The following is a 71,126-nucleotide window of genomic DNA, read 5'->3' on the forward strand; positions in this document are numbered from 1 at the left end:
TTTTGTTCATTACAACTTTTTCGTTAAATCCAATGGTTTCAGAGTTATTTGCAAAAAACTGTCCGAAAACAAGCACTTTTTCAGTAAAAAATCAACATTTTCAATGATGAATTACTCGGAAAGTATTGGATTATCCAAAAAACTTTATATAACATTTGTTACTTAAAATTGATTTCTCTATCGATTCCAGTGGTTATTTTGGACATAAAAATTTCCACCCCCAAGAAGGGGTGGCAACCACCCCCAAGGCAAAGGCACACTTCGGCACTATATAAGTTTTGTTCCTTGAGGCATTCCCCACATTCAGTCAAAATTTCACGTCAATCGGTTCAGTTATAAAAAATTCGGAGGTAAAAACCCTGAGCAACTGGACTAAACGTGCAAGCTTGTAAAATACGGATTTCAAATGCATTAAATGCCATATATACATATTTTGTAATACAAAAAAATATGTATGAACTATATATTAAAAATATATTTTTTCAATTTTTGAGTTTATATGACTGAATATGTGTACATCTTTTAGGTGAACGACCTTTTCCATGTACAAAGTGTGAGAAAGCATTTATAAAGAAAGTGGATTTGCAAAGACATGAAGCAGTACATTCAGGAGTCAAACCATATGTGTGTACAATATGTGAAAAAGAATTTTTAAGGCCATTGCATTTAAATTATCACATGATGATCCACACTGAAGAAAGACCTCATAAATGTTCAGTGTGTGGGAAAGGTTTTATAAGGCGGTATTATTTGAAAGATCATATGATAAAGCATCACAATTTGACTAATTCAGTATCACCAGAGGATAACGAACACTGTAAAGATTGTATGGTTATCTAGTCACATACAGCTAATTTATGGAACTACGGATAAAAAAGTGCCTATAACGATATAAGGAGTTGATTCTCAATATTTTAAGACATTTAAGAAACAGTTTTAAATATTTATGAAACAAAGTAACAAAATTTGAACATCTATAAAGTATAATTGGATCACAATTCTAGGAAGAATATAATTATGCTGCCATAACAGTATTATTGTATTTGCCATTGCATTGAATGTAAAGACTATTTTATGATTTATGTAATGATGTGCAATGACATTCTGAGAAAAGAAAGTAAGTTCACAGAACTTGCCTATTTATAATGTATCCTTTTGTTGTAATAAATTGCAAAAATTAGGAGCTGATTTCACTCATAAAAATAATTTTATACATTCCTATGACACTATTAAAAGAGTTACATAATCTTAAAGTAATTATTTTATGTAATTTTATATGGGGGTCAGTTTTTTTAGCAGTTCTCCTGACTAGAAATTTTATATTAATATTTTTTTATCAAATAAGGAGTCGCGTTATAATTAGTTTTTTAAACTGCACTTTAATTTTTGTGTATGCTGCCACCAAGTGGTGTAAACAGGAGTTAACATATTAAGTTATATTCCTTCACTATCAGCATTGCTACTTATTTTTAAATCAACCTACATTGTGTGAAGTTAAAAGGGAAGATGATTTAGTAAATTTTTACATGATTTTCCTTATATTCTATAATTCGCTAATTAATGATATTATACTGACTGAATATAAATTATTATTACATTAGATCAATTTTTTTCAAATTTAGCACACTTATTGGTACCTAACGGATAATATTGACGAAAAAGATATTAAAATTTTAAAATCCTAGAGAACATAAATGATCGTTACTGAGTAAAGAATTGATCACAACTTTTTTATTTGTATTTATAAGTAGCCTCATCCTCTGGTCATGTTATATTCACCACCTCTTATACGTTAATTGGACGTATGTAGTTAATGCAAAAAAGAGCCATTGACAAAAATAATTATATTCAAGAATAATTTAAAAAACAGTAACTAATTATAACTAGATGTGTCATAATTTGCCGCTCACCAAAAGCGTGCGGATCATCAACATAAATTAAAGTGAACAATGATTATAAGATTTATATCATTGAATCATTGTGAAACACATAAATTGTTTTACGCATCGTTGCCATCGGTTCCACCATCTGGATGGTATCCGTTATAAATCGCATTATTATATCTATCCACCCTTGTTTCAGCAAAACTTATTCGTGGCGGCAGTGATAAAATATCTTAATCTGAAGCAAACGACGACATCTACTGATGTAATATTTCCATAATTAAATAATCTACTTCCAAGCTGTTAGGACATGGTAATTTTCAGTCGGGCTTGTATTTATTTCAGTAGGAATGAAATGTTTTATTATTTACTATATCAAATGACATGCGAAAGAATATATTTTATCTAAAAAGTAGAGCTTTAATTTCTAAATTAGACCATGATTGGTCAGTTTATAAACTAGCACGAAGTGAGTACAAACGGGCATTAAAGGATGAAAAAAGGAAAACTTATTCTGAAGTTATTTTAAATTCTAATAAAGCAGGAATGTGCTGGGAAATAATTAACTCGGAAAGAGTAAGCCAAAATCGAGGACTACTTCTATTATTCCAGATGATTTCAATAATTTTTTTGCCAATGTTTCAAATGTCATATAATTCTATTAAAATATCTAATTCAGATCCTAATATCTACTTGTAAACCATATTTTTCTTTTTTTATGTCTGGCATACGTGAATCTGATGTAAATGAGGCTATATTGAAACTAAAAAAATCTCATACTTTGGACTGTTGTAATATAAAAAGCAAAATAATAACACACCCGCTGTCTATCCTATTCAATAAGTGCAATGAGGATGGGTGTTGACCTGATGCTTTCAAAGTAACTAAAATTATTTCAATGTTTAAAAAAGGTGATACTGATATCACAGATAATTATAGACCGCTCGCTATTGTTCCTTAGTTGTCCAAAGTGCTAGAGATAATTATAATTATAAAAGATGAGTCAACAATTAGCGCAATAGCTGACGTAATTGGTACGGTTGTTGACGGCTTTAATCAAGGCCTTACAACCGAGGCAATCATGTGTGACTTATCTAAAGCTTTCGACTCAGTGTCTACTGCCATACTTCTTCGTAAGCTTGAGTTCTATGAAGTGAGGTCCAATGCATTAAATTTGTTTGCGTCTTATTTTGCAAACAGGAGACAGTTTGTTTGATGCGAGGTAAACATTCTAACATTGTTCCTGTAAATAATGGTGTACCGCAGGAGTCTGTTCTGGGGCCTCTACTCTTTCTTGTTTAATGACCTTCCTGGTGCTCTTGACGGTCATTGTGTATTATTTGCAGATGATACTACGATCTTATCAAGTAGTGACATATATTTTAATGTTTCCCTATTTGACAAAGCTAAAGATTGGTTTTCAATAATCAAACTAATGTTAAATGAGTCTAAAAGTCAACACATGAACTTCACATCCAATAGACGAACTATTAGCTCTACGTCAGTGAAACTGCTAGGTTTAATGCTGGATGATCACCTAATTTGGAAAGCACATATTGATACATAGTGCTCAAAATTATCTTCTGAAATCTTCGTATTACAACTTAAAAATTGCTTGCCTCATGATATTCTAAGATCTGTTTATGTCTCTCTAATAAATAGCCACTTGACTTACGTGATTTTATTTTGGGGGAATTCAACACCGTTTAAGAGTCTTCTGCTTACAAAAATCGGCTATACGCATTATCAGTAATTCTTCACCAAGTACACATTCTCAGCCATTATTTAAAAAACTAACAATTCTTCCATTACCCTGTTTGTATACAGGGTGGAAAAGTCCCCATGGTTCATCGGCCGTTACGTGAGAGCGATAAAGTAAGTCATAGAAATCCGTGCGATAGAGAAAGAAAGTTATAATGAAGGCGTAATAGTCACCGCCCATTTCGCCCTTCCACAAATAAGAAGTGGATCTATATATTATAGCCATCTTTCTCTATCGCACGGATTTCTATGACTTTCTTTATCGCTCTCACGTAACGGCCGATGATCCATAGGGACTTTCCGACTCTGTATACTAGAGTTATTACTCAACATTCACCGTAACATAAAGGAGTTTAGACACAATTATGATTAATCATAATTATAATACATGATCTGATTGTCCTGAAATCCAGGATTGACATTGCTAAAAAAAACAGTTTGGACTTAAAACTTTTAAATATTTTAGTAAGTAGATTCGCTCAACACAAACAATGTAATTTTAAACTTAAAACATTTACCAAGCGTTACTTAACTGCAAATTGTTTTTATAGCGTTCAGGAGTATATGAATAAATTAACATTTAAATAAATTTTACATATTCACTTACTGTTTCCTTTTTATATTTTATTTATATTTTGTGACACAACATGTACCTTTTGTAAATAAAATTGTCAATAAACAATACAATACATTATATGTTAATAATTTTATAGCTACTTACCGGTATTTTTTTTTTCGTCAGTATAGTATGCGGTTTTGCATTAACTACGCTCGACATAATTACACACAATTATGCATCAAAAGACAATTAAAATCGTAAAAGAAATCGTTAAATTACAGGGAAATCGGTGCCAATGGCTAGCGGACCGATTGTGACAACTCTAATTATAACTACAGTTCTGTATTATATCATGCATAACAAAATGTATCAAATTTAATAGTCAAGGAAAATCAAAATTTTTTAAAATATACAGGGTCGGAAAGTCCCCATGGTTCATCGGCCGTTACGTGAGAGCGATAAAGTAAGTCGTAGAAATCCGTGCGATAGAGAAGGATGGCTATAATGAAGGCGTCTCATAGTCACCGCCCGTTTCGCCCTTCCACAAATAAGATCCACTTCCACTTATAATTCAGCGACCGGTGGTCATCTTTGTTTTCGTCGTTTGCCTTTTCTGTAATAGATGTCACTACTTATACAATTCCGACTTCGTATTCCGATATGTTAATACAATCCGTTAACAGAGGGCAGCACAATTTGTCTAAGGTGAGGCGCAGCCCTAGAAAGAGTGATGCCAGATCTACAGATTTTTTTGGAATTGGGGAAATAGGGAATTTTGCTTTATTTCTTGGGATTTTTAAGTCATTTTAAAAAGTATACTTAAATAACAACTAAATGAACTTTAAATGCAGCTGAGCACTATACTCCATTTGAATAACTTCTCAGTAGGGGAAACAAGGTCACTAGATTTACAAACAGAGGTATCTACTAGCTACTGTAAAAAGTTTTCTTTGTTACGCGTTGTGCTGCCCTCTGTTAACGGATGGTATTAACATATCGGAATACCGAAGTCGAAATTGTATAAGTAGTGACATCTATTAAAGAAAAGCCAAACGACGAAAACAAAGATGACCACCGGTCGCTGAATTACAAGTGGAAGTGGATCTTATTTGTGGAAGGGCGAAACGGGCGGTGACTATGAGACGCCTTCATTATAGCCATCCTTCTCTATCGCACGGATTTCTATGACTTACTTTATCGCTCTCACGTAACGGCCGATGAACCATGGGGACTTTCCGACCCTGTATATGTCAATCATTCCGTGTAAAAATTCCAGTCTATTTTTATTTATAAACATTAGTTAATGCCAACAAACTAATTTGCACATAATTGCACAGACTGTCGACCATCCGCACTGGTTAACATTTACATTATTTTTAGTTGATCATAACTAATTCTAAAGAACACGTTTATTTTAATTTTTATCGTTTTTTTTTTCTTGTTTTTTTCCTGAAATGTTGAGTGTTTTGCCTTGAAAATTCAATAAAAATTGGCAACCCTACAAGTCATATCTCAAAATAATAGGCAGTGATTTCATCTTCCAAACCATATTTTTTAGGTTAGTTAAATTATCACACAATTATTAATTTACACAATGACACAATGTGTAAGATGACTGCATAATAAAACTGACACGTCAATCACAAAACATTTTTTATTCTCCTTCGTTCACGATAAAATATTAGAAAAAATCTTTTAATGTTGCAAGAAATAACAAACCCTTGGTCAATAATTTTTTCCATCTGGCAATGCTAGCTAATGTTAGACAGTCTAAAAAGTAACTTGATACACGTGTATGCGCAGAACATTTCGAGGACTTTTTCCTTACGCATACACGTGTGTGCGCGCGATATTTCAAGGGTTAAACGAGTCATCAAATGAGTATGAGCACCCACGAATTTTTCTAAAAACCGGCGCCTCTGCTTATAGCCATATCCCTAATATTAGATATAAATATATCTAATTTTTACGTATAAGGTACCTATATGTAATCTTAAAAAAGATTATAACAGAATACAATCATACAAAATACATAGGGTAGGTAGGTACTTCATAAGAAAAAAACCGGACACCAATACTTATCTTTAAAATGTGACTTTCAACTGTTCTTTTCTCGAAAAATTAGTGTAAAAATTATTATTTTCTTTTCAGATATCATTAAGATAACGAAATTGCAGTAAGCACGAACAGGCAAGGGAAAAACAATGGATATCCTCAATACGCATCACCTCTCGTAGTTTTCTCAATTATATTTAATCGCTCCCATTCTTCAAATACTGTTTTATACCTAGACATCAACCCATTTTTCTCAATAGTTTCACTGCGGTTGGCTATGTGGTAATTTGTAGGCAGGGGAGGGTGCCCCTCTAACCAAGGCAACCTGACCTCATGTCTACCCTCTCCATGCATTCACTATTACTGTCTTACAAAACAACTCTTGCTGCTAGGACTTTTTCAATTTTCGTTTTTCTCTCTGTAGGTTCTTCTATCCCTAACATATCAAGTAGCCACAGTTCTGTTATTGAAGGGTTCGTAAACATCGATATTACAGTCATAGTTGTCGAATTCAGTGTAGGAACTTTGCCTTCGACAGTCCAACCAACATAAGTTTCATTTGCCACCAGTCCACATTTTAACAGATGTCTTTTCCCCGTGTACAAAGACCTAATTACATCTGCTCACAACAACATCTCAATTGGACCTTGACTTTTGTAATCGGAAACTTCCACGTTAAGTACTTTTAGTTCTTGTATCCAAGGTCCATAAAATACTGGTGAAACCTCATTACAAATCTTAGCCTGATCTAGAACTTCAAACGTTTTCCTGTAATTCCCTTTGGAAATTGTGATATCATAACAATAATGCACTTGTTCCATCTCTGTTCCTCCAAAAAGGCAATGTACAATTTTTTCTGCTCTCTTGGGTTTCAGACTGAGTGACGATACAATGGACTTCAAAATGTACGAGCGCTGTGAACCTGTGTCAATAAGTGCTCTCACACTTTCCATGCCTGATTGACCTTTAACCTTAAAATTTACAGTTTGTAGAAACACGTAAGAACTTGTTTGATTGGACATCGCCTGATCCCTTTTAACATTATCTTGCTCGCTCGAACTCTCCTTTTGCTGTGGAGATGTTACCTTTTCAGCTAAACCTAAACACATCAGTGGTACATGCGAATATCCGCAAACATTTTTTAGACATATGCCCTGCCTTTAAACACTTAAAACAAGCTCCTTTTTCTAATACAATACGTTTGCGCTCTTCTAGTGTCATCTTTTGTGCCTTAAAACATTTGTCACTCTCGTGAACACCGGTACAAAATATACATTTGACAACATCGACATTTACTAAACCCTCCGCAGTAAAGGTCGAATCGTTTAACAATTTAGGCGCATTTCTTTTATTAGATTGGTTAGCCGTACCGGACCTTGTTTTAAAATTATCAGCTAAACCGAAACCCTCGCTTGCTAAGTCTATCCGTTGTTCATTTTCGACTTCAGCTCGTAGAAAACTTAAAAGGTTTCCAAGCCTAACTTCTAATGGAGAGTCACCTACGGATGCTGCGTGTTCATTGTCACTCGCGCTATTATTTGTACCCGAACCACGCGAATTAAAAGCCGATCTTTGCCATATTCGTAAAAGTTCTTGTGGCAAACAAGATTCAATCAACGGAAACAAAAGCGCTGCGTACTTATCTGACGTAATCCCCAACGTGTCCAGCGCCCTTAACTGAGTCTCAATCAGATCGTACAATTTCGACAAATCCTGCTTTTCATTTGATACGGCGTTATTTAAAACCAATTTTAACAATTCGCGCACGTATACTTCAATTTGTAGGTGATCAGGCCTGAATCTCGCAGTCAAACAGTCAATAATCTTTTCATAATTCTCATCGAGCACGGGAAAACTTTCTACAATCTGTCGCGCACGACTTCCCGCAACTGTAGCCTGTATCAAATAGTCTATCTTATCGCAATTATCCAACTGAGTATCAGCATGAATTTTCCTGAACTGAGACCAGAACGGTAACCAGTGTTTAATATTTCCATCGTACTGCTTGAACTGAATAGCAAGTAACTTAAACTTTCTCTTACCTCGTACGACGTCATCATAACCTACTTGACTACCAGAAGTTTGCACTGACCCTTTCACTGACCCAGCATCCTCTACAGGTTCCAACAGCTTGTCAACTTTTAACTTCAGTGTGGTGAACTTCTTCGTATAGCCTTCACATTGTTCAATGTCTAACAACAGTTGTTCTCAGTCGCTTGTGCCTCCAACAACAACAAATTATACACTTCAGAATTCATCGCGCTGAGTTCATCAAACTTAGGCTTTACGCATTCCCAGGCAACCTCTATGTCCTCCAGCACGATAAGACTTTTCGTTAACAGTGTCTAATTCGTTCAATGATTTTGTAACAAAAGATCGGAGTACTTTCCTATGATTTTTCTTAGACTCCATTGAATCAGCCATAATACCTCTTCCTCGCAATTGATTATATTTACTGTTATAGGTAGAACGTTTTGACACCGCTTTCGCCGACTTGTAACCGCCTGCAAAGTCCTGTCACGGTCGCCACAAACTATGTCAAGTCACTCTCTTTGCAAGTCACTCTCTTCTTACCATTGGACAAACTACCCGTCTGTCCCGGCCTAAACACAGGGCTAATCACAAACGGCAGATATATAAAAATGAAAAAACTTATGACTTTTTAGAATCTCTCTAATCTGACAACTGACAATAACTTACTTGATAGGTATCTGATTAAACATAGCAAGAAATTATAAAATTATAACAAGTAACATAAAAATTTTAAGCAAATACAGAAATCAAGTGTGGACCAAATAGCTACATCAATGGTATTAGAAGGGTCTGTAGTTCTTATAGGTAAGCAAACTTTTAGACAAAATTTTCCATTTTAAACATGAAGGGCCTATCTCAGAAGTTAAGGAATATAAGACAGAAAACATTTACCTCAGAACAGAAAAAAGCAAAGGAGCTATATGGGTCAAAGAGAGCAATAGAGTTGAAGGCAGTAGGAAGACTGAAATATTGTCGGTACCTTTTACTCTGGAACCATCATGTAATAGAATAGCATCTAGTCCAATAAGACTGTCAAAATGCAAGCCAAAATATATTGAGTCATAACGAAAGTAGATCAAACCATTTCCCTACATTATTTCAGGAAGCCCAACAAAATAGATTCTAATCTAAACTTGGGTGTACATCTAAGTATGAACAGTTATGAGGCAAGGGGCAAAAACCTATACGAATTCACAAATTTGGACATTTTTCTGCCCCATAGACCTTAAAGAAGGCTCTACCACGACCCGTGTTTGATGCTTCTTCTCATGGAAAAGATGAGCCATCGCTGAACCAATGTTTGGAGAAGGGGGAAAATTTGATTGAGCTGATACCTGCGGTGTTGGTCAGATTTAGAGAATATGCGATCTGTGTAATAGCTGACATAAAACAGGCGTTTCTGCAGATAAGTGTGAAACCGAGAGACCGTCAGTTTTTGAAATTCTTGTGGATTAATGAGAAAGGTGAGGAAATAGTTTACATACACAACAGAGTAGTCTTCGGAGTAATAGTCCTGTAGCCAGAGGGGTCCCAATTGCCTCCTTCATTTAGATGGAGTTACCCACGTGTTTTTTATGTATTTTGAGCTGCAGAACACGAATTTTTTGGGTAGAAGTTTGCCCGGATGTCGATAAGTTTTTTATTAACAAAAAAATTGTAAAATACTGAACACTTAGTTTTTGGCAAAATAAAAAGTACTTTCTTATTACTTGACCCATTTTAAGAAGAAAATGTCTCTTGCAATTTTTTTGTTAAACGCATAATTTTCGAGATAAACGCCGTTAAAAACTCGAAAAATGCGATTTTTGCGATTTTCAATTGTTAATAACTTTTGATTGAATAGGTATTTTGTAATTTTGCTGACAGCGTTTGGAAGTTCACGTTAAATACTACAAATTATGAGTAATTGCAGTGTGAAAATTTGTTTTTTCCACTGTTATTTGAAGCTATAAACAAATAGCTATTGAGCGTTCAGAAGGGTGCGCTGCCATGTATGTAAGAGAGCGGTTGCCTTCTTACAGGCGTTTAATACACGATCTTTACGCGTACTCTTCATTTCTAGACCAAAGAACTTTTCTCCTTTTTCATTTTAAAAAATGTAATTTTTGAATCATTTTTTTATCAATTGTTGTTTATATTAGAGTAATTGTTGTTTATTTTGTGTATACTGGTTTTTATGATTCTTATTAATAATTAGTAAACCAATGTTTGTGTTATTATTTAATTTTGTTTCCCATTGGGTTTTATTCGGTTTTTATAAAAGAATAGGTTCACCGGCAACGGCAAACACTGGTGATGCCGATATTGTTATAACTTTTTTAGGGGCAAACTTTTTTTCGCAAAAATTGGTACAAATGCATTTGAGGGGTTCCTAAATCCAGTGGTGTAGTCTGATTTTTTATAAAAAAATCGCTAACAAAATTTTGCTATTTTTCACTTAAAAAAAATCGTAGTAGGCTTTGAAAATCAAAATTTCGTCTTCAAATTTTGCATCAAGATAGAGCTTTTGGAGATCTATCTTTAAAAAAAAACTAGTTCAAATCGGTCCATAAACAACTTTTGTATCCATTCTTAATGGGTCACCCTGTATATCTGCCGTTTGTGATTAGCCCTGTGTTTAGGCCGGGACAGACGGGTAGTTTGTCCAACGGTAAGAAGAGAGTGACTTGCAAAGAGAGTGACTTGACATTACTCATTAAATTCTTGATCTAGTATTTCATCTACGGACTTGTTTATTTTTGTGAATTAAAATACTTTTATTTTCTGTTCAGATAAATTTATTATTAGTGTCAAAGGTTAGGTGCATTTTAATTTTTATTGTGTGTTTTGTAAAGCTATTTAATAATCCATAAATAATGCCATATCATGTATGGATGTGGCAATGGTAATTGATGTCTAGCTCATCATGTGTATGCTGTGGCTTATCTTTCTGGCTTAATTGTCCACTATATTCACCAGATTTCATTTGCAAAAAATATGGTCTAATATTTGTAATAATTTCAAATGATAGCAGTTAGAACAAAAATATGTAGCAGCTGACAGACTAGTCAAGTGTTACCAAATATTTAAAATCTGTGACATTTGTAACTACAAATTTTAAACTGTATTTTCTTATAGGGTAAAAGGATACGGTCGATCTGATGACAATAATTATTGTATTGTTGCTAAATTTTTATTTATAATAGGGAACTTAATTTTTGTTAACAAAACATTTAAACATATTTTAATTATTTTAAAGGAAATTTTTATTATAATTATAGTGATATAAAGTTCGTGGGCTTATTTCCAATAGTAAGACAGTTAAAAAGTGAGCATAACGTGTTTAACACTGGGCACATGGTATGCTCTTTTGGATACACATCTCTTATTGCAGATGGACCCGTCAAATTTTATATCAATAACCGTAATAGTAAAAAAGGTTTATTTTAAATAATATACAGTGTTCCACCAAAAAATTAACAGTTTCCTGTTATATCTTAATTGTTATATGGAGCATGTCATTAAAAAACACCCTGTACACTTATTCTACACTCTAATCGACGAAATATTTGAATTTAAGCTGAACTTAAAGAGATCGGAAGAGCACTGAACTGCATCCTGAATGGTAGGAAACAAACGAAGAGACGGATTTGTTATACAAATTAAATTACACTTCTTCATCATATTGTACACTGGATCTGAAAATGGAATCAAATTAGTTACTAATACAAAACAAAAGTTTCTAATCCTTGAAGTACAAATTGTAAAGAACGAAATACACATTCTTCATCTATACCTCCTAGAATTTCAAATTAGATACGTATGAATGCAGGGTGTTAGGGAAATAACTTTTGTAAATTATTTATGTACATCATTTTATATGTTTGGTAGTAACTACAAACTAGTTAGTGAAATAAACATTAGAAAGAGCGATCTCACTTAATTAAATTTCTACAAAACTATTTATGTTCAAATTTATAAACGAAATCTATCATGTTCAATGCTATGATTTTTTTTTGTTAGTTTTATTCTCAGGATCTTAGGCGCAAGTTTCCTTGAAGCAGCCACTCACTTTTTTATATGATCTTCCAGATTCTTCATAAAGTGTTCTCTAAAGTAACTCTTTACTTTATATTATTGCATTATTTCTCGTTTTATAACGAAATGAGTTCCTTAAAAAACTGCCACATAATTATTTGGCATTTACAAACTTTGATAAGAAAAGAGCAATGACAATACAAACAGTATTTACTATGAGTGGCAACTAGAAATATAAATTTAAGATATTTTTTATGCAATTATCACATCCCCTTTACGAAAGTTAGTTCTTTAAGACCCTGAATAAAATTTGTACATTTTTAATAAAAGTGAAATATGTAAATACGTAATCCGAATTCCGAAGTTCTTTTTTAGTAAATACTAAAAATTATTGTTGAATTAATTAATTTTTGTTTTTTACTTACCTGAACACGCCGCAATGTACACAGGAATATCTAATTTCTGAAAACTCTCAATAACATTCTTTAGCATGGATACACCAGATGGATCTATATAACTGACTGAAGAGAAATCCATAATTAGACATCTCAAATGCGTATTTATTTTCTTTTGCAATTTTAAAATTTTTTCTTTATTTGCTTTAGATTTTCCATCTACATCTTCATCCTATAATGGGTAATGAAATAGATAATACAACCGAGAAATTAAAAATTATATAAATTATAAAAAATATAAAATTCTTTCAAGTTTTGTTATACTTATTTTTCCTTATAATTATCTATTACATAAGTATGTTGTATACAAAAAATCAGTTAAATGTTATTTTCTTCGTGTAAATTGCGTATAAACAGAATCTCCATGAAGATAGCAGATACCCTCGACCTTAAAACATAAACCATCTCCAAAATGAACTTAATGTTTAGTACTTATTTCGTTTTTGTTTTGCGTTTGTGAGCAAAAAATCGAAACAGTGGACACTCAAACTCGCATAACTTGAGTATTTCATTTGAAAAGTGTCGATGATACCCAAAAATTAGCAAATAACAGCTGGAGCAACGGAACGCCACCTCCATAATTAATGCTATGGTTGCCTATTTTCTCTCAAACTCTTCCTTCCAAATGCAATTAGAATCAGAAAAAATATTTGCTATTTAAATCTATTTGCATTTTTATTTTTATTTCTGGCGATTTCTAACTCGAGCACAAACAAAATACTAACCGTGATGTAAACGATATTGTATTTCATTTTCGAGCGTGAAGTTATCAGACATTTTTCAAATGTTTATTGCTGGCACTTTAATGGCAACTTTAGACTCATTTTCTTGCTTGAACCATTTTGTAAAACGAGTACCTAGGTATTAGAAACTCATAACATACAGCATAGGGTATTTTTAAAATGAGGTTATAACAACGTATTACAACAGTGCTGAGGGTTTAGATTGTATATCTTTTCGAAGTTAAAACAGAGAAGTCCAGGAATTATATTTGCGAAAAGGAAGTTAAGGAAACAGATAAAATTGTTAGCGATCACTACTAACTCTATGGCAACTTCAGAGATTTTGCTCATAATAAATATAATTTAAATAACAAAATTAATTAAATTATGAAAATTTCTTTGTAATTCCTGTGGTGCTCCATAACCTTAGATGTTACGATGCTTATTTCGTAATAAGAGACTTAGCAGGGAGGGTATATTAGTTTCACAGTTATGAAGCTTAATTGAGCTTTAAATCTATAGACTCCTTTAGATTCATGGGTTGTTCTCTAGAAGAACTAGCTTCCACACTGAAAGGTGAAAACTGAAAACTTTAAATGCTAATTTCAGAATTTAGATGAGGAAGATTTCATTATGCATATTCTTTTAACAGTATCGAACAACCCGATGAAATAAAACGACCCGATATAAAACGCTTTTACAAGAAGTTAAATAATAAGTGTAGTACCTCTACATCCTTATGTATGACGATTAATTATTCTTATTATGATACATTGGGAAGCAAGTACGACAACATAAACACAAGTTAAGTAATACATAATCGAATGACAAATGATTAATGCATGCAAGAAATGATTAAAATGTAGTTTTTCAATTTAATGAATCATGGTTTATGTGCGTAATTAAATATGATGTAATACTTAATATTATTATTAACTATGTATTTTAATAGACGAGCAAATGAACAAAATTAAATTACTTAAAATTTATTTAAACTCAAAATAAAGCAAAAAATAAATAAATACAATAAACAAAATATAGAGAGTGGGCAACGGAACAATAAGAACATAGAATAGGCTGATGCGCAAAGCGTTTAGAAGAAATTCGATTTGGGAACTTTAGGTGACTAGTAGCTTTTATATGAAAATCGATACAATGCTTTTAATTTGTTTCCGAAACTTTTACTAATACTTGCTACAAGACATATAGCCTTGATCCCGCCCACTATTATACCATTCTAGGATTTGCGTCGGATGGTATGCTCAAATATACAAGGCTAGAAACTATTCAAGATTTACATCAATGTTTATTGAGCGAAGTATTCAAAGTAGTATAGAATAATACTGGATATATTCAGGCACAACATGCTTTCAGACAAAGCTCAAGCAATTAGAATAACTAATGGGCAATTTACCAAATACTCGAACTCTGTGTAGGTGATCGAACAAGGAAAAAATTTAATATAACTATACTCGACGGCCAAAATTATAGATAGCTCTTGGACTAGTAAGGGGGATGAAGCATGCCGGGAACGAAAATCCATTGGCGTGTCTGCGTAAAAGGCAACAAGATATAGAAAATATTGAAAAAAACATAACATCTAATATTTTTTACGGTTTGCTATAACCGGCACTTTGATCAATTTTTATTGCAGCATTTTAAAACGTCCCAGTTGTGTTTTTTTAATTTATAAATTTATTATAGCCATGAAATTAGACCCCTCGTCTACGCTTATGCTATGAAGTTTCTCAGGTCGGACAAATCAAGTCCGTTTACACCCACTAAAAAAGCATTTCCCTATTCCCTACCAAGTGCAAAAGACAGAGATAAAATATAGATCGACGTTCAGTGTAACTCAGTCTATACACGATTATAGATTCTACCGATGTGCATGGCGAGCGGCACAAAGATAAATAATAATGAACCGTATAGAAATCATTTTATATTTTATACGCATTATGGTAATAGTGTTTTTATATTATGTATTAGTCACTCTTTATAATTTCGGCCGCCGAGTATAAGCCGCATAATTATCTGTTCGTCTGGCTTTCAACAAAGGCTATTCATCTAGAGATTGTCAGTGATTTAAATGCCACATCATTTTTCGCTGCGGCATGGTAAATGCACAAATATTCAGATAATGCGAAATCTTTCATTGGTGCTGATATTGAAATTCAGACATTTTAAAAACCAGGTTAAGGCATACTTTTAACTGAACTAGAACTGCAAATTTAAGGCGTATGGGAATGTGGGCTCAAATCAACTAAATACCATTTAAAACGTGCCATTGGAGACTATTAGTCTTCATTAAAGATCATTTACTACATCTCCAGTGAAATCTAGGTTGTATTGTTCCGCTACATCATAAAAATTATGAAATTACGGAGGGTTGTGCCAGTGCAAAAACTAGTGCAATGTATAAAAAACCAAATATATGTGTTTTACTGACTAATGTTAATTTTGAAAATTTTAAAACTAAACCCTTCAGTGAAAGCTGCATGTTGCAGATCACTACAATGTATTACCATTATGGGTTTATAACAAATGTATTTAAATTTTACTTTTGTTTTTTTGTTCACTGCTAGGAGAGTCAGTATATTAAATGACCCTGAGGATGACACATCGCTCCCGTATTTCAAAATCATAAAATCTGTATATTCACATAACTCAAATTCAACTATATTATATTTAATAATAAATTCGTTACAGTGGTTGGTTCTTCAGATTCTCTGGATTGAAAACTACATTTTGACATTTTCGCCTGGCTGGAAATCTCCCAGATACGAGCGTAAAAGTTGTTTTTAATTAAATTAATATATTTGTTCTAAATAAGTTTAAGTATTATCTGATTATTAATTTTAACGAATACATGATGAAGAGTTTCAAAATGCGAAATTCAATGCATCATTAAAAATGACGTAACTCAAAACGGTGTATCTCAGTACTGACACTAAAATCCATTTTTCTGCAAAACCTTTGAAATTTCAAATATTCTATAAAATTTTGAAAAAATAGCCACGCGAAAAATATGACTGCCCTATTTTAACCATAGACCTTATAAATTATAAAGTCTACGGTTTTAAACCCACCTGTGATGATTTTTTATCATTAATTGTCACTGTAAATCAATCAAAATGTATCCCGATTCTACTAGAAAAAATATTGTTGAAAAATTAGAGCCAGTTCTTACAATTTCTTCATGTATTTATTGGTATCGATAAATTGACGAGAATTTTATTAACTCAATGTGAAAAAATGTGTCAATTTCTTTTACTGTAAAACTACTACTAAGAAGATTATTCTCTATTTCATTTTAGCTCCATTGTGATCTTACACAGTGTTTCTGTTGTCTTTAAAATGAAGTTAATTTGTAACTACTTTATTTTTTTGTAAAAATTAGTGGTGGCGGATATACCTATCTATAGCATGAGAAGTAATTAAAAGGACTAAGTATTATAAGATTTTTGATTTGAAGGGAACCTCTTAAGAAATATCGTTAATGGAAATTATAGAATTAAGTGCTAATTTAAATTATTTGTTTTTTCTTCTTTTAAAAGTTAAAACCGATAATATAAAATGAAGTTTTTAATAAACAGGGTACCTGAACTAAAAGCAAAATGGTGGATACCTACCGAGAATGAAAGGACAAATAATATATCTAGTTATTTTTGTAGAACTTCTCCGTCTATTAGATAATATATTTTATGGAAAGAGATTTAATACCTACACACATTTATACGAATCACTTACCCTATTTATATATTCTGCAAGTTTTGAACGATAAATTATTTCTTTCTGCGGATTGATTTCAACCAAGCACATTATATCTTTCTTGAATATATTTCTAGTAGCAAAATTTATACCTCCACAGTAATGAAATATTTTGATTCCGTCTATTTGTTTGGTCTGAAACAACATAAAATATTTATATTTTAAATTTAAATTCAGTTGTAATCTTAGTTATTTCGGAGATTATATTTGGTATAGCATTAGAATTGTTTTTCAATAATTACGTACCAAAATACAAAAACAAATTAATCTAAACATGAATATAATAAAACATGTATAAACAGTAATTAGACAAGTTGATTTGATTAAATATATACATACCCCTTTATACCTGTTAATGTCTAGATAGAGATCAGTCTTTGGAACTGCTCCTAAAAGGCAGGTATACGGTCTAAATCCCAATATAAAAATAGAAATCAAGGACATTACTATTCCAATTAACAATCCAATATCTATATTGACAAAAACAACTGCAAGAAATGTAACTAGCCAAACAGCAGCATCCATTCTACTTAGTTTCCAAAATTTCCAAATTGCTGTAATTTGTAAGAGCATGCCCTTTAGTGCGACTACTATTACACCAGCCAATACGCTCTAAAAATGTTCAGTGTCGGTCAGTTAATTATTGCTTTGTGGTCGAAAACATTGAAGAATATTAATTAAGCACCCTTTAAGTTTTCGTATTTTCGGAACTATTAAAAAGTATAATGAATGAAGAATTAAGTTTTAAAACATCAGTTGATGTAAAAATAATTTTTATAATATTTAAATTCATTTAAAACTTACACAGTCATAGATATATTTTTAAATAAACAAGATTTTAAAATTCAGTTATACAAGTATGGTTATGAGTCCATAGATATAACATATTTCATAAGCCCTTGATTTTTACAACTGAGTCTTGCCAAATTACCTCTGTTGTAGATGGTTTTCTAAGGACGCGGTCTATCTTATTGCATAGGGTGTAGGCGAGGTACGATATTAGAGAAAGTATAGGCCCTAGAGCTTCGGGAGCTACATTTTGACGCCAAAAACGGTTCGATATATTTTTTTGTTATCAAGTTATTCGCAAAATAGTGAGCAAAAAATAAATAATGATAATGAATTGAGGAGCATGACGACAACGAAAAGATATTTAATTACCAAAACAAAATGCGTTTATAAAAGAACCCACCTAAACACGCAGCGAAGCTTAAATTCCTGCATTGGAAGTTATAAACATCTTTACTTTTGTTAAAATTTAATTGTTCTTTACATAATATCAATATATGTTTGTTAATGTGTTTGTTATTATTTTCAAAATTCTTATTGACTCACTCATTTGCGTGGCTTTAGGTAGGTTCTTTTATAAACGCATTTTGTTTGTCAATTCATTATCATTAGTTATTTTTTGCTCACTAATTTGTGAATAACTTGATAACAAAAAAGATTTTTATGCTCTTCAAACTAACCTACAAAAAAAGTTTTATCCTGCTTTTCACTTTTTTAAGAAAACGTGAAACAACCTAAACTTGGATAAATAGCGCCAATAAATAAACAACACTTCCATTAGAAATTTCAAAATTATACTATACTCATAAATTTTTTGTGCTGAATTCATTTATGTGAAAATGCATTTAAAATTTTTGAGAAAAATCCATAAAACAGCATTCTTTTGAAATAAAGCCATCTACAGGTTTCCATATTGAGGTAAATGACATTACGCATTCACCAAGACATAAAGCATGAAAAAACCTTTCCAACGAGGTATAACACTGTGCGCTTTTGATGAGCCAATCCTTAAAGACTTGCCCCACCCTTTCTGTCGAGAGACAGACAAAATGTCAAAAATGAATTCATATTTGTACTATTTAATGTACCTGAATGAAAAATTCAACTCTATGTTTTGGTATGTAGATTGCGCCCCCTAGCGGCCGAGCTATAAACTTGAAAACTATTTCCAGCGATTTCCCTTGGTCAATTTATTAATCAAAATTTTTTTACCGAAGTTCTAGGACCTATACTTTCCCTAATATCGTACCTCGCCGACCTTAGTAGTACACCCTGTATATCCTTGTACACATATAGGTAAGATAGGTTGCTGCATATATTTCTCCTTGCCCTTATTCTTACATGACCTACTGATGGCTTTTTTAAATTTCTGTTAGTGTACAGGTTCATTTCCTCTAAAAGCTGATCGAATGTGATGTAGTTCAGATATTGTCTGGTTACTTATTTGTGGCACAATTTTTGTTTTTTTTTCTTTATTTTTTTGGGTATTTTTATTATTTATTTAATTAATTATTTTTTCCTCAGGTGGCAATATCCAATAAATAAAGAAATAAAAAAGACGTACTTCTGTTCCAAGCGTTCTATCTCTATACAGCCAAAACGCAAGGAACTACATCAGCTCTCAAAGAAAATACATATACAGGGCGTTTCAGTTCGAGTGAATCAAACTTTAACCACAAATAAAACTCAATAAATAATTCAGAATTATTTTATAAAGTAAGGGTCTAAGTCTCACCGTTTTCACTGCACAGGGCCGTATTGGTTGTTTGTTAAAATCATATCATTTACGAAATCTTTGTTACGCTATTAACAAATTGATACAAATTTGGTGTGGAGTTAACATTTACGCAAGTGCATAATTTATTGTAAAATAATTTATTTTTTTAGGTCAGTGGCGTAGGAATGAGGGATTTATTTTCCCAACTTCTATGCCAATGACCTAATAATCATTTGGAATTCATTTTTAGATTCCATGGACAATTCTACATAAAAAAGGTATACTTGTTGAAAATCGGTATAGTGTATCGTTTTACCGAAAATCTCAGTTGAATGGGAGACGGTTCTTCTGATAATTTAGTTTCTTAAGGATAGGAAATAAATTTTAAATTAATATTATTATAATGTTACCTTAGAATTCAAAACAATATTAAATAATATGTCCTTACGTAGACGAAACGACTGGTAAATTCTAAATACTATAATCCCTTGTATATTATTTATTTCATTCGTGATGTGGTGAATTCCCCCTCTGAGCTCATTTTTTAGTTGCGCTACAGTCCGGTGGACAACATATTCAATGGCACCTCCTCTAAAATTTCATTTGTACCATTCTGGAGCAATTATAGGTATCCTTGCTCATTCAACGGTCCGTTTGTTTCAGATATAATTTCTTTAAAAAGTTACACCTACACATAAAATTTTATGTATTTAATCATATTAAATATCAACAAAATATTTAAAGAATCCCAATGTACTCGCGTTAAAATAAATCTAGGAGCTTATATTATTATTTATTGCGACGCGAGCTACGCTCCTTAACATATGCAACCTCATATACAAAATGTGTGCATAGCGAACAGTTAGATGTGTCCTTTGTTTTTATTGGCTAATCAGGCACGTGACCCAGTATACGAAGATATGGGCTTTCGCGGCTGCAACAGCGACAGCCACTGCTGCAGTAATATTTCGTACGTGGTATGTGGTGGTTTATTTCTGCGAGCGGCACGTGTGAATATTTTCGTTTAGGCGTCTACGGATATTATAGTTATTAAAATGAATAGCGTTTCGTTTAAAAAAAAACTTTATTTGGTTCTCTGCCTTATGAGGATAAACTAAAAATAAAAGAAGTAAAAGTTATAAAAAAACAATAATGTATACACAAAAGCAGAGTGGGTGTGCGGGTGTGATTTAAAATATTCACTGTTTTGTTTTCCGTGCTTACTTTTCGGTGGGGATAAAGCATGGACAATATACAGTGTGAAAGATTTAAGTCATTAAGTCTTTAGGTAAAATAAACATAAGAAGTCAGTTAGATTCTGCATATTGGGATAATATACGGAAACATATGAACAGGTAATGAAAAATCGTCATGTATTATTTAAAATCATAGATTGCATAAAATTTTGCGGAGCTTTCGAATTAGCACTTCTCGGACACGACGAGACAGAAAATTCGGACAACCCTGATGTGTTTCGTGGACTCATAAATTTTAGTGTAGATCTTGACGACATTTTAAAAGAACATCTAGCCACATTGGTATGACCGGGATTTTCTGTGATTGTACCGGGAATTAGCTGTATGGTCCCGGATTTCGGATTTGCACGTATAACTCCCGGAATATAATATAATGTACATATATATAAAAAAAGATAAAGAAAAAATCATAACACGCCGAGGAAAATTAAAATTCGTTGAATCGTTGGTAAATTTCACAAACGATTTTTTTTTATAAACAATATTCAATAATTTAATAAAATATATTTAGTTTATTCCAATTTATTATACCATCAGTAGGTAATTCGTAAATGGATATTTCAAAAAGGTATCAATTTCAAAAATCATTCTTGTGAAAATCTGTATTTTTTTTATAAATTCATTGTTCCTTGAAATTCAGAAGTGCCAGGAAAACGCGTGACCTTGAAAATTTTAAAATTTTTCGCCTGCGGCGCCATTTAGAGACTCCGGGCACTTAATATCCCGGAATTCAATTCAACAAATGTAACAACCCTAAGCACAACACATTCAATCAATGTTCACGCGCCGCTACTGCATCTACATATTAATTTAATCTGTGCTATGCGTCCATTACAGTGTCCGCACACAAACATTGCTATGAAAAAACAGCTAAGCAATAATAGACTTATCTGTCATCAGGAACTATAATTTTATTTTAAAGATTTGAAATATTAGTTAATGTTTGTAAAAAAATAGATGGATATTCAATATGATAACAAATTACACAGCCACACACACAAAAAAAGGTCTGAAAGATAAAAAGTACTGGGAAAAATACAATTTTTTTTTCCTATTTTCAAATGTTCATTTATATGGAGACTTCGCCGAACGTGAATTCGCGGTCAGAGTTGAGGTTTCTCTTTCTAACCTCAAAAAATCGGGTCAATTAGGTAAGTTCACAAATTTTCAAAAAATAACAGATTCGTTCCAAATTTGGTATACGGGGGTTTTCGAGGTCGCTGATCACGGATCCAAGGTAAATTTTGCAAAATTCACGATGGCGGATCCAATATGGCCAACCAAATTTTCAAAAAATAACATTCGCGCCACATTTGATATAGGGGGTCTTCGGGGTCGCTGATCACGAATTCGAGGTCAGAATTGCGAAATTCATTTTGTAATATACTTAATTTACTTTATAACCTGAGTACCCAATCATGTTTTAACCTTCTTGAAGTGTAATTGATTAAATTTTTATAAACGAATTTTGTAAATCTGAGCTCGAATTCGTGATCAGTATACCAAATTTGGCGCGAATGTGTTATTTTTTGAAATTTTGGCCAGCCATCTTGGATACGCCATCTTGAATTTTGACCTCGGGTCCGTGATCAGCGACCCCGAAAACCCCCGTATAGCAAATTTGGCGCGAATATGTTATTTTTTGAAAATTCGTGATTTCTGACCTTAATTGATCCGTTTTTTTGAGGTTAGAAAAATAATTATCAATTCTGACCGCGCATACACGTTCGGCGGGGTCTTAACCAAATAAATAAAAATTTGATTACAGAAAAAAAATTTTTTGTATTTTTCCTAGCACTTTATCGTGAATATTTGCTATTTTTGACCTGTTTTTTGAAGTTAGGAAATTCCTGTGATGTGATAGCTCAATTCTGACACCTTTTTTGTGTGGCTGTGCAGAAGAATGGTCTCCTATTCAACTGAGATTTTTGGTAAAACGATACGCTATACCGATTTTCAACAAGTATACTTTTGTTATATAGAATTGTCCACGGAATCTAAAAATGAATCCCAAATGATTATTAGGTCATTGGCGCAGAAATTGGGGTAAAAAAATCCCACGTTACTACACATATTTACGCCACTGACCTACAAAAATTTGTAAATTTTACGGTAAATTATACACATGCGTGAATCTTAAGACTATACACCAAATTTTAATCAATTTTTTATAAGCATACTAAAGATTTCGTAAATAATATAATTTTAACAGTCGACCAATACAGTGACAACGGTGAGACTTAGGCCCTTGCTTTATAAGGCAATTCTGAATTATTTATTGAGTTCTATTTGTAGTTAAAGTTTGATTCACTCAGGCCTGGTCTGGCCAGGTCGGGCAGTCGGCAAAATCTGACTTATTTTGGAAAATAGGCCCCCAAACGACTAACGAGGCGCCAAAAGTATAAGAAAATTTTTTGTAAATTCTTGAGATAGATATAGCCACCGTAAATTGAAAAAAAAGAACGTAAAAATGAAAATTGAATCTTTTGTAGAAATGGAATTTTCCCAGGTCAAAAAAATAACACAAATTTAATTATTTTGCCCTATACCCCTATAAACAGTGTACCTACAGGAAAGAAAGAGAGATAAATATATATTCCAAACCGTAAGTTATTTAAACTAATAATTCCTTTATCTATAAACTGTGGCCTTGGAGGAAAAGCGAGAGAAATTAATATCTCCCAAACTGTAAGTCTTTTAACCTTATAATAACCCTTTACCCTATAGTTACAGTTATGTGTTCAGAAGAAAAAATGAGAATATAAATAATAACCAAGAGCTTTAAAATTTTTTAAAGCCCTCGGACTATGTCCAAACTATTACTGATTTCCTGTATCCTGTATCATGGGTCGATAGGTTTAAGTTTATTACCTATATTAATAAAATTTTATATAATTTTAAAACCAATAATAGCTTGGACGTAGCCTATAGAGCTATAGCGAAAATAAAATCTGTGAAAACGGCATGAGTACTGCAGTGGTAAGTATACTTATATTCCTACAGATAGCGACATAGCGCTTGAAATGAGCTTTAATTTGAACTGCAAATAGATATTCGTAGATTGTACTAGAGCCGGAGAAATGACGATTCAAAGTCACCTATCTCAATAAGTTTTTTTCTCTTAAAAAAATGATTAATTAATAAACAACATAAATTAATTAAAAAACAGAATAAGTACTGTAAGGTATATCAAAAGTATATTTTTAATATTTTAAAGATGGTGCTTGAAATAACTAATAAGCTTTAATTTGAGCTGCAAATAGATGGGACAGTTTGCCTTGCAAGCTCGATCCAGATGGCAGCATGTAAATAGCTTCTGTCATGTCTGCCGCGTTTGCGCGTTGCACGCTGCGTGAGTGAGACAGAATCAATTTATAAATGAAAATTTGAATGAAATTTTTATTACATAAAAATCGTAAAGACAAAGTTATTTTTGCAAAGGTAATGAAATCACCTTGTAAAGAAACTTGCAGGTATAAATGCAACAAAAAAATAAATGAAATTATAAAAGTCATTTTTGACGAATTTTGGAACCTTGGAGATCATACTCGACAGTGGGATTTTCTTGTAAGGTGCGTGACACAACGAGAAAAAGAGCAGGTTAGTGTACATAATAAATATTCCAAAAGGAATTTATCTCGCAATTATAAGTTTATCATTGACAATAATGAGAAACAAATTTGCAAAACGATGTTCTTAAATACGCTTACAATTTCTGAAACAGTTGTAAGCACCGCTTTGCAAAAAATTGGTGAAGGTGGTACTGTAGAACGGGACAGAAGAGGAAAACTCAACACTAGACCGCATAAGAACCCGGATGCTCTAATAAAAAACATTATGGAACACATAAAACTTTTTCCATTTATGCCTTCTCATTATACAAGAAAAAACTCAAAACGAATGTACTTGGAAGAGGGTTTGAGTATTTCACGAATGCACAAAATGTATTTAGAATATGCAAAACAATAAAAAATGGGATGCAGTAGCTACACTCAGACAATACAGGGATACTCTTAATTCGAAATTTAATATAGCTTTCTTTAAGTCAAAAAAAGATCAGTGTTCTGTGTGTAGTACTAGCCTATGAGAATACAGATCCCGAGAAGAGAACAGAAAAAATGGAAGATGATTATAATAATCATAATTTAAACAAAATCGCGGTTCGAAGTCTGAAAGACATTGATAAAGAATTGTCGAAAAATGATAAATCTCTAATAACAGCATGCTTTGATTTGCAGAAGGTGTTAGTAACGCCCAAGTCAGAAGTCGGCGATTTTTATTATAAAAGTAAAATCGCAACATACCTACAACTTTACAATTTATGTACATACTTTGGCAGAAATCAAGGGTATTAAGTTGTTTATGCATCTTTTTAAAAAGTGTTAAAGAAAATGGCATACAAAAGGTTATTCTTTATTCCGACAATTGCGGTAGTCAAAACCGTAATCGTTTTATTTTTGCGATGTTTGCTTATGCATCAATGACCTTCGATTTGGAAATAACACACCGTTTTCTTGAAATTGGCCACACGCAGAATGAAAATGACAGCATGCATGCTGTGACTGAAGTTGCAAAAAAACGTCACTCTGCTATATACACTCCTGATCAGTGGATTAGTATAATAAAAATGGTCAAAGTTACTGCCCCACAGTACAAAGTACAAGAAATGTGTCAAGAAGATTTTGTAACTTTTAAACAAATGGTAAAGAAACAAAACTGGAAAAAAGATATTACTGGAGAGGCTGTAAAAAGCAGCAAAATCAGAGAAATACACTGCGATCCTAAGTCTCCCAATAAAGTATTTTTTGTATATAATTTTGGAGAAAATCATAAAGAACTAGACTTACAAACAAAAAACACACGCAAATGCGAAGAATATCAATTTCCAAGATTGTATCAAGGTTTGCTGCCAATTGATGATAAAAAATTAAGCGGTCTTTTGGGTAAGGCTAATTTGATACCACCGATGTATTATGGATTTGACAACTCCCTTCGGCCTGGTAGTAAGACTGACCACCAGTAAGAAAGTAATATTGACCAAGAAGATGACTCTGACTCTGAATCGTAATAAATTTTCCTTTTATGTCATTATTGATTATTAACAATTATTTTTTATCTAAAAATAGAAAATGTTAATTTTTCTGTACCTTATTAGTGTAGCAAGTTGTTTCTCAATAAAAATTTTGTTGACGAAGACTGTAGTAGCTCATTCAAAATCCATTCTTTTCTTATCCTAAATTATTTTATTTAGTTCACCAATAATTAATTAAGACCTAAACAATAATTACTTTGTTAACGAAGAACGATTTAGCTCTTTTAATAAAAAGAATAACGAACATTATTATTTTCTCAGCTATTCAAATGCAATTAGCTCAGTATAACCAAATTTGAGATACTTACGACAGTTTTCCTTGGGAGAGTCGATATGCACCCTAATAGCAGACAAAACCAAATAGGCCTCGATTTCGATTTTTCCCGACGGCCCCTGAAAGAGCCAGACCGGGCCTGGATTCACTCGAACTGAAACACCCTGTATATATGTTTTTGAATTCAAATGTGACTAACCGCCACACAGCGCATGACGGGTGGGTTCCGACCGCGCCTTTATAGGGGAGCCGCGAGATGATTTTCTATGGCCGCCAGTGCCCATAGAAAATATAGTACTAACGTAGAATGAAATCTAACATATGAATAATAAAACTGTCATGGCGGCGTCACATGTTAGTTAGCTTCCAAAATAAAAGATGTCGCAGAGAATGCTAACCCTGTCATTTTGGGTTGGTTGGTAATGCAGTTTGGACTTTGCACGTATTTGAAATTTGGCTTTCGTTATCTTTGGCACAGAATATAATTCTGTCTTTGGTTTGTTAGGTTATCCTCTGAAAATTGTAAATTATAGTATTGCAAGAATTGTGTTTATAATTATTTAGTGCTTAAGAGTTTTCTATTTGTTATTATATTATACTGGGAATACGATGTGTAAGTTTTAAGTTATATTTTATTAAAAACCAAACCTATATCTTTACCAACATTATGTGGAACACTCATACTCATGTTACCTGTATTAATCGATTAGAAACAGTCCACATAAAATGTGCATGTTTGAAATTACATATTATTTAAGTTAAATATAGATAAAAATAATTATGTGTATGATGATAAACTCCAACTAATATTTTATGAAACCTTTGATACTTAGATGCTTACAAAATTTTTAATGGTGGTGAATTGCTTTCTTTATTCAGTTTGAGACATAGAAAATATACTGTTAATATTAAGGTTTGAAAGTTCCAAACTATATGAACTATTGAATTTAACCCAATATTGTACAAATATTCGGTTAGGTGTATACCTATCTCCGTGAGATTATTATAACAGTTCATGCATAATTTTTATATTTTTACAGCTTACTTGCCAACTTATCAAGTTTATGAAGCAAATGAATTAAATTGTTGTCGTTTTTACCTACAATTAAATACATAACAAGAAATTGTTTTAATAGTACATGCATAACAACATTCTNTAAAATTCCTTTAAACATCAAGGTGTGTGGGCTTAACGAAACGCAGTCTGAATGTACGGGTAAATGTCATGTACGAGTACAATCGCGAATGAATACGTTTTCAATCAAAATGTCGTGTTTGGTAGTACCTACCGCAAATAACGGAAGCGTTACCGAATTTCAAGTTTGATAAGCATAATTTAAATATTCCTGAGAATGTGAGACTGGCAGATCCACAGTTTGACGTGCCCGGTGGAATCGATATGTTAATCGGTGCGGATTGCTTCTGGGACGTCATGTGCGTAGGTCAGATAAGGAGGAAAACAAGGCCCTTACTTACAAAAAACGAAGTTTGGTTGGATCATGTCTGGACGCGTAGAAACGACTTCAAATAGCTTTATACAGTGTAGCCTATCAATGAATAGCGATTTTGACAAGCAGCTTTCGCGGTTCTGGGAATTAGAAGAATTTCCACAAAACAAACTTGTCCGATGAAGAGAGGGCTTGCGAAAAAATTTTGTGGAAACCTTCACGCGCGATGCAAACGGGAGATTTGTTGTTACGATACCGTTATTTGACAGTCCGGAAAAATTAGGCGATTGCTATGAAACGGCAAAAAATCGTCTATTGAGTTTAGAGCGGAAATTCAAACGTAAGGCAAAATACGTGAAATTTATCGACGAATATAGGTCTCTAGGACATATGCTAAAGTTAAATACCGACGATGAAACCAAACCAAGGTATTATATGCCGCATCACGGTGTCGTTAAGGAGAGTAACCTGACCACCAAACTCCGCGTAGTCTTTGACGCTTCGTGCCCCACTACAAGCGGCTACTCATTTAACAATTTACAGATGACGGGACCTAGTATTCAGTCCGACATATTTTAGATTCTTTTGCGTTATCGTAAATACAACTACGTGATCGCCTCAGACGTGGAGAAAATATATAGAATGTGTAACATTAATGCGGAACAAACGCCCTTACAAAGAATCTTATGGCACGATAATAGCGATAATCCTATCGAAATTTACGAACTACAAACAGTGACATATGGCACCCGATCCGCTTCGTACTTGGCAATTAGGTGTTTGTACCAACTCGGGTTAGAATGCGAACGAGAACTTCCGAATGCCTCACGCGCTGTCAGGGAGGATTTCTACGTCGATGACCTGTTAACAGGTTCTGATACGGTGCAGGGTACAATTTCATTAGCGAACGACATTTCAGAAACACTCACCAAGGCGGGATTTCATTTGCGCAAGTGAATATCCAACAGTTGTGAAGTATTACAGGGTATTCAGACGGTCGATCGATCAGACATAATCGATGTAGGCGCAAATGAAAACACCAAACTTTGGGGTTACTTTGGAACGGTCAAAGGGACAATCTTTTGTATAAAATAGGTACCAACATAATACACGCATTACGAAGCGCACAGTTTTGTCGGAGATTGCTCAAATCTTCGATCCCATCGGTTTGCTCAGTCCAATTATCATGGTAGCTAAAATCATTTTACGGGATATATGGTTGGAAGGAATAGAATGGGACACATTCGTTACACACAAGATGGGTACAGGGTACAGTTTCGTGATGACTTGACTTCGTTGAATAATCTTGCCATAGAGCGACAAGTGACGTGTAAGGACGCGATATCTATCAAGATTCACAGATTTTCTGACGCGTCTATGAATGCATACGGCGCGTACGTGTACGTTAGGTCGGGAGCTAAATTCGGTGAAGTTTCGGTAAGATTACTATGTGCCAAGTCAAAGATAGCACCGGTGAAAACTCAAAATGTGCCTAGGTTGGAGTTAATTAACAATATGCATTAACAGAAATATTGAACGGGTAGGACTTTTAAGAACAAGAAAAGGGGTAAATATCTGACAACAAACCTATTGTAAACGTATGCATGCACACTTCAAGGAATGCATAATTTAGAGATTATATCTCAATCACACAAAACATATCCGTAAGTAGATATATAAATAGCTAAATCGTTCGTCAGTCGTCTCACCTATTAGTCCAGTCAAATGGTGGTTTTTCTGTAATTATATTGCGGAAGTTTTTTTCTCAGCAGTTCCGTATGTTTTTTGGGATGCTGAATCCGAATTTCAAGTTTGCTGCCTTGCAGAGGGTTGACTTCATAACGAAAAACGCGGAATTTTCGGAATATTTTCAGGTTTATTATTTTCGGTTTATTTTCAAACAAAGTTGTGTTATATACCATGCTATTAAAATTTTTTGACGATTTTAATAATTTTAAGAATCAAAAAGTAATTGAAAAAATTGCTCCTTTTTTCTGTTTTTTTTTTTTTTAAATAACTATTTCAATTTTTTACTTTGACAACTTTTATAGACATTTTTTTACGCATTAAAAAAATGTTTTTCTATGACCTTCTATATTTTTTAGTTATTTAAGAATACCGTTTTTTACAACTTTTTTGTCAATTTTCATGAATTGAGTTTAGAACAAAAAACTCGATTTAAAATTTAATTAGGTACCTATACGGTTTTTAGGTAACAATTTCTGTGAACACTTCTCTATAATGCTTGGACTATACATACAGATTTCATATTCAGCTTTATATTTAGGGTACAGATTTGTAGGAAATTTAATGTACTTTCACGTGATATAAACATGTATATTTTTCGAGTTGTAGGCGGTGGGAATGTGCGCTTCTGACGTTTTCGCAGAAGGGCAATATGTCGCTGTTTTCCAGCACGCCTTAGTGCCAATATGGCTCGTCAAATAATCAAAGTTGACTAGTTTTTTTTGCATTTTTCGCCGTGAAGCCGGCCTCCTACAAAGCAGCGAATAAAATTTGGATTTAGCACCCCAAAGAACATATAGAACCGTTACCCAATTTTATCACGAAAACGGGAGTTTTGAACTGATGGCAACAGATAAGTTCGAAACGAGTCTAGCAATTCTGCTGACCAATGATTTTAGATATTTAATAGATATCGTGGATGTTCTTCGATGCTGTATGGCAGAGTAACTATTTCCTACAATTTTTTTACAGTTAAATGCCTATGGGAAACAAATAAATAAAACCAGTAATTAACATCACGCTGTGTTTTTGGGAAATATAAGTTGTTGGTAGGAATTTTAAGTTTATTAAAGGTTTGAAAGAGCTGTGCAAAATTTTATTAGATGTTATTTTGTCATTAAACTGAACAAAACTTTTTAAAACAAATTTGTTTTATGTTTGAAATATCATAACAAAGTTATGAAGGTCTATTAAATTAATTAATATAATTTTAAGATAAATTCATCAAGGTACTATTTAAAATGACTAAATCACAATAAATATATTTAATATTTAATTTATATTGATCCATATATGTTCAACAAAATATGCTTGGTACACAAAAATGTCGCGTATAAAGAAATTTGCCAAAAGAATTATTTCTGCGTCCGATTTAAATTCAACCTCCATTTATCATGTTCCTTTTATTAATTACCTAATTTATTTTTTGCTACTAACAATATTGTAGGAAACAACTTTTCAAAATTAATATTGTTCTTATCTACTTATACTACTACAATTATACCACCAAAAAGTATTTTTTTTCTTCAGGTATTTTACCACATGAAAAAAATTTAAAAAATTAATGAAATATAAGCACTTGCGCTAAAAGGATTAGCCAAGGACTATTTTTTACTGATCCATTTGGCGCACGGATTTATTTTATTATTTTTTTCATAATTGACAAAATTCTCAAAGAAATAAGGAAAAAAACCAAAACTATGCCATAAACAAATAACTTCAGTCAATAAAATAACAGTAATTCAGCTTACTTTTGGCAGTGGTTCAAAAAATGGTCCAATCCATAAAAGTATGATAACTAGTATACCACAAGAAATGAGAGATGCAATTTGAGTTTTACCGCCAACAACTTGTTGAATAAGAGATCTCGACAGAGATGCACAGACAGGCATACACGAAAAAAAGGAGCCAACTATATTTCCAGTGCCCTAAAAATTGTGTTTATTTCACTATTCAAATCATTTCGTGCCTATTATCACGTAGAGGCGTATGTGTATATCCATTTCTTGGATTATACGCCCCTATGTGATAAGAGGGACGATTTGCTTATGGCTAAGATATTCAGTTACACATATTTTTTTTGTTTTGGAAGAATGTGCTTTACTGTGACAATAATTACTTATTGTAACGTGCATAAGAGATATTTACCATGGCAAAAAGTTCTTGGTTTGCGTCTACTTCATAATTCAGTTTTTGAGCAAAAATGAAGGCCATCGATAAAGTAATTGTAAAAGTTACTATAGCAATGGTAAATCCATCTAATAGTACAGTGGGTATCAATGAAATCGGCGGAATAGTTGGTGAAGGCAATCTAAAAGAATTAGCATTACTCAATGGCATTAGTGATATCATTAAAATTTACGATGTAATACGTAATAGTAGAAATCAGAATAACAATAGTATATTACGTAATAAATGTTGTAAGAAGCACTTTACGCACGACTGGAAAAGTTACGCACGGCGCCGCGTAGCGGCGAGTGCGTAATTGCATTACACCACGTATTACGTACTATACTTTACCTACGACCACTATTATAAATACTTAAAAACACACCGTCTGCGATCAATGTCAGATTCCTATTACGTACGGTAAAAAAATCGCACAGCTTGGTAAAAAAATCGTACGGTTTCCCTAGTAACCGCCTAGCAACGGTCAATACAAACAGTATTGTATTGTATTAACCGTTGCTAGGCGGTTGCTAGGAAAACTGTACGATTTTTTTACCAAGCTGTGCGATTTTTTTACCGTACGTAATAGGAATCTTACATTGATCGCAGACGGTGTGTTTAGTAGTGGTCGTAGGTAAATAAAATTAACAAATACGTATTTTGAAACATAACAATACAATTTTAAATAAAAAATAATAGATACTGAAAATAGATGAAATACTATGCAAATGCTTAGATAATAGTTTTAGGAATTTTCCAGTAATTTCAAATACCTAGAAAAACAATTAAATAAGCGTTTGAAAGATGTAAACCGGACGCACTTGTCTGTCAGATAGAAGACTTTCTTAGCGTTACATTGTTCTAATAGGTTGAAGTGTTATTTGCAATTGCATCTTTTATTATATATTTTCTTTTAGAGCATAATTCATTATGCTTATTTTTAGGTACTTTATTGTTTAATATTTCTCTTCTTGAAAAAGAAGTTTGGATTTTATTTTTAACATGGGTTCATTTAGTAGGTATAATTAATTAATGTGGTATAAATCAGATTTCTTTTTCGACAAATTCTCCCTCAAGATAATTAATAAATACGGACCAGAGGAAAAGGTACCAAAGTGATGTAACGTCATACCACTAGCTCACATAGTTGGCTGGGTACCAGATAACAAAGTGATTTTCAGACAGGGTTCTAAGACACCCCACATCTTTGTTTTTTATTTTATTTAAATAATTGTATAATACCGCACTGTCATTTGCTTCTTTCTGTACCGCCTGAATTAACACTGTGCGAGTGCGAAATCGCTGACGCACAGAGCCCGTCTATCAGTTAGAACTAGTGATGTGTAAAGTCGGATAATCGGATACACGATATTTGAATGATTTCAATAATCGAATAATCTGAATGATTAAAGAAAGCGCATGTGCTAACTTAAATTCAGTTTTCAGCGTCTCCAATTTCCATAGTACAAATACAATGATTACCCACCGATTTATAATATAAAGAAAGCTGGTTAATAATTCAGATTCTCTTAGCAACAGCTAATTGTTTGTTAACCAATAAGTCGATTAACGAACACGTCAGAAACTTTTACTTTTCCAAACTTGACCGCTGATAACTAACTTGATTAGCCGCTCAGTGGCGGCTCGCGACATTGAGAATAGGTGAAGCATATTCAATATTCATTGCTGACTAAAAAGGAAAAGAAAAGCGCCGCTGGCGAAAATTTTCAGATTTTTAAGGACAAACGGCTTTAAATAAATCTAGAAATTTTTAGTTGCATTTGCAATATTACCGAAAAACTGACGTTCGCGAGAAGGATTTTCATTTAGATTTTATAAAAGATAGGAATATTAGTTCGGCTTGTGGACTTCTGCGAACATTAACGCACACCGTACATGTATGTTCCAGTAAACTTCGTGGTTACGACAGCCTCCTTATTCCACACGCCCGACTTTACACCCACAATTAAACACGGCATACAGAAAAGTTTATTTTAAATAAACACTTCCACACAACCACTTATACTCCGAGTACCATTTATTCCGAAACTTCCCCTTTTTTCCACATCGAGAGAATAAAACACAGGTTTCTCGCATTTTAAAAAATCCTTTTTGTCCTCAATTTTCCATCTGGAAAATGGCGTTTCCAATAAAATACATATTGGAACATAGGAAATATTTCTACAATTATTATACAAAACAAATATTAACTAAGAACCGTTATAATCGTGCACTGGGCGACGCGTATCGTATAAACTGTTTAAAGGCAGGCGATGGGCGATGGCAATGCTGATTCAATTTCCGCGTCACTCATTCCCCCACGCCGTAGTGTACTCCCGTGTTGGCCAGCCTCGTTGCAATGTTAACCGCCGTAAACAACGCTACGACGAGAAGCGGAATACAGACTGATTTCGATCTGCGTCACTTGCTTATACTATACGTTATATGGTACGAGGTTGATGTTCGCACTCAATGAAGGCAATGTTTTTTTAGAAGGCGTTCACCGTGCAACTATTCTGTTTATTTCTGCCTATTAAACAAACGTAATACATTTTTAATATAGAATTATACCTAAATTATAAAATTTATATAAAATTAAAAATAATTTTAAATTGCACAATCAAACGAAAATTTTAGGTGAAGCGGTCCGTCACTTGCGTCACCTGGCGAGCCGCCACTGTAGCCGCTGCAATTTAACATACAATTTTTCGGTTATTATCCGAATACTCCCCGGAGTAATCGAATTACGCCAATCATTTTAATCGGATTATAGATTATTTTTCATTCAAATTATAACATCACTAATTAGAATCTAAAATGAGTTCACATCCAGCCGTCGCAGCGAGCAGTCCAGTCCGTCATCAGCAGGGAAGAGAGCCGTCTGGTAAGAAGTCCAGCTTGTGAAGACCGTTGCCCGTAGAAGACTGGAAATTAGGCTGAGTTGGAAGTTCAGTTCATCTCCGCCCGTCACCACTCATCAGCATTACTGTGAAGGAGTCTAGTTATATCCAAGGCAAATAGGCAATAAGTGAAATATTTACGTGAATAATGGTGATATACCCGATAAATCATTTATGATTTATTATGATCTATTTATGATGCAACAATGAAATATGTACTTACGAAAACAATAATATTTGGCAAATGGCCAAATCAAATACCAAGCAAAAAAACTAATGTATACTATGTGGTGCAATAAGGACATGTAACTTGCCCCGATCTTGCACTTGCACTAGTCTATAACAGGGGAAACGTCAATCAGTCTTTGCCATTTTATTATTGCTAAAATGATTTGCAACAAAAATATAATTAAAACATTACCAAGCAAGCAAATAGCAATATTTAAAAGAAAGTTTCTAGTAATTCCATAATTATCTTTGTAGTAATGTGTACAAAGCACGAATATTTAAACATTGTCAAAATAGTTTATATTGAAGTCTTAAAAACCTTGTAGTAAATTGTAAAGAAAAGTTGTAGAAAGATTATAAAGCACCACAAAAAAAAAGTTCTGTCCCAGAGATATGAGATCTTGTGTATTTTTTTCAAATTGGATGAAATAGTAAGGATAATGTAAAGCTTTAATAAAAAGCAACAATTTGCAAATACTTGAGAAAACATTTGAAAATAACATTTTGAGCATTGGAAAGAAATACGTATATGTAAATTACGCCCTATGAACAATGTGAAAAACCATAGCATCAAATGGAAACAGGCCTAGAAAAGTAGTATTTATTATCCAATTTATTTTGTGTTTTTTCTAAAAGATGGAGTAGTAAAAACTCTATTTTGCGCAAAATATTAAAATTTGATTTCTATGTTCAAGGCCTACTTCGAATTTTTTTCACTGTCAAATTTTACAAAAACTGTTTAGCGATTTTTTTATTTCAAATCTTACTGCGGCACTGGATTCAGCATCCACTAAAACGGTTTTATGCCAAATTTCGTAAATAAATATTTAATAATGAAGGATTTATAGCAATTTTAATGTTGTAGGCTTATTTTATTAAATAGCTACACTGGTGTGGCAATTTTCTAAAAAAAATTGGCTAGAAAAATGATTTAAAAAAAATGAGAAATTAATTTTACGCTTTTAATACAATAATACAATAAATTTAACACCACAATACAATAACATTTTAAATTTTTGTAGCTACAAGGCTACTGTTAATTTCAATGCGCTTTTCGAATACCTTCGAATATTTCTTTGAACATCCTGTAGTTGTTGCGGGGTAACTTCTTCACAAGCTTGCATAATTCTTGCACACGACTCTTTTCTGTTGCTGGGCGTGATTTATAAATTCTGGATTAAGTATATAGATTTTAGAGCTAAAAATATAAATTTGATCATTCAAGTAGCAAATGTCTCAACTAAAGGGGCGTAGTTTGTCATTACGGCAAGTGCCAGATAAAGACGTAGGGTCGAGTCAGTCGAGTGGTGTGACGTTACAAAATCTCTGCGAACTGCTAGTATCGTGCAAATATTTTACGAATTAGAAATTAATCACCGTTAATATTAAAGCTATCTACCGATTTTTTTTACCATATATACAATGTGAAAACAAGTTATAAATTAAATATTACTTAATGAACTCATTGTTCGTTTTATCATTTTAATTAAAAAAAATCGATAATTTTTTTTATACAGGGTGTCCCAGTGTCAGCGTACAAAAATTTACCAGGAGGTAGACCAGACCAAAATAAGATTAAAATTCTTATAAAATATTTTTCTGCGATGCACTCTCACTGAGTTACAGGGTGTTGTTTAGAAAATAATAATAACAACTTTCCGCAATAACTCAAAAACCCTTTCAAGGATTTAAGTAATTTTTGGATGAAGTGTACATCTATTTAAGGTCATTAAAACTACATTGTGGTTATTTCGATCTAACGCCAGGGGCGGCCTAGGCTAACATGTCCTCAAGGTTATGTCTTCATAACTTTTGCATATCCTAGTTTTATGTAATTTGATTGCGTTTTCCTGAACCTGCAATCAATTCTGAACAAAAATTGTGCTCTTATTTCATAGCTCAAAAATGAACCATTTTCCAGTAAATTGGATCTAAAATATCGACTGCATTAGTTCGTAGAAAGATGCATGTAAAGATTTTATTTTTTGTTATCTAGTAGGTACCTGTCATTATAAAAAACAAAGTTGTTTACCGTTGATGTACAGTTTCCCATGTAGCTGAGGCTCAATGAATATGAAGAAACTAAACAAGTTTTCTACGAATTATTTAATATTTGGTTACCTATAGGTAGGGGAACTAAAAATAAAATTGAAAATTATGTAACAGAAACGAAATTATGTTAGCAAAATGACAATATTAAAAATAAAAATAGAAAACAATTATTTCAATAAATGCTCGAAATACTCTCCATTTACTTTAATGTATGCCCGACATCGTTTGACCAAGGAATTGTAAACCCTTCGCAAACAAACGGTTACTTGAATTTGCTCGGCGGCTACATTAATTTTTTGAAGTAAATCGTCTCTCGTGTTATTGGGTTTGGCATACACCAGTTGCTTCATATGACCCCAGTAAAAAAAATCAAGCGGGTTGAGGTCAGGAAACGTGGGAGGTCACATAATAGGTCCATTTTTTCCGATCCAGCGTTTTGGAAAATGTAAATCGAGCCACGCAGATACCTGTCTTCCGTTACGAGTAGATGCTCCATCTTGTTGGTAGTAGGTACGTTTGATTTCGCAAAGCTAAGGGAACGTCATCTAGTACACCATCAAATTTTCTAAAAAATCCGTGTATCTCTCTGAACTCAAACGGTCTACAATAATTTGAAGAGGCAGAATGACTCCGTTGAAGATTCCTCTCCAGACATTTATGAAGAATCTTCTTTGAAACGCGGAGGGTCATATCACATGCGGATTTTCAATGGATCAGACATGAAAATTTTTTAAATTATTTATAGCATTTCTCGTAAGGATAGTTTCATCGCTCCACAATACCTTTTGATGGAAATTTTCCTCATTATAGATATTTTCTAACAACCATCTGCAAAATTGTATCCTTTTTTCGGAATAATCAGGATGCAAAGTTTGTACTTTATGTAGATGGTATGAGTGCATTTCTTCTCGGTTTAAAATTATCCAGATTCTGCTTCGTGGAGTATCTACTTACGCAGATATTCTTCGGACACTGGTGGAAGGATCATCAACAACAGCAGCTATTACATTTTCTTCCAAATTAGGTACCTCTTTTCTGGTATTTCCAATTTTAACACTCCCAGTCTCACGGACCCTTTGGAAAACTCGTTGGAATACGTGCTGTGAAGGTTGCCTTCTGTTTGGAAACCTGTGTAGATACTCTCGTAAGGCCATAAATTAATTTCCATCACAGAAACCGTAGACAAATATCATATCGGCATATTCGTTGTTAGAAAATTCCATAATACTTAATATCTTGTTGTTTTGTAAACTTAATTTCTCGTAACTTCGAGTACTGTAATTAATTTTGACATGTACGCTTGTAAACAACTTTATTTTTTATAATGTCAGATACCTACTAGATAACAACAAATAAAATCTTTACATGCATTTTTCTATGAATTAATGCAGGCGATACTTTAGACCCAGTTTACTCGAAAACGGTTCATTTTTGAGTTATGAAACAAGAGCACATATTTTGTTCATAATCGATTGCAGGTTCAGGAAAACGTAATCAAATTACATAAAACTAGGATATGCAAAAGTTATGAAGACATAACCTTGAGGACAAGTTTGCCTAGGCCGCCCCTGGCGTCAGATCAAAATAACCACCATGTAGTTTTAATGACCTTTAATAGATGTACACTTCACGCAAAAATTACTTAAATCCCAGAGAAGGTTTTTGAGTTATTGCGGAAAGTTGTTATAATTTTTTTCTAAACAACACCCTGTAGCTCAGTGAGAGTGCATCGCAGAAAAATATTTTATAAGAATTTGAATATTATTTTGGTCTGGTCTACCCCCTGGTAAATTTTTGTACGCTGACACTGGGACACCCTGTATAGACATAAAAAAGTGACCGGTAAATCAAAACATTTTTCTCTATTTAGCGTTTATCAATTGGTTTGGAAATATGGACAACTGAAAATCACATTCCTGAAATGTAATTTTTTGGGGAAAAAAGAATAATAGGTCTTGAATTTAAACAAAATAAAATATTTGTCATACTATATACAGGGTGTTTCAGAAAACATGGGCCAACACTCGGGGCAGATTCCCAAACTAAAAACAAAATTCTTTTTTCATATCAGCATGGATCCGATTTCGCTTTGTTCCTTAGCTACGGGGTGTCAAAGTATTAAAATAAAATATGAGTATGTTTTTCCCAGAAATCTAGATTTCCACTTGAGGAAATTAAATGAAATTTGGATTTAATCAAAGAAAAAATTGGTTCTCCGTTGAGATTTCTAATTTATAATTACATGGGTTAAATTTTAGTTCAATTTTGATCAAAAATTGACTCTTACTTCGTTCGTTTTCCATCGCGTTTTCGGTATTTTAAATTCAAATAAATATTCAAATAAACAATTATTTATTTATCTATTTTTATTTATCTATTTATTAGGGCTTGCAAGTAAGTCCGGTCCTGTAATTCATATTGAACATAATAATACCTAGGAATGTGTATTCGGTAGTAAATAGTTAATTTTACAAATTTCATTTAATTCCCTCTAGTGGAAATCTAGGTTTTTGAAAAAAATATATTTTATTTTAAAAATTTTACACCCTGTAGTTAAGGAACGAAGCAAAATCGGACCCATCTTGATATGAAAAAATAATCTTGTTTTTAGGTTAGAAATCTGCTCCCGAGCGTTGGCCCATGTTTTCTGAAACACCCTGTATGATCGCCGATACAGGTAATCGAAAGGGTACAATCGAAAAAAAAATGTTTAAAGTCAAAATTTGTTACATTTCTAAACGGTTTTGTAAAGTCTAAAGCATACTACAAAAAAAAGGTATACCTGTCGAAATTCGGTAGCATGTACCATTTTCGAGAGAATTGAAGTTGCATTTTTTGCTCACATAAAGCGGCACAAGCTATCGATAGTCTTTGCATTTAAGAATATAATTTTAATTTCTTAGGTATCACATAAGACAGTTAAATTATAAAATATTTTATTAACTTCAACAAATAAAAAAATTAAAATTTATTTTAAGTTTAAGCTTGTTGTAAAGTAACATTCAAAAAAGTAAAACAAAATAAACAAATTACGGTAATTTGTTATCTATCAATAACTAATTTTAGATTTTGTAAACTACTACACTACGTCTACTGAAATAAACAATTGTTGAATTAATTGAATTTTTGATGGACTTGAATACTTCGAAAAATGATAAGAATAGAAAAATATTAGGAAACAGACTCAGAGACACAAAATACTTAAATAAATGAGCAAAACTCGAAATACTACAGTAGATGCTGGAATTGTCCCCCATTTACTTCTATGCAACCTCATTTTTCTCAAAAATGGTAGGTATATGCTAACGAATTTCGACAAATATACTTTTTCTTTGTAATATTTTTTAGAGTTTACAAAACCGTTTAAAAATGTAACAAATTTTGACTTATAACATTTTTTTTTCGATTGTACCCCTCCAATTACCTGCATCGGCGACACTGCTTTTCAGAAAAAAACCGTTTACTCATTATTCTTAACGCACAGTTGACGTTTACTCATGTACAAATTTTGACATTTTTATCTTTAGCTGATTTAAGAATAATTAAGGAAAACCATTTGGAAAGTAACAACTTCAACACACTGTATCTCGAAAACAGGGCGTCTAAGAAAAAAACGTTACATGAACTACCCCCATTATTTTCCCATGAGGAACTTTTTTTTTAAACATGAACGGGACACCCTGTATAATCAGTTTGACTAAAAATAGTTTCAAATGCAAGTAAGTTAAAAAACTTTGATTTAACTGATATGTTACCCTTGTGGTATTTCTCCAACAGTTGTAATATTGTACAATTCTGGCAATTGACAATATCTTGAAATAAGTGTTCCCAAAATTACAGCAATCAGTTCTATAGGCACTGGAAATGACGATTTCTTTGCTACTATAGGCTAAAATAGATTAATATATTTACAAAAATTTTAATTATATAACGATTTAACTCACCTTTAGTAACTCATTATTAAGAGTTGTAACAATGATAGTAATCGCTGAAATTGTAAGAGCAGCAAAATTGAAATTAGAAATTTCTGAGGTCACTGCTTTTAAAGTCTGTAAAGTATAATACAAAGTAATAAATAAGTTATAATTGATTAATAAGGACTTACATAAAAAACTGTAAAATAACCCTTAAATCTAGGTATTTTTAGCCCTAGAAGGTCTTTAATTTGAGACGATAAGACATGGATTGCCGCCCCTGTAGTAAATCCGCTTACTAAAGTTTCTGAAAGTAAAGCACTTACAGCTCCTAATTGTAATATATACATCGCCAACTGAAATATTAAATGTTTTGTAAATTTTACAAAAATATGTATTTTTGGAACGGGCACGATTAAAACAAATAGCATACAACTTTGTTGTGGTTGAAAAAATTTAAAGTATTAAATACTAGGTACGAGTTGGTTGATACGTAGGTAAATGTAGTGTTTTATTTGGAGTGTAATACAGTTATTTTAATATCGTAGACTTAAAAATTAAAATTTTATTACCATTCAAGAGAATTTGGGTTCCAAAGAAAAGACATAACCAAATGGAAAAATGTCATTTCCGACGTAACCTTCTATTTGAGTTTAATAATCTTTCGATTATTATAGATCATTTTAAGAAAGACGCTTTTCCATTATTAAGAAGGCAGAATATTTTTACGTTATTTTAATGTACTCTGTAAATATATGTATATGACACATATTACTATTTAGTGATGTTGCCAATTCCAAAAGTTTATTATTAATTAATGCAAGTTAAGCTTCGTTAAAGACTTGATATTTTTATGAAAGCTTTCAGTATAAAATTATGAAAAAATTGTAAATGTCAACATTGTAAAAAGGCAACTTGATCTAAATCTACCCGCTAAAAGCTACTTATTAGATGATATGAGAAATAATTAAAAAAACACACATATTCCCTTTATTATGTTTTAGTAAGTATTATTTTATAGAAGAAGTGTTTACATGCAACTTCATAATAAATTGCTTCAGAAATTTCCTACTTAGGAGAAAAAAGACTACATTGTGAAATTAAATCCAAAAATTATATTATATGTATAAATAGAACTAAGTATTTCTCGAATTACTTTGTAATTAAGGTTTTAAACGAAACAAATAATATTACATTCTGAAGAATTTTGTTAAAGATTCGAATCATCAAATTTTTTTATAATAAGTTTACTTTTACTTTCATGACATACACATAAGTACTATAATAGCACAGTGAGGTAACCTAAGCAGGCACGGAATGGCCAATTAGTCTTGGATCAAAATTTTTAAACATAAGTATGAATTTTAATTAAAACTTATCTTAAGTATATTTTTGCAACCATTTGAAAAAAAGCTATTTTGGTATACATCATATACCGCTGCACGGAGGCCAACAGATTCCCGAAAGCAGATTGTAGGACAATACTGAGAAAAATTCGTACTAAGTTTAATACTAGATAATTTAAGTTGGGTCCGAAATATGAACGTATACGTAGGATTTGACTTACGTATTTATGTATAAGCTCACGGGTCTTCCGTGAACGTAAATGTGCCGAATAGAGGTCGGTCGTCCTTTGAATGCGTTTTCGTCCGAATTGAATTCGTCCAGATTAAAAAAAAAATGTCTCGGATAATTTATTTAGATATTCGATAAAGCTTATGAATATGATATCGGTACCTCGGAAACCAATACCGTTGTAATATTAGTATTCAGCGACACCCGAGTAGCAAAATTGAACTCATTTCCGTCAATATTTTCCAAGTTATAAATTTTTCATTTTTTAACTCTCCGAGATGCAATTTTAAAAATGCATTTTTCTTATGCACCGATGCAATTTTCATTTCTCATTGATCACAAACTTTCTGGACGCTCGAATGAATCTTACTGCACAGATTTCAGAGGTATTTCTAAGGCCGTTTTTAGAGCTTTATTTCCTCGACTAGAAGCAAAATCTTGTCCAGTGAACAATACCACATGGGCGAAATCTGACAAATTTATCAGTCCGATTTCTGACGAAAATAATTCGGACGAAAACGGCTAGAGGATGGGCATTATGCGAAACGTATCAACACAAATATCCATGCATAGTAAAAGATCCACATCCTGGAATCGTTTTCGTTTCGTCATGCATAACTAGCAAACTATACAATGAGCGGCTAAATTATAGAACAAACTAAATAAAACTGTAATAATTTTTTTATAATAAAGCTGAGACAGGTCGATTTTATTTTGTTTTTTTGCTGTTTTTGTGTGCATCCGATTTTTTACAGGGTGATTCTAAAAAGCTGCACAGATATATTTTTTTATTGGAACACCCTGTATATTTCTACAGATTTGGATAGAACGTTGTCTCATGAATACAGTAATGTAGATATTGATGGATTTAATTTTAATAATAATGAAGATATAACCAAGAGTGCTCAATACACAGAAGACAATTTTTTCTTGTGGGGTTATTTGAAATAAAAAAAATCTACGTAAGTAACCAGACCGCAGAATTAAGAAATCGAATATCTGAAGAAATGAGTAGAATTAGTCCAGAGGTCATTCACAACGTACAAGAAGAATTCATAGGTTTGCTTATTGCCAAGAGGTTGATGGATGGCATTTCCAACATTTGGTTTAAATGAATAATATTTTAATTTTGTTTGTTGAAAACTATTTAATTTAATTCACAACTATTATTCGTTTCTTCTTATGGATTAAATTTTTTCCTTGCCTTCTGTTTATTGAGCAGTTCTGGTTATATTTCCGTTATTATTAAAGATAGAGCCATTACTGTATTCGTGAGACAACGTTCTATCCAAATCTGTAGAAATTTATAGGGTGTTCTATTAAAAACATATAACGAGCGTTCAAATAAAAACGTGGTCGAAGTTGGCTCTGACACATTGGACGTAGGGAGTAGCTTATAGCGACCAACTTAACCTCATTTCTCAACGAGCTGTATAGCAGCTGTCAGTTTCAATAACGTTAATGACTATATAACTTTATTTTAAAGAATAATCGTGATAACAATAACAAACAATTAAAGGAGCTGCGGAAAGTGTCCCCCTCCTTGTTATAACAATAAATTAAAGCAGCTGTTGAAAGTGTCCCCCTCCTTGTTCCAAGCACTTTTTACACCTGTTCCTCAAAGAATTAAAGACATTTTCTAAGATGCTCGGGGTATTGTTAATTTCACGAATCTTGTCTATAAGTCGAGCCTGCAGATGGTTTAAATCAGGAATAGGCAGTTCAAAAATAGTGTTTTTAAGGTAAGGCCACAAAAAGAAATCACACGGCGTAATATCACATGACCTCAGTGGAAATTCATGTTCAGCATTGAGACTTATTAGTCGATTTTGGAAAACTTCCCTCAACATATTCATCGTCTCGCCTGCCGTATGTGCCCTTGCGCCATCTTGTTGAAAGTAAAAGTTTGTAATTTCGTTTTCTTCCAGCTGGTTAACAAAAGGAGCGATAATTTCTTCTCTATACCTTTGCGCAGTAAGAGTACTATTAAAAAAAATAGGTCCATAAATCCTCCTTCGATTGAGAGCACACCAAACTCCAATTTTTTGAGCGTGTAGAGGGCCCTCGACAAAAAAGTTATCTGGTTTTTCAGAAGACCACATTCTCATATTCTGTGAATTTACGTAACCACTTAAATGAAACCAAGCTTCATCAGAAAAAAAGGTGATATTATGAAGTTCACCGTAGTTGTTTAAAAACCATTCACAAAATACAGCCCGTCGCGGAAAATCAACTTCATGAAGTTCTTGCTGACAAGTTAAACGATAGGAGAACAAACGCAAATCTTTTTTTAACACTGTGTGGCAGGTACCGACTGATACTCCCACCATTTGTGATAAAACACGTACAGAAGTTCTTGGCGCATTTTCCATTATTTGTTGGACATTTTTCTTTTAATTCTTCAGTCCGCTTTTTAGGTCGGCCGCTTCCTTCTTTTCTTGTTACACTGCCCGTTTCACGAAAAACATTAACACAACGCTGAACTGCACTTTGAAAAATTTTGTACTCAACAACGCCGGGAAATTGATTTTGAAATTCTATGAAACATTCCTCAATAGAATACTTCCATATTCCATCAATCTTGCGTCCATTTCTAAAGTAGGACTCTATGATAAACACTTTTTGTTCTTGAGAAAACACCATTTTAAACGCTTTTTAAAACGAAAATATTCAAATTGATAGCGGCGATATAGCGCTTTGACAGATGACGTTTAAGTTCATTTTCTATACGCTACGCCCTACGTCCAAATGTTCAGAACCAACTTGACCACGTTTTTATTTGAACGCTCGTTATAATTTATTTCGTGCAGCTTTTTTGAATCACCCTATAGAAAATCGGATGTACGCAAGAAAAGGCAAAAACAAAATAAAATCGACCTGCGTTTATAAAAACAAAAAATGATTACAGTTTTATTTAATTTGTTCCATAATTTAGCCGTTCACTGTATTTGTAGGTACTTGTAGAAGCGTGCACTTGCCGCTTCTTACTCTTTCCATTTTTATATGTCTCGTATCTCTGTCGAGTATCAGTTACTTATAGGGTCGGAAAGTCCCCATGGTTCATCGGCCGTTACGTGAGAGCGATAAAGAAAGTCATAGAAATCCGTGCGATAGAGAAAGATGGCTATAATGAAGGCGTCTAATAGTCACCGCCCATTTCGCCCTTCCACAAATAAGAAGTGGATCTTATTTCGTACGGATTTCTATGACTTTCTTTATCGCTCTCACGTAACGGCCGATGAACCATTGGGACTTTCCGACCCTGTATAATTAAATCCTAATATAAAAAACAAAGAAACAGAACTATTGGAGTAGATTGAACTCGTGTGATCGCATTTTTGTTTCAAATTCGTCTTCTCTTTTAAGTACAGACGCAGGTGAAGTACAAATTGCTTTTGTGTTTTATTTATTTATTAAATTAGTTTAAGGTGAGACACCTGTCAAAATGTACCAAAGATTTCCACATTTTTTTAAACGTTTAGGCATCAAATAAATTACAAGCGAAGTAGGTACAACTACTGTTCAACTTTGTTTTCTATCAAAGGGGTTCAACATTTAATTATTAAAAAAATGCACCATTTTGTCAATTACCTACCTATTATATTATAAGAATTGTTAATGTAATAATTTGTTAAGTCTGCCAACGGGTTAAAAAATTCAGTTATATTTTAATGGTGCATTATCCGTTTAAATTGAACTCTACTTACTGTCGATTAATGCTCTTGGTACACTCACACCGTGAACCAAATTTGGTTTTTCAAAGTTCAAGTAAGTATAACTAAAATATTGATTTTTTTCGTTTGAAACCCCACTTTCGAGGCCTATAACTTTTCAGGGGTGCAGCTTAGTATAAAGGTAAGATGCGTTAAATCACCAAATTTAGGGTTCCCCTATACATGCCCCTGGTCTGTGTGGATTCTTATGCGAAATACCTTAATACTATTTACCTTAATTTTTCTAAGCACTGATTTGGGTCACTTTTTTATACAATTGTTACCGTAAGCTCTATAAATTCGTCATACCTTTACGATAATAAGGAACTGCTATATATTTGCGGATAATAGTTTTGAATTAATGGAGGAATTATTAGGTATACATTACACATAACTAAAACGCTATCTTTTTCATATGCGACCGGAAATCTATTAAAAATGTTTATGACGTTAGAAGTTAATTCCGAACGATATTTTCTTCAAATAATTTGGATTCACTAATCTATTTTGAATCTTATATCCCAGTATCGATTTACACTGAAATGCTCTAATTATAGAGGTATTATGGTAAAATGTATATTCTTAATACATAGCATATAAAATTGAGTGCTAACAACATAATTAGGAACTAACCTGAAAAATAGCAACTGTTATAGTGACTGCAGTGGCAACTTCAATAGGACTGTACTTAATAATAGTAACTTCAGTAATTGAATCCACGGTAATATTGGAATTACTTTCAGTCTGGAAATAATATGGATCACTATATTCCAATACTGCCTTTCCCGTCATTAAACAGGCTACTGCAAATGTACCTAAAATATGTAAAATGACTCTTTTTTATTACCTATTTGATTTTACATATGTATATTGGCAAACATTCATAGTTTTACACGAATTACACAAGGTGTTTTGAAAAACGTACGAAAGATTAACACTGCTAATTACCGCCTGATAGGCTTGTTACCCAGATAATGAAATCAAGTTTTTATTTCATGAGAGCCTAGTTCCTCAGTAACATTGGCTTATCAAAGGCCGTTCGACATTAACCAACATGTTCCATTGTGTAAACGCCTAGACTAAAGTTATGAACAATAAGAACCCGATAGACATAATTTATATCTACTTTTCCAGAGCTTTTGATAAATTTCCACAACGTCGTATTTTACATAAACTTGAACACCTTGGTATTCGAGGTAATCTCATTCTCAATTTTTAATAGACAAGTCAAAATTAGCAGTGCTAATTTAGTACAGAATGTCACAACTGGAATACCACAGCGTTCTGTTCTGAGCCCACTATTATTTATTGCTGTGCTAGCGATCGATATTCAACACTATGTTTCGAGCCCAATATTATTTTACACCGTTGACTTATTAAATATTAACTGATATTGGTAGGTACGTAGATACGTCACTAATTGTAAATAATTTTTTGTAAATCAACTGTGTAATGGCGAAACTAATAATAATAACGAAAAATCATTTAGTGAAAACAATTTGCTTTTCTATGATGACATGTTATTTTGAAGTCACCATAGTTTAAAATTAAAAATTTTCACATGATTTATTAAGTATTATCCAATATTGGAATGCAGGTACGTTATTAATTGTAAATAAAACTAATTTATGTTCTGATTATCTATTATGAAATGATTTTTTAAAATAAAATATTTTCTTAAACAGTGTATGTATTTTATTTATGAATCTCAGTGTCAATGACCTCTGACAATGACCTAGTTTAGCTAAACTATACTACTGTCACTACATAAAGCAGCTAGAGATGCATATGCAAAGAAATACGGTATGTTTCTACTATTTTTTCTTACTCAGCCCCTTCAGCAGGCAATCGGTGCTAAACATATTAAATTAATCGAAAATGAATAAAATAACAAAATTAAATAGTGAACAGTTTAAATTTTAGCAGAACTCCATCATGTTCCGAACATTTAATTAAAACGTCATATCCGCCTTTGTAAAACGGCTACTGCCGATTGGCTTCACACCTGATATGATATAATGGGATAGTAAACGGGTTTAAAAACAAACTAATACGTTAATTCGGCAAAACCGGAATGTCCGAATACGTCATCACTGTTTCATTTTGTTATATTTTTATTTTAGTTTTCGACTTATCGGTTTACGAGAGGGTGTTGGTAAAGTGCCTGCGATTTGATTTTATAAAGTCATTTATTTTAGCTTTAGTGGCGATACAGTGTATTTTTGTTTTTTAATTTTGGATGATATTATGAAGAAGCATGTATATGAATCAAGAAAGAGTTAATATGATTAGAGCCTACTTTTCGATGGAGAAAACGATGCTGTTGCGAGAGATTATGGGATCTTCGCCAATACACTAACGTTGGACGGAAACAAACTCGGAGAATGAAAAATTTGGAACTATTTAAATTATGAGATTTGACAATAATGCATATCCCAGTTCTCAATAATTGTGTTTTCATGGCGCAATTTGAAGAAATAAACTATTTATAACTTTACACCCATGGCGGATCCAATATGGCGGCCTTTTTAACCCATTTTATAGCTATAGCATGATTTCAAAGAATTTCAAGAATTAGTATAGGGGTTTTTGAGAACTCTGATTTATTTTTATCCATTGCAATTCCAAAATTAATATGGTGGATTCAATATGATGAATACAAATCCCCTTCTAAATCAATTTATCTATGTATCTACATGGAGAACCATTAATTGGCTCACTAAATATTTACAAGATTTTTGTACCTGCAGGTATCGCTTTTCCTCATCTATTAAATTAAGAGATATCTATATTTCAAAACCTTAAAAAGGTCAGAATGTGTCCAACGTATTAAATCCGTCTATTTGACCTTTGGAACATTGATTTGAAAATTATGTTACGTGCTGAAAATTCCTGAATCGCAAATCGTGACCACTCGGCCCATACACAATATGCTTTGAAAACAATATTTGATTGATTGATAATTGACTTTATTTGACGAGAAGATCGAAAATGTTAGGGAAGCTGCAATGTAGTGAAGGGTTGGTAGTAAACCGGGTTCTCTTTTATGTAATTTTGTTTAAATAAAAATTGACACAACCGTTGCGTTCTTGTAATTGCACTCTTTATATTATATGAATATATACACAAGTATTTGCATAATAGTATGAAACAAAAAGGGGCAGTGTTTATTTTTCTAGACTAAACGTTTTACATGGAACTTACCATAAAATATATGGGTATAATACGTAATATTAATACCAGCAAAAGTTAACAAAATAATTATTTCCCTTACTCATAAGGAAAACGATTGTAGAAAATAATTAACAGTTGCCCTAAGTGTTCCGTGTTTAATCGTCTTTGGCGATCGGTAAATACCCATTTAAAAACGAAAATGATCGTTCAACATTTACCGAGGTCACAGGCGCATATCTAAAATTCGAAGTTTTTAATATATGCTATTTTTACTAATGGTGGCGAAGCATCAACTAGGTACTTCACATTTTAGTAATCCCACTGTCCGTGGCATTATACAATAACCAGGATTATATCCAACACAAAACTGTAATTTTATTAGAACATGTTTCCCCGTAATTGCGTTATATGTTTTTGTACGTCAGATACAATGTTCATTGCGTCAACAAAAACAACTTATGGTGGTTTGAAGTTACCTAAACTCTGCGTAAATTTCCACCATTCTGTATGCAGTAAGGCACTTTGAAATTTTGGATATTTCTTAATTCAAATATTAATCTGAACAGCCTATGCCTCAACGTTAAACGCGCAATGTATGCTACTATCTTTTTGATAAAAAAATCACTAGGTTTCTTCGTTATATCATATGCATATTTTCATATTTGTACATGCCTGCCTCTGATCTGAAGCTTCGCATCGATCCATTTATTCGATACGTATCTAGCGGCGCCTGGTGACAGGTATTCAAACTGGACAGTGCTGGCTAAGGAAACACCTTTACAATATGAAGTGTGAAACATCTCTTTGTAGGGGCTGTGAACAGGAAGACAAGATAGTATTACATGTACTATGTTAATGCACTGCCGTCTCGTCAACAAGAGAGTTCATGTTGGGAGAGCGCTGGCCTTCTATGGCCTATATTAGAGAGATCCCCCTGAGCAACGTCACCACCTTTTTCTCTGTAATAGGTTGGCTAACGGCTCAGGTGGATTGATCTCTTAATGGGAGAAGGGGCCCAATGGGGCCTAGGTGCTGTAGCTTTAAAAGCTACCCTCCCCATAGTTCCAGATTCCAGACGTATCTAGCGGCACCCTAATGCCTGCCCTGTCGGCTGAGGTTTTTTGCTAAGGGGCATTGGCCGTGCATTTCATTGTCGTTTGTGCGTGTGTGAGTGAATTTGAGGGGTTGCTTGGTCGAGGGTATGGCAGGTATTTTTTTGGCAGTCAGTTGCATTGTATATCGTGAGCATAGAGCTGCTTGACCATAGATTTAACCTGTTTCTGCTACTAAAACGTGTATTGCCATTGCCTCTTACTAGCATAGTATATATTACTACTGTTTATTTACTTAATTGTCGCCGTAAAGTTTCCCATGTCAACTGATAAGGTATTAAAAATACAAATTTAATTTAAGTAGTTAAAAGCTCTACTGACACAATTAACAGTTTCATTGATTCATCTTGTAGAATTTCGGAGCTAGATATAAACAAAAAAAGGAATTCAGAAGTATTTGTTCGTCTATGTTCATGTTCATGCTTATATTTAGTTGCAAGTTACTTAGGGGATACCCTATATAAATGGAGAATTAGTAAATCGCTCATCATTTTATTATCTGTTATCCTGATGAAGATATGTCATCAATTCGCTTACGTTCATTATTTGACTTGATAATACTTGTAAAAGCTACCTAATTAAAAATTTAAGTACGCACCCATTGAATTATGTCTTGATGTACCAAAGAACAAGTAAACTAAAACTGGGAAAAAAGCCATGTAAATCCCAACTACAGGCGGAACATTTCCTAAAAGAGCATATGCCATTCCTGAAAAATATTATATAATATAATGTATATTATAAGTATTGTTTATGTTTGTATTAAAATTTTATCTGACCTTGAGGAATATGCATTACTGCAACAGTAAATCCAGATATTACATCTGATAAAAAACTAGTTTTCCACCGATAATGAGGCATCCATTGCATAATTGGAATTGTGCGAAGTATTACATTTTTTATATTCAGTTCTTCTCTTTTGCATTGGTTTTTTAAAACTAAAAATATTAAAGGAATTAATAATACATACATAGTAATTGGGGATTTTGTATAATTTAAGTAGATATGGGCTACATATAATATATAGTAAATAATAACTTAAATAATAACATATGAAATTAATATAAATAATTGGCGTCATCTAGCAGCAATGGTGGAATTGATACCATTTTCGTATTACGATACCAAATTTCATAAAAATCCGTTGAACAGCTTTCAAGATATTTCAAAAAACAGTTGGAAAGAAAGTTAATGAAACACCCTGTAGAAGGAAAACGAGTAACATTTTGCCAATGCTTGTTGGACCTAAACCTATCAAATAAAAAACAGTTGTCATTATTGTCCGAAAGAGGAAAAAGTTATGAACGGATATCATCACACGTCAATTTTGTATGAGTTATGAGTTTTAAAAAACACTCTGTATGACATCAAAATTTGTAGACTGAAAACAAAAGTTCACACCCCAAAAATAATCAAAATCGATTAATACATATTCGAGCTATTTACAAAATTCAAAAAATTTTCATGAACTTTGAGGCCATCTAGCGGCCAAAAGAAGCGATTTCGGATATAGGTGAATTAGCCTAAATCTGCCTATTTTAAATCCACGAATCTGTGGTCTGCCGTGTTACAGCATATTCTAAGACACCCTGTATATACATACAGGGTGATTTCACTTTAAATGCACTGCAGGAATATATTAGTTGCCAGAAAATAAGTAGATATAAACTATAAACTTTTTTCCTGGGGGCGTGGTATTCGAGATACAGAGTGTTCAAGTTTAAATATATATATAATTCGGTTATATCTTCATTTACGCTGAACGATTTGAATGAAATTTATTACAGCGTATTCACATAATTAAACCTTTTATTGAATGTAATATTAACCTCGTGGCATTAACCAGTGGCGTGCTACTGAAGGTGCCGCTCAGTTTTCCCAAGAGAAAAATACGCCACTGGCAGTTTTTTGTAGAAATAATGTTAAATATGTTAGGTTAAATGAATGAAAAGTAATTCTTGGTATTTTTTAATAGTAGCAGCCGCATGGGAGATAATTTACTCATTTGGCGACCATAATGCGCAAATTTAGTCCACCTACTCATATTTGTTTTCACCAAAAATTGAATCTTGTGTCTACATTATCAGTTAGTAAGTTTTACGATGATCTCGTTTTAGTATTATAATTAGCTTTGTTTATTTATTTCTGAAGCTGTAGTCCTTGTTGGGCTTATGAACACGATACGAATTGTGGCAAAGAATAGAGGAAAATCATGTCATGAAAGTTCCTCTATAAATAAATAGATTAGACGATGTCTAAACTCTATCGATGCAGAAGGACTTCGTTTTGGACAATTGTTGTAGGACTTGTTATATAATTACTTTCTCGATCTATTTACCTACTAATGTTATTTTATTATTTAGTTTTAATATTTTTTCCAGAAATAAATTCATTTTTACAAAAAATCGACAGCGACCTATTCTATTCTTGGGAAAAGTTCACGGACGCTTTAGTAGCACGTCACTGGTTAAAACCAAGAGGTTTTCATCAAATAAACGAATTAATTTATAAGGAAAATTTAATAAAACTTAAAAACAAGCCCAAATATCTCCTAAACGGCTGATACTGTTAAAAAATACCAAGTAACATTTTTCATTCATTTAACGTAATAGTACCTGAATGTAACATTATTTCTATAAAAACGGCCAGTGGCGCATTTCTTTTCTTAGGAAAATGGGGCGGCACCTCCAGTAGAACACCACTGGTTAAAGACACAAGGTTAATATTACATTCAATAAAACATCTAATTAAGAGAATTTCATTCAATTCTGTTAGCGCATTATGAAGATATGGCAGAATATATTTTTATAAAGTTTAACACTGTATCTCGACTATCGAGTCCCGCGGGAAAAAAGTTTATAGATCAAACTCTACTTATTATTATTTTGTTAATGAATCTAGTCCTGCATCGATTTTAATTATTTTTGTGGTGTGGACTATTGCTTTCAATTTACAAATTTTGATGTTAGACAGTTAGCATTTTTTAAAAATTACAACTCCTACAATATTAATGTATGATGATAATATCCGTTCATAACTTTTTCTCTTTCGGGCAATAATAACAACTATTTTTTATTTGATAGTTACCTAATACCATTTGGAAGTTTTTGAGCCTCTTATAGAATTTTCAATAAATGATCGATTTGGGTACAAAAAATATTTTTTTAAATGTGTACATTATCTTGCCACCCATATTACAATACTTAAAATAAAGTGCTAGTAGTCACTGATTTTGTAGGATGCTTGTAATTTCAGTTTGATCTTTAAGTCATTGTACCTGCCAATTCTTAATGAGTATTTACTACGATAAAATAATATATCACATGTTACTTCATTTTTCGGATACACGCATACGACGAATTAGAGTTATTTAAAACGTGTCTAATTTTAATGAAATAATTCGTAAAACAGTCAGATACAATAAAAATTGCTGGAGATTAAATTAATAAAATTGAGGTTATTAAATTTAGTACAACTTATTATAAAAACTGTTCAAAATGACCACCGTTGTTTCTACAACAAAGGTTAATTCGGCGAAGAAAGTTAGAGGGCACGCTTTGCAGATCTTAAGGGCTATTTTCTAAAACATTTATGGCATTTTCGATATGCTCTTCTACAGTGTTAGATGTGGAAGTATGCACTGTTGTTTTCAGAGTGCCCCAAAGATAATAGTCGCAAGGTGTTAAGTCTGGTAAACGTACAGGTCAGTTAACAAAATTATCCCCTCTACCGATTCATCGACGAGAGAATCTTTCGTTCAGATACTGCCGGACATTTACAGTGAAATGTTTTTTTTTCCAATAACTTGGGTTTTGCAAAAATTCTAAATAAAATTCTCCATTCAGTCTATTGGGTAGAATAACAGGGCTAATAAAAATGCTATCAATGACTCAAATCCAAATATGGATGCTGATAATGTTTCACTTTGACAGCATGTGGATTTTCTTGAGCATACACATGTTCACTGTAAATATTTATTATTCCGCTTCTAGTAAAACAGAATTGGCAGGTAGGTACTTCAGTTGTAAAATCATAGAAATTTGATTTACGGGGTTCCATGGATATTAATATTATATTATATTAATTCAAAATATCTTGATACTTGTAGAATACTGAATGACAATATCAATATTTGCCTTTCAAGGCACATTTGATGATATTTTATTAACGTAATATTCTTGAGAATGTAAGTAAATTGCAAATATCTGAGAAAATTGAAACTGTAACCCCTACAATGCCTATATCGATGAAAAGAGCATTTGATTTTCTATAAAATGATGCAGAAAAATATAGGGTGTTCCATTTGAATTTAAAAAGTTGTGTCGGTTTAAAGTTTTCAAAATGTAACGTGAAAAATGGGACAGTTAGTATAATTTTCTTCATGTAATTTTGATAGCGGAAGGTAGTGTATCTTATGTTGTTTGTGTATTCCGAAAAGCAAGTAAAAGCTCCCAGAACGAAGAAAGATATAAGGAATTTTCGAAACGCTTGCATCAGTCAAAATTTTTATAAAATGTCGGATTATCTTGAAAACGGTTAGATTTAAGTATAGGGAAGTTTTAACATTTTTTATTTGTTTTTAATTTATCTTGTCGATAATGCAATAATATATAGGGTGTTCTATTTAAAATGGCATTACTTTCATTTCAAAGAACATATCTGATAACCCCTGTAAACAAATTATCAGAGTCATATTTTCTTTGGTTCCTCTGAACAGTTTAATAGACCACTTATCGTGAAGAACCCTTTATATAAAGGGTGTTCCACCTAAGAGAGATCCTTCTGTAACTCTGTAGCTGTAAAATTTATAAAAAAAATGGTTTTAATAAAAGTTGTCTGGAATCATGTGGGCCATGTAAAGAAAATATTTTTAGCTTTACAGGCCATTTCGCGTGGGCGCCACATAACTTTGTTGTTTTAAATGGAACACCCTGTATATTATTGCATTTTTGAATTTCTTGTTTAATATCAGGTAGAGTTCGCAAATTAGTGAGCACTTGACATCACGGACTTGAAAAGAGGTACTAGCATCTCCGTGGACCCTTACATATGTCAATTTTTTTCTTTAAAAATTAATATTTCAAAATCTATATGTCCTAGGTGTAGGGAATATTTAATAAAGTGACCCTCAAATTTCACGTAGAATACAAAAATTCAATAGTCTAAAGGGTGTCCCATTTAAAATAACGAAGTAGGTATCGATTTTCGATATAACCGGAAGTGCTAGAGAGTACTAAATATTTTTGTTGTGTTCGCCCCAGGGACATTGCCATGTTGCCAAATTTTCAAATTTTTCGACGCAGTATTTTTCTAGATATCGATCGACGCAGTTCCCGGTGGAACACCCTATTTAAACATAATCAATAAAATTAGGTAGGTACAGATTCCGCCTACTATTTACATATTTTTAATGTTCATTTATTTTTTTATTTTTATTAATTTGCTGTAATATGCAAAATGATGCAAAATAATTTCAATACCTAGTTAATAAATATGTATGTTCCTTTTGCGAAATATATCTTTTTCGTAAGAATTGGATCAGGATCTCACTTTACCTACTACTTTAATAAAAAATAATTGTAAGCATTAGTTACGAAATAAAGACCTGTATTTAAATAACAAATAGTACCAAAAAGTGATGCAAATGCTTTTAGTTATATCAACAATGTACTTACATGACTTTTTAGGTTTCTCGTAATAAAAATCTTGCCTTAGTTGATCATGTTCATACAGAGGACGTTCTATGCGAATTTGTGAAGTTAATTCTTCTTCCATTGTTAAACCCAACGGTAATTACCAATCATTCAAATTCAACTGATATAGGTACCTTCAATAAACGGCTATTAAATGTTTATGTTTGTCGATGTAATTATGTATTAACTAGTTAAGAACGTAGCCAGAAGCAATTTCCGATTTTTATTTAATTTCAGAATAATACACGTACTGTTTTTACAGCCTTCACCTCATTCCCATTTGAACCTGTAGCAAAATTTCTCAACCAATTCTGTCTCCTTTGTAGTAATAATTAGTATAAAAATACATTAAATATATTTACATATTTTAAATGCCTGTCAAGATAAAGGATAAAGTTATATGGTCTGGGTTTAAGTATATTTAATTTTGATTTAAATTTTGCGATATAAAATAAGTTTGTTTTAATTTTAATATAATAATTGTATTTATTTTCTCATTACAATATTTGCACTTATCCATATACCCTCTGTTTATTACTTGACTATCACAAAATATTTTTATACTACATAGTTTAATCTTTGGAAAACATTTAATATATAAATCGCCTAAGGTAACATTTTCCCAACACATGTGATCGTGGAACTATAAATTAAATTTAAATCTTCCTTAGCTTACAAGTCAAATACCATACCATACCACTATGTTCACATTTATTTCTTGAGCAAATTTCTTCCCAAAGATGCGTATCATATTTCTAATACATCAATCAATTTTCCTTAAGGCTGGTGTTTTATAGACAATAAATCACACTTTTAGTTAGACAATGATGGAACAAGTAGATGCATCCAGGAAGTGGCGAAGTGTAACACTAAGTTAGAGCAACTTCCTTTAAAAAATTTATTATTATTTGAAAAAGATTATGTCTTGAAGAATTATATAATTAAAAAATCATCAAATTGGTAGATCAGTATAGAAACCGAACTATCAAATGTTTTATGAACCCTCATCACAAGTGGTTTCGTTTTAGAATCAAAAGTCAAGGGTCTAAAACTACTGGTTGTTTCAATATGATCAGCTTATTAGGTACCTACCTATAAGGATGAAAAATTAATAGTGTAATATTTGTGTACAAAATCTTAAATAATGTAATAAAATGTGAGCACCTGGTAGAAATGATAAATTTTCATATTCATCGATTGAACATACGGCACCAACATCTCCAAACAAAAAATTATATACTGTTCATCTATAACTCAGATAGTTTATATAATGTTTGTAGATTTGTCCTTGTTTTATTTTATTTATATGACTTTATTATATGTATCAACAATGTTTGTAATTTACAGCCATTTCTCCTGTCATATATTTGTGTGTTTTTGTGGTTTTTAGCTGGATTTTGTTTTCTCTTTTTATTGTTATAGTTAGCTATCCTTATCCTATAATTAGGCACTTGCCTGTTGGATATAGTAAATAAATAAATATAAATACAATAAATAAATAAAATGTTGAAAAAATTAACTTTAATGCGAGCGTTAATATGCGTAATTTTTTGTCCCGCATTTTAGAAAATCTAAGCAAGTTAGAAACAATGCAAGGTGTTAATGAACTTATGTTAAATATTTTTGCCACATGTCCATTATGTCGAAATGAGGTAAATACACGGATTTGTATTGAGTAAAATGTAATTTTAAAATCTGACTTACCTCAACATTGCAAGGAACCACCTTTTGAGAACTGCTGAAATGTTCGGTGTATCCACCATTTGCTTACACACAATCCTATTCGCTCGCACGCGTTCAGGGTATCTTGCACGGCACACTTGACAAGCCCCGTGGACATTTTCGTTTGCTTCGCCACAAATTATGAGCATATCATAATATTCGCGATTGGTAAATAAATGCGCCATTTTCAAAAGAAAACTTAGAAATACGGCTATTACATGTACATTCAAAAAACAGCACAGCAATCACTACAACAATGTATTACAAACTCACTTTCGAATACAGTCCGGCTTCATAAGAAACCTACAAACTCGTAAAAAGTGTTACAGGTTTTTTTTGTAAGTACTCGCCGCGATAAAATACATGTATTTCAGCAGTTCCAAAACAGTTTTAAACACATTTTTAATTAGCTTTTTTCTCTATGACCTTAAACTTCCAATACAAGTTTGTGACATCAAATAACTCAGTTTTTGCTCCTTTTCACCCCTTTAAATTTTTAACATAAGTTCATTAACACCCTTTATATATACACTGTATCAGTTACATAAGCTTTCAGGACCGTTTACAACTAGACAGCACATTCAGAATACGAAAAAAAGCATATTTTTATTCTGATTGGCCAAATTTAATCCAAACACCATATGCGTTGCCACAACCTGAAAAGTAAATGTGGCTGATGGTAACAAAGGCTGGATAAGCTTTAAAAGGAAGAGGCTATCGCTACTACTGTGGGGATAATAGAGAGTTCCAAGCGAGCAGACGAACTGTGCGGACGTAGTTTGTGCAGTGCAGCAGTGACTAGTGAATGTCAGTGCGAGAAACTGTGAAGTGGAAGCCCCACAAAACCTGTCTTTTACAAGACAAGTAATATTCTGTCTTTATTAAGGCAATATATAGAAAGAATTCGGCAATTTTATATTACAAAATTTCTACTAAAGCCGAGAGGAGACCGCCTGTCATCCTTCGCAAGAAGGAGCAGTGGACGGAGGTCAGCAGGAGACTGACAAACAGAAAAATAAATTACACCAGGGCCAGGTTAACGGGTGAAGACAAACGCCTGATGATTATCGACGTCTCACGCGTGTCCTCGCTGACGAGGGGGAATTCCACACCTTCTCTCTCCCAAGCGAGCGGCTGCTGAGGGCCGTGATCAGAGGGCTACCAGACGGAATTTCCAATGAGGAAATTCGGTCAGACCTCGAAGTACAGGGCTTTAAAATAACATCTATTTTGAGAATGAGGAGCCGGAGGAACAAGGCATCCATGCCTCTAGTACTTGTACAAGTCCCCCAGGAGCAGGAGGACCTGCTCAAGGTGACAAGATGCTGCCACCTCGTCGTCAGAGTGGAACTGCAGAGGGCGAGGACCGAGCCGACGCAGTGCCATCGCTGCCAGCGCTTCGGTCACGCGCAGAGCCGTTGCACCGCAGCTGTCAAGTGTGTGAAGTGCGGCAAGGGCCACCACTCAGCAGACTGCACTAAGAAGCGCGAGACCCCGGCAAAGTGCGCCAACTGCGGCTGGGAACATCCCGCCAGCTACCGCAGATGACCTAGCTTCCCTAAAAAGACGACAGGGAGCAGAAAGCAACAGCGCAAAGATGACCCCCAAGCCGACAAACAACAGGCTAAGTTGGCACACCCCCCGAAGGTGAAGGCGGCGAAAAGCTTCGCTGACGCCGCCACGCCGAAGCAAAAACCGACAAGAGCACGGAACCCGCAAATGTGACCAGTATGCTGGCACAAATGCGGGAGATGTACTCCGCGATGTTGGCTTTTTTCAGTAAAATGCCATCTCTGTTACAGGAGTAAATGGACCCTCCGACTTGTGTGAAGTCCCTCAGAATTGCCTCCTGGAATGTCGACGGATTCCAGGGGCGAAAAATCGAACTCAAGGAGCTCTTACCCCATCTAGACGTGGACGTGATGGCGATACAAGAGACCAAAGTAGAGGACGCACACACTGTTAGGATTCCTGGCTACCTAGTGTATCGCAGGGACCGAAACAGACACGGAGGAGGCGTGGCCCTGCTCGTAAAAAGAGGTATAGATCACCATATGTTGCAGGTTCCTCAGCTAGAAAACATGGAAGCCGCCGCCGTATCGATCCGTACTCGCAGGTACGGAGACATCGCCGTGGTGACCTGTTATCAGCCCCCTCATCTCCCGCTCACCGATCACGATTTACGCGCGGTCCTGGAGACGTGGCCCCAAACCGTAGCCATCGGGGACTTTAACGCGAAATCGCCCGAATGGCACAGCACGACCACCACCACGCGTGGCAGGGTGCTTCTGCAATTCTTGCAGAACCACGAGGACGTTGCAGCGTATGGACCCGATGGACCGACGTACTACGGTGCAGTTGGAAGACCAGACGTGTTGGATATCGCTTTGCTCAGGGCAATACCGATGGACGCCGATCTGACGACGCACTACGAGGGGGCGACGAACCATGCCCCCATTCTCCTAACCTTAGGAGACGAGCGTCGCGGCGAGGACACCGTTGCCAAGCGGCGGACCGACTGGGGCCTATTCCGCGCAGAAATGCAACGAATATGCGCACCCATTCCGGTCATCCGCGACGCGGCGGACCTCGAGGCTGCCATCGCGAGCCTTGAGACGGATATCCACACCGCCTTGGAAGCCAGCACCACGGAGACGACGGAGAGAAGGATAGCGAACTATGCAGGTGAGTTACCTCTTATGTTGCAGGACCTAATCAGGGAAAGACGTGCGGCGAAAAGAAGAGCCACGAGGACAGCACACCCCCGGGATAAGCAGACGTTAAACCAGCTGAACCGGAGGGTAAAAGCGGCCCTAGAGGAGCACTACCAGGACTCGTGGCAACGACATCTGGAGTCACTAAACCCCGAAGACCGCAGCCTGTGGACGATGCAACGGGCGCTGAGGACCACCCGGAAGCCTATGCCTCCCATTCACGGAGAGAACGGGATCGTCTACACCAGGTATGAAAAGGCCGAGGCATTCGCCGACAGCCTTGAATTACAGTGTAGGGAAAACCTTCTCGACGACGAAGACGAGGACCACGCCGACGAGGTGGAACGACGCGTACGGCGCTACAGACGCCAACCCGACAGGGACGACATTAGGCCGGCGACACCCGAGGAGGTGAGGGACATCCTGCGGCGCCTCAACCCCCGCAAGGCACCCGGATGCGACCAGATCGGAAATCGAATACTCAGAAAGCTCCCCCACAAGGGAGTGATGGCGCTGCTCAACATCGTCAACGCCATCCTGAGACTGCGAAGATTCCCCGCTAGGTGGAAGAAAGCCGACGTCATCTTCTTCCCGAAACCAGGTAAGAATCTAACCTTTGCTGCCAGTTACAGGCCCATCAGTCTCCTGCCGATGATGAGTAAGGTAGCGGAGAGGATCATCCTGATCAGACTGCGTGAGAGCTCGGAATAATTGCGAGTCATCCCCGACGAACAATTCGCCTACCGCAGTGGACTCAATGGAGCAGCAGATTCTCAAGTTAGTAGAACATCTGTCCGCAGGTTTCAACAACCGAGAATCCACCGTGACAGTCTTTCTGGACGTCGCCAAGGCCTTCGACAGGGCCTGGCACGATGGGCTTCTGGCAAAGATGCTCGACTTTGGCTACCCTATCGGACTGCTCAAACTGGTGGAGTCCTTCCTCAGAGGCAGGAAGCTGCGTGCGAAGGTGGAAGGGGCCCTATCCACCTATCGAGACGTCGAGGCAGGCGTCCCCCAAGGAGCCGTGCTATCACCGCACCTATTCAACATCTATACATCCGACATGCCCAGGACAGAGCGCACTACCGTGTGCCTCTACGCCGATGACACCGCCATAACGGCCCGTTCCCTGAACCCCGATATGGCGAAGAGGTACCTCCAAAGAGCTGTAAGCCAACTAGAGGACTGGTGCAACAGGTGGAAGGTGGCGATCAACCCGGAGAAAAGCACAGGTATTATGTTTTCTCGTAGGTACCAAACGCGCCCCCAGGGACACGTGAAGTTCAACGGAGAAGACATCCAGTGGGCGACCACCGTCAAGTACCTAGGGGTAACCCTGGATCGCACGCTGACGTGGAAGCCGCACGTCGAAGCAGTGACGCGCAAAGCGAAGATGGTGAGGGCGAAGCTTTATCCGCTTCTGTGCAGGGACAGCCGTCTCTGCCTGCGGAATAAGCTAACCCTCATCAGAGCAGTACTGCAGCCACAGCTGACATACGCTGGAACCGCGTGGGGACACGCAGCGAAGACGCACCTAGCCCGGGTGCAAGCCGTCGAGAATATCGCCCTCCGTTGCGCGACGGGGGCCCCTTGGTTCGTCCGCAACAGCGACATTCGCCGGGATCTGGGATTCACCTCAGCCCTGGAAGCGATCAGAGAGCGCGCGAGAAAGCTTTTCGAGCGCGCCGAGATCCACAACAACCCGCTGATCCGGAACGCGGTGGACTACCGACCCGAAGAGGCTGCCGGCAGACGCAGGCGGCCTAGACATCAACTCCTGGACGGAGGGTGAGTCGAAATTTTCTGTCTGTTTCAGGACCGCCAGGATCAAGAGACGAAAACGACGACATACACATACACACACATTCCCCCCCTACCTTCCTATCCTACTCTCCCCTCCCGCGCTAGCCTAAGGGCCACCTTAGCAAAGCGCTTCCTAAGCTGCATAGCTGCACGACCCCACCCAAAACCACCACCCCGGTCGCAAACGACAGTCGTCGTTTGCGACCGATACACGACACCCCCGGGGGTATACACAGACGAGCCGGCGAAGAAAGAAGAGCGCCAGAAGAAAGGGCCCTAGCCGGCGGGGCCCAGCCAGGACAGGAGGAGGCCCCACGAACCGATCCAATCCGGCCGCGTTGGCGGTCCGGAATGACGGGGAAAGGGCCTACCTCTACGAGGCGTCCGGGCCTACAGCGATGAAGTGGGTAAAGAGCGATAATCCCGCTCGACCCCGCTCCATCCGAGGTCATTTTTCCTGCCAAGTATATTGACGCGTACTACTGTGGTTGGAGACCTGTGCACCATATCAGATACAAGTTTTGTATGTTGTATTTTTGACAATATAGCTTATCGCCACAGACTGCATGTTAAAAGCTGGAAATTGGCAACCCGAAAAGGATGCAGGCTTTTGTCAGCCGTCATCCAGCAATAAAATTTAGATTGGTAACTTTTCTACTTGGTAATAGGCGGCAGTTCTAGCGGTGGCTTTGTTGCCAAATAATAACTGCCAAATAAATTTAATGCATTCAATTATGTAATTAAAGAGATATGGAACTTTATTTTTTGTTTGGAAATCACATTTGTGATAAATGCTAAATAAAATAAATCAAGTTAGAATTAAAACTATGAATTTACCTAATTAATTATTTATTTAATATCATCTTGGAATGGGAGAATTCAAAAACTTGAAATTAATGTTTTTAGATTTGTGCGTCGACTTCCAATTTGATATTAACACCTATGTTTAAAAAAATTGCATTATACAGGTTGTGGATCCTTAGGTGGGTACCTACTGCTCTCTTATTGTTGATTTCTTTAGATAGGTAAAATAATTATTATTGACACAAGTGTTGCATATCATCGATGTCATTGGTAGTGTTCATATTTGTGACACAAGGTGTTGTTGAATACGAAATTTATTTAAAAAAAAATAACAAATCATCAATCAATGATTCCTTGCTGTTGCAATTTTTGACTAACTTTTTTGTTTTTCTTCATACGGACAATCAGAACCAGGATGTGGGAGATTTTTTAAATTATTTTTTCGATTCAACGCACCGTTTATTTCGAGTCATTTCCGAGGTACGAGCAAATACTGTTTCTTTTCTTTCATATATTGTGACACCCCACTTTACCTTACCCACCAAGTGCTCTACTCAGAACCAAGGGGAGATTTGTTTATATTTCCAGCCATTTCCGAGTTATTATGTTTTTATAAAACATTCGCCTGTCTTTTAAATTTACAAATTTACTTACGTCTTCATAAAATTGAGGATCAGCACTAAGACTTTGCAATAGTTCTTTTTCTATCGTCATAATTTGTCTTTTTGCTCTTGTGTCATCGTACTTCTTAGTCTTCTAAGTCTTAATGCGCTTAAGACACAAAAAGTTTATTTCTACCGAGACACTTGTTGCAGGAATTGTTAAAACTACGCAAAACAATTTGTATGTATGAAATACGATTTTAAATTCCTTGTATAATATTTCTATCATTTTTTGAACTTCTAAATTACGAAATTGTGAGTCTGTACAAAATGTCAAAGTCGTTTTACAACCTATCTATTTAGGTAGGTACATAATTAAGGGGAAATATATTTCAAAAAATTTCTAGTTCGTCGCAACTTTTGCCCCGTTTACTTGGTAGTGCAGTAATATTTTTTGCATAATTAAAAATACCTATTTTTTAATTTTTCCTCGTTTCTTAATTCAGAAATTCTTTGACTAGTAATTTTAATTTGTGTAGAGCAGTAGTTTACGTCATTAAGTCTTGAAAAAGGTGTTTCAAGAGATAAAACAATATTGTGAGATAGTTTCATTATTAGCTACCTATGTAGATATTTGATAATATAAGTACCCTGGCAGCACAATCGTGTGCAATTCTAATACAAGTTGTTTCAAGTTTACTTGAAATAGCCAAATTATGTCAGATTGTTTTGCGTCTATTGCTGAAATTTATATAGTTTCTTATGCAAGATACTTTTACAATACTTGCACCAGACTTAACCAAAAGTACTCGAGTCCAAAGGGGTGAATTGGTATAAGTCAATATGTCTTACTTAATTCTAATGTAAGTATGCAACATAGTCACTTGCTTTAATTTACCCCTTTGTGCTCAAGTGCCCTGAATCAAATCCATTGAAAGCTTTGAACAAGACAATTGCAAAATGAATCTTGCAGTAAATCTGATGCTGATTTCAGCAATAGGTACACAGCAAGCTTGTATATGTGCCTTGTGCAAGATTTTGCTACCAGGGTATTTATTAAATTACGTTAAATTTAGTCTTACTTTGTTTTCTTGTAAGAAAGTTGTTTTTTTACTTACTTTAAATCAATGGCGGCGCCTCAGGTGACGCAAGTGACGCACTGCTTCACCTAAAATTTCCGTTTGGTTGGGCAATTTAAAATTATTTTTAATTTTATATAAGTTTTATAATTTAGGTATATATTGAAAATGTATTAGGTTTGTTTAATACGCAGATATAAACAGAATAGTCGCCTTCGTTGAGCGCGAACATCAACCTCGGGCCATACAACGTATTGTATATTCCTAGACGCCGTCTTGTACCTACGGATATGCCTGAGACCGTTGAATTGGGAAGGAGGCGAAACAGNGTTGAGCGCGAACATCAACCTCGGGCCATACAACGTATTGTATATTACTAGACGCCGTCTTGTACCTACGGATATGCCTGAGACCGTTGAATTGGTAAGGAGGCGAAACAATCAAATTCGCCTACCTTTCCAATCCAAACCGAAAACCCGCCACGGTTGCAAAACTAATCGCCGTCGCGTCGGCCGGGCAAATCAAAAACCCTCCACGGTATCATTTCAGACATCGAACTCGATACCGTCTGAGAGCGATTTCCGCGACTCTGCATCCTAGTGCGGACGTCGTCCCATAACATTACATCGATCCTCCTGGCGATAGCGCCTCCGAAGTCTAAGACCAATTTCACCGATGTTTCCAATGTCACCTATATCGCGGCCGATCTCGCCTGGGTCTGCCATCCCGGCGCTCAGTATCCACTGCAGCGACTCTCGCAACCTGCAGACGACCCCGGTGCGCTTCAGGGCGATATTTGAAAACAACCAACTAAATTTTTACTAACCTTTCGAATTGGTCGCTATCGTCAATAACTCGAAAAGTTATTGAGAGATCGGTGCCAAAATTTAATGCAGCACTCCTCAAGTCGCTGGCATTATCCCCTTAATTTCGTCCGAATCGGATGAGCCAAAACGCCGTTAAACGGGGAAACGCGGATTTTACATTTTCCGCGATTTTAGCCTTTCTGCTTATTCCATTTCGGCCGAACCACAAAACCACACTAAAGCATCCCTAGGTGGTTATCACATCCAAATTCGAGCCGAATCTTGCGACTACTAACGGCTAGCTAAGCTATAATAGGTTTCCACGTCTTCCTAGCTGTCGCGGAAAGTGTCCGCGCGATCTCGGCCGAACCCTCCAACCACGGCACTACTTCGTACCGTGTATCACCAGTCCACTGTTGAACCAGATCCATGCAGTATTAAGACCTCCGAAGCCCTTTTCCCCCGGGGAAAATTTCACTGATGTTTCCAATTTTCCCGTCTTTGGGCCGAAAGGACCGTCTTTCGAGGGTCCCACCGCTCTGGCGGTCGGATGCGATGCTCGGTAGCCTAATAGTCCAAGAGAATTAAGCTCAAAACCTTCGAGATATGGCTGTTGCTTGACGTAGTTTAGATATTAGTAAAAATCGGTCGAAAATAATATAAACAATGAAAATATAAGGTTGCGCCAAGAAAAAAAGTTGTGCTATTTGCAGAAAAAATTAAAAACTTCAAAAATACTCAAAAATGACGTGTTTTTTCTAACATTTTCCAATATAACTTCTTAAATATGCAGTTTACAGAAAAAACTATTACTGCTGAAATTGTTTGTTATGAAATTTGCTATAAGACACAATTGTTTTGAGACCTGCGTATTCAATATTTTTGTTGCTAGAAAGCCAAAACAGCGTAAGAAAGTGATGAAAATCGAGGTAATTTTGAAGCGTTCAACTGATAGGTAAGAAATTGTCCAATTCTACTATAAATGTACATGTAAGTACTTTAAAGGATTACAAAACGAAATTCCAAAACCCGATCGAAATCGGTCTGATAGTTTTGGTATGAGACAATTTGTTACTAAATTTCAGCGCGAAATGTCGTTATTTTTTTGCGTCAGTGCTGGGGTTAAAGTTAGGCATTTTAATTGGCGCTGATTTTTTTACACATACTTGGACTCTTTAACTATCATATAGAATCGTTATAATATTAATTTTCTTTTTTTTAATAATTTTTGGAGCGATTTTAAAAATTCGAAAAATTTTAACTTTATAAACAAATACTTTCGTGAAGCCGTTTTGCGGGTTGGAATATATACCAAAGTACTAAAAAATAGTTCTCGGAAAGACGCTTAACTTGAAAAAAAGAACGTTCAAATCGGTCACATAAGTTCCGAGATATCAAGTGTCAAAGTCAACAAGCGTTAGCTGCAAAACTATGCATAATGTAACAACAACAAAAATTGAATTTGGTAGGTTTTTTAAGAACTTTTCGTATGTGCTTTTATAAATATTATCGCACGTGTGCTTTTTATATGAAAATTCAATGAATATCGCCAAACCGACCATTTGAGCCGCAAAACCGGGGGGAGGGGATGAATTATAGAAATTGAAATCGCGTTCAAAAAGAGCGCGCGCGCTTCGGCGTTCAGTATCTCGGCTTCTATGGCTCCGATTTTGATGATTTTTTTTTAAATCGATGTAGAAAAATGAGAGGAATTCAATTATCAAGGTTTCATTAAAATATTATAAAGCCCTTTTCAGTCTATTACGACTAAAAATTTTCCACATTTCGTTGTTATACTGTATATTCATGTAAATAATAATATCGATGGTAGGATATAGGTACATATTCCACTGTTACTAGGTATTAGTTTTAATAATTGCGTGGTAATAATGTTTAAATAAAATCTTGAAATTTTTATTTAATATGTAATTTATTTATTGTATTCATATAATATAGAAAAAATATAGATACAAATAATTATTTATTTATGTTTACAAAATGTGTTTATTATATTTTCATAATCATCGTATTATTAAAGTTTTTCACTTTTTTACATCATTGCGGTTTTCACTTATAATATCGTTAATAAGTATCGTTGTCCATTATTTTCAAATCAGTGTTTAACTAATTGTAAGTAGGTACCACTGTTAAATTAACAGCAAATAATGACTTATGGTTGGTTATGGTTGGTTAATTTGATTTTTTAAATTTGTTAGCAATTTCATAGCCATCCTCGCAAGAAATTGGATAATTTTATTTATCACAAAATCCGTCATAGGTACGCATTACAAAATTAATCTTCTGGTAAGTGAACGCGACAAGTGCGCGTGGGATACGAAACGGCACGAAAATATACGAAGATTACTGAATGCGATCGGATAATCGATGGTGGCGAAGGCGGCGGTGGCGGGCAGAGTGATAGGGAATCCAAACCAGAAGTTCCACCTACATACAAGCTTTATAACAGCGCCAAACACTAATTATTTGAACTAACTCAGTCTCGGGAATTGTTACGATTATTATAATCGTCGCAAATCCTAATGGGCTCTGGCGATGTCAATTGTCAAATATCACGTCTATCACATGTCTTCGGAAGGTTCTGGGTTCGAATCCCAGTCCGAGCTATCCGAATTTTTTCTCGCTTATTCTATAAACTCCCATTAAGAAGGTACTTTTCTCTCCTTTCTCTTTCCTACCCTTACCATCCTGTTACGTGAATGTGGAACGCTTCACAGCATTATTTTCATTTGTAAAGACATATCACGTTCCAAGAGATCTAAATGTATGGGGTGAATAATACATGTTAATAGCTTTAACTTTTGGGGGGGGGGTTTGAACCCCCAAAACCCTCCCCCTGGGAGAAAAGATTTTTATTAAATGTACAGGGTGTTCCATTTAGAAAAACCAAGTTTTGGCGGTTCGGTCAATCAAATTCGACAATAAATATGAAATTGAAATAGGTCGAAGACCATTGGACCATTAGAGATAGGTACATATAGGGAAGCTTTATAAAAGTCCCCTAAAATTATGCGTAGAATTCAAATATACAAAAATATACAAGATGTTCCATTTATAATAAGCAAATAGGTGGCGACTACCGGTATAACCGGAAGTACTACAACAATGGCATTATTTTATTTAAACTCTAAATAAAACCTNTTTTTGAGTATTTTTGCAGTTTTTAATTTTTTCTGCAAATAGCACAACTTTTTTTCTTGGCGCAACCTTATATTTTCATTGTTTATATTATTTTCGACCGATTTTAACTAATATCTAAACTACGTCAAGCAACAGCCATGCCAATGTGTAATTCTCCTGGACTAGTATTGATTGTAGTGGGACCAATAGCTCTAACATATTGCAAAACTGGATTCACGTTAAGGAAAAGCATGTCGACGTTGTCCAGCAACTCATTTATTGTGGAAGTAATGTTGAAATACTTGCGCATAAATTTGTCCTTTAAAGGGAAACTAAAGTAATCGTAGAATACCATTGTATACAGGTAGAGGATGGTACTTGTCACCCTTTCTTTAAAACTCAGAGGATAGACGAACGGTGATCCCATATCAGGATACAAACCAGGATGAGCATTATTTCCTATTTCAGTGTGGAATATTGTGAATACTTCTAAGGAGCTGATTAAAATTGTAGGGCAATTATATATTTCTGAAAATGCTAAAAGCTCTACATAAAACCACTCTACAAGAAGCACATCAAAGTGTTTCTTTTTATTATGTATCAAATCTTGAAGTTGACGATGGGGCAGTATTTCCTGGCTTATGTTGACTGACAAGTCGTGTACCCATCTATGAAAGTTCCACATGGTTAGTGATTTTTCAGCGAGGGTAGTTATGTCTGCGTAGAATTTGTAGAGCCATTTCACGTCGATTTCCGTTAGATTTGTTAGTTTTTCATTACTCTGTGGATCTGGTGTGACGACTACTACTTTATGGCCTCTTAAAGAAAGTTCTTTCCAAAAGTCAAAGAAAGCTATTTGATGGCTGTACGACGAAGTTGGCATGATTGCCAAGATGTCGGCACAGACCGCGAAAGACGCGAAATTTATAACAAAAACTATGTACTTGAAGAACATTTCGAACGAATTAATAGACTTTATCGATAGTGCGCCTTATTTATATACAGCGGTGTAATAGGATGTAAAAAATTGCCAATCAGAAGCAGTTGTTCTATACAGTGACATTGTCAATATAATGCAGTTCGTTTCAATTACAGGCCGACAAAAAAAATCTTGTGTTTTTGAGACGTGACTCTACCCATCTGTAGTAAAATTTTCCTCTAAAACCACACAACCTCAATTCCACCCAAAAATTGAAAAATTCAAACTAACCATCCAACCCTCCTATCTTTAGTAAATTTTTCCGCTGAATCCAAATACTATAAAAAGAAATTATGACGTATGTATTCCCCTCCACACACCCTTAGTTTCCCCCGAGAAATAAAAAAATCCAAACTGGTTATCCAACCTTCCTATGTTTTCTAAAATTCGCTGAATCCGAAAACGGTAAAAAAAGTAGTTTGCACGTAAGGGTTTCCCCCTGCTCATTTGTATCTCTCACTCACTTCTTTGAAAATAAAAATAAATACAAATTAGACGTGGCAACATTTATAACTTTTATAAAATCTGTCGGTAAAACCAAAACTAAAAAAAAGTTCCCTTTGCTCGTACACTTAACTTCGCCAGATAACATTTACAAATAACGGTTGCCACGTATTTATTTTTATTTTTGAAAGAAGCGGTGAGGGATACGGATGAGTAGGGGAAATCCCTCATGTTCAAACAATTTTTTTACCATTTTCGGATTCATAGGAAAATATTACTAAAGATAGGTGGATTGGATGACTAGTGTAAGCTTTGGTATTTTTCGCAAGGAGAAATAAAGGGTTGAAAAGGGTAAGAAGGGTAGTAATCGGTTTTCGATTATTACGTTGAAAACATGTGAATATTTGTTATCTAATCTTGCGGGTGTAAAAATATGCGTAACTAAAGAAAAACGTAAATACCTAAAACAAAATTGGCCTCTTGTCGGGGCAGATCAGGATTTGGCTATTGTGATTGTGCGATTAGGCGATCCTTTCTTAGTGGGTGCCACTAATTACTGGGTATGTCAATGTACTGCGCTTCTATTTGTAAATATGACTGTGTCCATTTAACATTAAACATGTACATGGTGTGATATATCTACTGCACAATCAATAAACAACTGTGATACTGTCTATCACCATTAGTCCAGGCGCTATCTGTTTCGGGTTGGGTAAAACGCATATGATCGGAGATTTTTGCTTTAATGGCTTCTAAACAACATCAGAAATCATAATATTTCTATGCAAATAAAAAAAAAACGTGGGCTTAATTGTTATTGCAAAAAAGTATAAAAAAATTGCAAAAAATTTCATTTTTTTCTTGAATATCTCGTCGACAACTTAGCAACTATTCATTTTAGACAAAAATGGAACGGGAAAAAAAGT

General features: G+C 34.4%; 3 protein-coding genes across 7 annotated transcripts in view; 1 reads left to right on the plus strand and 2 right to left on the minus strand.

Annotated features, from left to right (window-relative positions):
- The window catches only part of LOC108914832 (gastrula zinc finger protein XlCGF28.1-like), an 8,044-nt gene extending 6,787 nt beyond the window's left edge, over positions 1 to 1,257 (plus strand). The window contains exon 3 of one of the 2 annotated variants that reach the window (XM_018720731.1): positions 527 to 1,257. In XM_018720731.1, the coding sequence (XP_018576247.1) occupies positions 527 to 840 (314 nt within the window). In that variant the 3' untranslated portion in view covers positions 841 to 1,257. The remainder of the gene's footprint in view (positions 1 to 526) is intronic. The other variant, XM_018720733.1, reaches the window with a different exon arrangement.
- Positions 1,258 to 11,481: 10,224 nt separating this feature from the next.
- On the minus strand, positions 11,482 to 56,403 carry LOC108914830 (solute carrier family 26 member 10). Of its 4 annotated transcripts, XM_018720728.2 has the most exons (14): positions 56,361 to 56,379; positions 56,092 to 56,243; positions 51,196 to 51,354; positions 51,015 to 51,125; positions 46,764 to 46,945; positions 41,034 to 41,198; positions 40,873 to 40,977; positions 40,684 to 40,817; positions 31,728 to 31,890; positions 31,331 to 31,507; positions 17,597 to 17,869; positions 17,237 to 17,392; positions 12,735 to 12,936; positions 11,482 to 11,969 (listed from the first exon to the last, which is right to left on the minus strand). In XM_018720728.2, exons 2-14 carry the CDS (start codon positions 56,189 to 56,191, stop codon positions 11,818 to 11,820), a joined length of 2,079 nt encoding a protein of 692 aa, XP_018576244.1. In that variant the 5' UTR covers positions 56,192 to 56,243; positions 56,361 to 56,379; the 3' UTR covers positions 11,482 to 11,817. The 4 variants fall into 4 exon arrangements, with proteins under 4 accessions (XP_018576244.1, XP_023312052.1, XP_018576245.1 ...); XM_023456284.1 differs by lacking the exon at positions 46,764 to 46,945 and having other exon boundaries at positions 41,034 to 41,149; positions 56,092 to 56,403; XM_018720729.1 differs by lacking the exon at positions 41,034 to 41,198 and having other exon boundaries at positions 56,092 to 56,403.
- Positions 56,404 to 68,922: 12,519 nt separating this feature from the next.
- Positions 68,923 to 69,660, minus strand: LOC111692334 (UDP-glucuronosyltransferase 2B33-like). Its single transcript, XM_023456285.1, has one exon. It carries the CDS (start codon positions 69,658 to 69,660, stop codon positions 68,923 to 68,925), a length of 738 nt encoding a protein of 245 aa, XP_023312053.1.
- Positions 69,661 to 71,126: the final 1,466 nt, after the last annotated feature.

The sequence above is a fragment of the Anoplophora glabripennis genome, unplaced genomic scaffold, assembly GCF_000390285.2.
Source record: "Anoplophora glabripennis isolate ALB-LARVAE unplaced genomic scaffold, Agla_2.0 scaffold1355, whole genome shotgun sequence".
Classification (NCBI taxonomy): Eukaryota; Metazoa; Arthropoda; class Insecta; order Coleoptera; family Cerambycidae; genus Anoplophora; species Anoplophora glabripennis.

Bases quoted from the DNA above. Each gene is read 5' to 3' on its own strand.
- LOC108914830 (XM_018720728.2), bottom strand. From the start codon at position 56,191: ATGGAAGAAGAATTAACTTCACAAATTCGCATAGAACGTCCTCTGTAT. The intron at 40,978-41,033 runs GTAAGTCCTTAT...TATACTTTACAG, and splicing joins GTTATTTTACAGTTTTTTAT to ACTTTAAAAGCAGTGACCTC. The intron at 31,891-40,683 runs GTAACATATCAG...TAATTCTTTTAG, and splicing joins GTTGGAGAAATACCACAAGG to ATTGCCTTCACCAACTATTC.
- LOC111692334 (XM_023456285.1), bottom strand. From the start codon at position 69,660: ATGCCAACTTCGTCGTACAGCCATCAAATAGCTTTCTTTGACTTTTGG.